The following is a 72,089-nucleotide window of genomic DNA, read 5'->3' as shown; positions in this document are numbered from 1 at the left end:
TAAAAAACCTTTTGAACCCAAGCACCCATAAACACCACCACCACAGCCTCCCTGTCGTTCTTGGGGTTGTGTCACCGGGAACCACCCAATTCCACACCTTTCTTCCTTGGATTACCGACCAACAGTCCCCGCCACCTTATTTCGGCGGTTTCCACCACCATCCTCTTCCTTCCCTCCCTCTCGTTGAGCTCATCGGAAACGAAGCAACAAAAGTAGTCGGAGCAGCCCCTGCCACCATGTCGTCGTTGCTGTGAACCATCGTCGTCTTTAGCTGCTGCTTCCGTCAATCACATCTCCAACCAGCCTCGTCACCCCTTGAGACCCCTGTAAGTCCGATTCTCCACCTCGTTATTATTGTTCTCCTGTTCAATCAATCAAGAGGATTGATTGTTTAGTTAGTTCCTTACCTACGACGTCTAACAGATGAAGGAGGAAGATGATACAGGAGCCCTAATAGTCGATGTATTTTTTTGGGGGGCAATAGAGGTAGTGATAGTCAAAACCCCATTTGGATTTGGAAGATAGAAGGAGAAAGGTCAGAGGGAAGGAAGCAAAATCGGGTCACCCACAAGTATCTGAATGGAGGACCATTGATGAGTCTATATCCATCGTCAACCCACCATTGAGAACACATCATCCCCATCTACCTTGTTCTTCCATTTATCTTATGATCAAATTGCATCTCAACAAAATATTAAGAAAGAAGATTGAAGAATGAGGGACTGTGATTGAATGGAGAAGTACCACCTATGATTGAACAAAAAAAGAAAAAGGATAAGGGTCGGACCTAAAATCGAGTATAAAGAAGGATACATAGACGAAATTAATAGAGCTGGTCAGATGATCGTCGACTTCAGATCTTCTGTAAGTTAACGGTGATAAAGTTAGATCTAGAAATGGACACACACACATACATACTTATGTCTATGTTGGGGAAGAAGGTCATCAAATTCGAATCCTTTGATCTCAAATGCATTGAAGACGGCGCCTACAGTAACATTCTAGATTTGGTGCGCCATTCAAAGTGCTTTCAAAAATTGATTTCATCTCCTCTCAGCCTCTCTCTTCCTTCCTCTTTGTTCGAAACGGATGAACAACGACTAGGGTTTCGTAGATGGTGGTTCACAACAGTGACAGAGAAAGCGACGAGTTAGAAAAAATGAGAATGAAGGTTATTGGGTGGAGGTTTACATCAAACAGGTAGGAATGGTGGGAGTGTGGTAGTATGGAATCGTATTGAAAGCAAGACTGGGAGGAAGAAGATAGGATCGATGGGAAAATTTTTGGGGGATGAGAGAGAGAGAGAGAGAGAGAGAGAGAGAGAGAGAGATTTTAGTTTTTTTTTTTGTTTTTAATTATTTAAATGCCAAAATAAATAAAGAAAATAGAAAAAGAAATGAAAAGGGTAAAATCGTCTTTTCAAATGTATCAGGGACCAAAAATCCAGAAAAACCTTGATTTTGGACCTTCCATGCAAGTCGGAAACTTTTTGGACCCCATCCAAAGATTTTTGAAAACCACAAGGACCAAATTTGCAGTTTTGTCTTTTATTAGTCAGTACTCATCAGTAGTGCCCTCATATATGGAATTATAGCTTGAGCGAGGGATGTAGATTAATAAGCAATAACCAATGAAAGTCGTCATTCCAAATTTGTAGAACATAAGGCCAAAATTGTATTGAGAAGGAACAAATATAATAGAAAAGTCATGTGCAAAGCAGAAATTTCGATGAACATATATCAAATAGACAAATATACTTACATATGAAACCAAGTATTATTTTATTCACATATTCTTAATTTAAAGATCCTATTTACAGAAGGGCATGGAGAACTTGTTTACCAAATCATAAAAGAAGTAATAACATGTAAACATACAAACTTCAACCGAGTGTAGCCACCATGTACGCCACTGAGGATTGATGTAAAGAAGTGCAACAAATCCCAATAAGAACACAAAACACGTCGAACCAGAACTTGCATAAAAGCATGTCATATCGATACCATACCATTTCTCATTGTCTTCTTCAACTCGTGGATCTATTACCTGTGAATTAGTAGTCATGCATTTCTTCTCCACTGGTGGGCCACAAAGAAGTGGATTCTCTCCATAGCTTGCCTCTGTGAAGGTACCAAACTGTGCTTTCATTTCTGGGAGTCTGCCTGAGAGATTGTTGTGAGAAACATTGAAAGTAGATAGAGAGGAAAGCTTAATGAGTTATGATGGAACTGTGCCGGTCAAACCATTTGAAGAAAGGTCCAAGCTCTCTATATTAGCAAGATTTGAAAAGTTCACTGGAATGGGTCCTGTAAGCTGATTGTGAGACAGGTTTAAAGCACGAAGTTGAGTCAACGACCCTAGTTCTTCTGGAATTTCACCTGTAAGTTTGTTACCGGATAAATCCAATCCGGTCATGTAATTAAGGATGTCACCCTTGTAGTGGAGAAGGAGCTTTTTTGTTGTAAACTCAACTTCGACTTGTGTTCTAAATGATCTAACACCGACATTGGTAGAATCCGAATCCTGCAGAATACTCCCATAATGGTAAGAGGAAGAAAGGATAATCTGTAGTAGGGTTGTTTTTAAGAAATCAAAGTAACCTGTGCCAGTCCCGGTGATATTCTGTAGGCAGCTAGGTATTGAACCGGAAAGAGAGTTATATGATAAATCTAACAAACCCACGTCACTTAACTGGCACAACTGCTTGGGAATAGAACCGCTAAAGTTATTTTTTCTCAAAAGAAGAATCCTTAAATCGGATAGTTCGCCAATAAATTTAGGAATCCTACCTGACAAGTCGTTGTCTCCCATGTCTAAAGTCAAAACATTAGTCAAATTACGAAAGAAATTGGGTATCGATCCAGTGAATCTGTTGGAACCCAAAAGAAGATGCTCCATGTCTTGCAAATTCAAACAGGACGGGATGGGTCCGGAGAAAGAATTCTGTGAGATATCGAGAAAAGTGAATAAAGTTGGTCCACAAGGAAACCTGCCTTCAAAACTATTATTTCTCACCACAAGTTCAGTCAACCTACTCATGTTGCTTATCCAATCTGGGATCATACCTGTAAACAAGTTATTGCTAATATCCAGACTGGTCAGAGAGTCAAAGTTTTCCTTGCTGCTCTTATTTCCAAATTTCCCTGTGAAATGGTTGCTATCTAAGTAAACCGAATTGAGGATACCCCAGCTTAAGTTAACTGAGAGTACCTCCCCGTGCAATTTGTTCCTTGATAGTTTTAAGATCATCAAAGTAGAAATTTTTGTAAACAATCCGCTTGGTACTTCTCCTGATAACTTATTGTCAGATAAATCCAGTGCCAATAATTTACTAAATTTACCAATTGAGGATGGAATAACACCAGTTAAAGCATTCATGGAAAAATTCAGATTACTTATGTTGGGAAAGAAATTTGGTATATTTTCAGGAATAGTACCTATCATGCTATTTCCAGACATATCCAACCACTTCATATTAGCATTCCTATACAGCGGCTTACCGCCAAACAAGTTGTTCCTTAGAATAAGAACTTCCAGATTCATATTATTTTTAATCAACCAATTTGGAAATTGTCCCTCCAAGGAGTTGTGAGACATGTCTAGTTCCCGTAACTTGTGCTGGTGAAGTAGAAACCCAGGAATAACACGTCCTTTGGTCTTGTTCATATAGCAATTTGATAGCTCAAGAATTTCCAACTGGAACAATGGAATCCAGCCTATAGGCTCTTCTGTTTCCACCTCAAATTTGTCATTGTCGCTTGAAAATCGAATTACCTCAAGCTTTGAATGATTGGCGAAGGAGCTGAACGAGAATGAACCTTCAAATGTGTTATGACTAAAATCAACGTACTCGAGAGATGTGAGATTAGCAAAGAGTGATGGCACAAGTGTCCCTGTGAATTGATTTGAAGAGATATCCAGGAACCTCAGAGATGATAGATTGTTGAAACATTGAGGCAGAGTTCCATGGAGCATGTTGCCACTAAGATCCAACTCATGGAGGTTCTTCAAATTAGAGAAACCTGCCAAAAAAGAAAAGTGTGGTTCACCCTTTAAAATAATATAGTGACTTGCACTTTGATGATCATACGGCTTCAAAAAGATTAACTATTGGGGAAAGGCAATTTAACAAAAGGTGTGCACCTATTTAGCCATATTGTAAGAACATTGTGTTTGTACATCTAATTTAAACAATCTAAACACTTAATTGTTCATTCTTTAGATAACTTACCATGATCCGGTAATGATCCGTTTAGCTTATTGCGAGCAAATGAGAGAGCTCTTAGGGAAGATAATGCCTGTATTGCTGATGGGACGCTCCCAACAAACCAGTTGCCACTCAAATCTAAGACCTCCAGATGGTGAAAAGATGCAAAAGCTGGATGAAAACAATGGAGGGTTACTAAACAAAGGATTTGTTAAAAATCATGTATTATTGATGGTTGAAGCTGTGGGGCTTTTCATATCCGGGATGCGTTGAAAACAATAATATTGTTTTGAATTAAGGAATGAAGAAAAGGCGCTACCTTCCATTGGTAGTGTTCCATTAAAACTATTTCCTATCAAGAGGAGGACTTCCAAATCAGGCAATTTGACAAATTCTAAATTAAATAAAGAGATATGTCAAACAATTTAATAAGGTGACTATCAGAAACAACGAAAATATTAATAATAATAATAATAATAATAATAATAGCTAAGATAAAATTTATTCTTTTAGTTTCTTTAATGGTGACTCATTTAGATTAAACATACCTTTGACGGGAAATGAACTTCGCAATGAAGTGATAGACCAGGAAAGATCAAGAATCTTGAGGGATGGAAGGGCAGTTAGGCATGATATGATACTCTTGTTGAAATCGTTGCCAGAAAGATTTATACTCTCCAGCCTTTTCAATCTCGATAAGCTACTACAAGCTGCAAAAAGGAAGGTAATTCTTAGAGAAACCATGGTCTTGTAAAGTTTGTGATAATGGAATAATTTAGGATTCACTAGCATTCAAGAACTTTATCTTTGAACTATTCACAAGTTATCTTAGCTAGGACCTAAGATAAGCTAAATATCAGTATACCTTGGATATTGGGTGTGCCCACGAGCCTTCTATAGCTTAAATCTAGCTCCTCGAGGTTCGTCAGATGTGATAATGCTGTCATACCAATGAAAACATATATCATGTATTCTTGTTAACTAACAAGATCAGTTAGAGTTAGTTAGAACGTTTTTTGTTAGAAGGGGCATTTTTGTAATTTTGTTAATTGTTCAGTTATATTTGTTTCTTCTGTCTATGTATCGTAGCTTGTAGTCTGTATTGATTCATGAGTTGAAGAAATAAGAACACACACACACACACACACACACACTCTCTCTCTCTCTCTCACACACACACACAATTATATATTCAGGCAAATTTTTAGATGTACATTTTAGCAAAATGCATGTTATGAAAGAGGATGGGGTTAACAGAGGAACAATCACTTTGTTTTTGTCAATCAATATTGAATGAGGATGAAACAAAGAAGACTCGTTAGATAAGTAAATTTGTGGGCTTCTAATATTTTATAATCATGTTTGTATTTGTAAACCTTATAAGACTAGATTCTGTAAACTGTTATACGTGTAAGTTTATTACACAAATTTACACATTTCCATGAATATGAACATGTAATGTGTAAAAATGCAGGTTTCTAAAAGGCACGCCATGATGTCAAGGCGTGGTTACGCCGTCTCGAAAACCTTCAGGTAGCGAAGTTAGGCGTGGCGCCTGCCAAGGCGCATCAAGGTGCGAGTTTTTTTTTTCAAGGCATGTATTTTTTTTTCTTTTTTTCTTTTTTTTTCTCTACGGACACGAAATCATTGAGTTTTTGTTAACTTTTTTTTATTAGGTGTGGATATAAATCTTCTAAACACTTGGTATATTTTATAAAAATCTATAACTATGTATTTTTTATATATATACAAAATTGTCGCCTTAAGTCACGTATTGAAAAACGTCATGACTTGTTATGGTTTGTAAAACTTGAGGCATGACCTTGCTGGCACGCCATAGATCATGCAATTTAGAACCTTGAAAAATGCTTTATCTATTTTAGTGGTATATGGTAGCCAAACTGATTCGGTGGTGATAGTGGTTGTCGGTTGTTTTAGCAAGGGGTGGTTGTTGTTGGTGGTGGGGGGCCTACTTATCTATTAATCATATTAATCGTACCGCACTGAATGTGATACACTAACATATAAGATATACGTGGAGTTCTTAGTTAACTCTCCAAAAGAGTCCTTGTGGAGAAAGGGAGAGTTCAACATATATATAGACATAATGAATCATGTCGTACTAATATGAGATACACTAACATTTTATGCTTGCTTCTTTTTTTCAACTGAAAAACATGAATCTAAATAGTGCAAAAAAATTGAGCCATTAGTTTCTACCAGATGAGCTAGAACAACAAACAGAGTTGCCATGATTGGGGATTTTTTAAGTTCTTTTCATGGTAAGAATGGAAGTTTATATCGAAGAGATTGACATCAAAATGGATAGATAATCATTATTAATGAACTAAAGTTTTGATTTTATTGTTTTGATTACAGGAGATGAGTTTCAATTTTGTCATAGGAACAAGGAAGGGGTAGGGGAGGCAGTGAAGGAGAGAGAGGAGTAAGAAGATGATGGGGTTGGTGTAGGGGCGGGGGTATAGGATGGGGTGGTAGTGTGTGGGTCCTCTCTTAGTTTTACATTATTAGAATTATAAATAAAAAAAGAAAATGAAAAAAAATATATTATAAATGATATAATAGTCTTTTTATATGGATCGGGGATGGATATTGCAAATTTTTTTGAAACCAAAAAGACACGATCTGTCAACTTTTTCAAAGGTTGAACCGAACCTACAATTCTAACTAAACCACAAGGACTATTTATGTAATTTACTCTAAATGATAACTACAAATGTTCTAAAAAGATGGTCATAAGTCATAACTATAAGGCTTGTTGTTGATGCTAAGTTTTAGCAAAACTAAAATTATAAATATTATAAATTTTATATGGTGATGATTATATATATGTAACATTTTTTGAGATTAAATTTGTTGATGTTGTTGGAAATTAAAATTATTACAAATTCAAAGTCATTTTTTTGGATGCCACTGTTTTTGTGTTTTAGGTAATAAAAATCCCAACGATTTAACTTATTAAGATCATAAATGGGTGCGGTTATGAGTATAACCACAAACCAGATGGGTGTTTACTGACCGGGTGATCAAGTCTGGGACACAATTTTATAATCAAGTATGGGATTGGGATCATCAATACTCGTCCCATTGTCATCCATACCCTCAATTTCACCTTGTATCTCATTGTTAATTTAGTTAATAAAACCAAAACACTTATAATTCTAAATGAATAAAGTTCACACATAGATATGACAACATCCAACAAACACTATAAGGTTCTCATGCATCTAATATTGATACTCCAACAACTTTAGAAGTACAACTCTTCAAGTACATGTACATATGTGGTCCTTGGTTTACTCTCCAAAAGAGCCCTTATGGAGAGAAGGGGGACTCCAACACATATAGACATTTATGGACCTTGAATGCAATGTGGGATATACTAACAATCTACAGTCATAGCACATACCTTGAGCAGGAAATGGCCATGATAACTGATTGTCGAAAAGATTGAAGCGTCTGCTGGACCCAAGATTTAAAGTTTTCAACTTCGTCAATATGGAAACCCTTTCAGAAGCTACATTTAGGAATTGAAGCAAATGGATTTGTAAGCTCTAATTTGATACACAACAAAGTTGTTTAGGAGAGCACATACAAGTATATACTTATATCCATTTTTAATATTGTTATTCATTCATTGAAAAAGGTAAGTCCTCCTTACTTTGACCCAAGAAAAGAAAAGGGCCATATTTCAAACTCCAACACATGGAAGAGTCATTCTCTTATGGTCTTGTAACGTTGCAAAAGAGGGATTTGTGTATGAATCCATGGTGGCTAGTGGTCGACGCAAGTATAAGAGAATGGAGGGAGATGCCCCCAACAGATTGAAATTTTTTACATAGAAATAGGATTGAATTTGGATAAATAAAAAAAGATTTTTTTTTAATAGAATTTTTTTTTTGTGCTTGCCACTTTACGTGACTATACTGGCATGATGGGTTTAATTAAGATGATATTGATTACCTTGAATCTCCAAGGTACCATTGAATTGACAATTGCTTAGATCCAACATCTCCAAGTTCTCTAAAGCTGCAAATTCTGCAATTTGTTTGAAAAGGGTGTAAGTTTCTCTATAATATGCATTTGTGTATAATAACCTAAAAAAAGATGAAAACGTGCCACTGATAGGGAGGTTTCCATTCAAGCTAGTGTAGCTAAGATTCAAGATTTTGAGTGAAGTAAGTGTGGTCAAAGATGGAAGGATGTCGTTGTCAATATCATCATTCCTGCTGAGGTCTAGTTCCTCCAATTTCTTCAGACTCGACAACCTTTCAAGTCCTGCAAATTAAAGAGAAAAGCTTTTAACGTAGGCATCCTAGTCTTTTGAGATTAAAAGGGTAACTCTCAGGCTCAGTTGATTAATAATAACAAGTTATGGCATGAATTGCAGGATCTGAAAGTACAAATAAAGTCTTGTGTTTGGTTTTTTGTTTATAGAAAAACATTATCCAACTACTAAGTTACCTGACAAGCATCTATGAGTGCATAAATTAGTTGGATGTTGTTCATGAATTTGGATAGTCAACTTACTGGAATGTCTTGCTCAAAAGTATGATGTTGGGACCATGTGAAAGAAATAATACTAAAGCAATAATCACGTTGTACCTGTCTTTATAATTTCTTTATCAAGAAAATTATATGACAAATTGAGACTTGTCAACTCTTTAAAATGAAGAAACAAGGAAACATTCAATGGCCACAACTTGCGCTCGAATTGATCCCTGTAAACGTCTCTCTCTCTCAAATTGAACAAAGAAAGCTCTGTGACATGTCCGGTGGTTGTGTTGCAGTTGACCCTCTGCCAATCACAACAGTTGCCGCCACCATCCCCAGGGGTACTGCTGCCATAATCAACCCAGGTGGGAAGAAAATGATCCATTTTGGAATCATATAAGTTGATATGGGAGGCTTTGATGTCAAGTAGTGCCTTTCTCTCCTCTTCTATACAATCTCCTTGTGCTTTCCAGATCATAAGAATATGTATCATCGACGACAAATATAACCATGAGTTACGCTTACTCAAAGCCCAACAGTCCATTTTGGTAGCTAATGATGGCTTAATTTGTAGAGACACTCACAATATTAATTAAACTTTCTGTTTTAATCATTTGGTTTGGTTTGCTTGGTATATGAACAAATATGTAATGAGGCATGATAAACATTTGATACGTAACGGAGTCAATGTGTATGAATATTAATTGCATTATTTACCTCAAGTCATCAAGTCAATGGTCAAAATTGCTACACATAACTATAACTCTATTACATCTATTCCATTGGCACCCACTCCTTCAACTTGTCCCAAAAACTTATGACACGACATTTGTTGACTTTTGCAACGAACTTCCAAGTCTCCATTCTCATAGAAAAAAATTGCCCATTAAACATTTTTTCAAATTTCAAAGAATCTTGAAGGTGTTAGAAATAGGGTAAACAGACAAAATATAATCACTAGATTCTTCAATGACCAGAGAGAGCGTTCTCATATCTCTCAGAATTCAAAATTCAACTGAATTTGGATAAGGAAGTTATCAGTTTATAACCACACGAAATTACATTTGAACCCTCCGAAATTCAATAAGTTCAACTGAATTTGGGACACCCGCCAAGGGCCCGCCCCCCTTACAACAGTCGCTGCCACCATCCGCAGGGGTACTACTGCCATAGTCAACCCAAGTAGGGAGAAAATCGTCAATTTCAGAATCACATGACTTCATATGGGAGGCCTTGATTTCGAGTAGTGCCATTCTCTCCTCTATTATACAATCTCCTTGTGTTTGCCCGACCATTTGAATAGTTCTCATCATCAATATCAACCACCAATATAACCATGATTTACGCTTACTCAAAAGCCAACGCTCCATTTTTGCAGCTAATGATGGCCTTATAGAGACACTCAATATATTAAACTTCTGGTTTGGTTTGGATGGGTATATGAACAGATATGTAATGAGGCATGGAGAACATTTATCATGAGATGAAATGAATATGTATGATACTTCTCCATAAGTCGTAATTCATCAAGTCCATGTTCAATAATTTCCATCGACAAGTCATAAGTCAATCGTCAAAATTCAAACACATAACTCTATTCCATCTATTCAATAGTCACCCGCTATCTCTTTTGATTTCTTACATCTCAACAGAAGCTTTTGGCAGTTCTCCTTTTTCATGATCCGTTATGCAAACTCGAAAGGTGTTTCTGTGGGTAAATTACCAGTTTACCACCGATATTGGACCCAGCGATTTTCAAATTTCCAATGATTTAGGCTTGAATTCCAACTCCCGACATGGGCTCTGAGTTGCGTTGGGTCTAATTGTTCCAAGATCCAAAACATTAGCCCAATAGCACATCTTCAAAGTTCGTTACTATTTATGTTTAGTTTGACATATTAAATTTTATTGCTAATTTTTTCCAACTTAAACTTTGTTATGAATATGGTCTAGATCTTTTATTTTTTTTTTTTTACAAATTCGTTTAAAACTTGTTTATATATATATATATATATATATATATATATATATATATATATATATATATATATATATATATATATATATATATATATATATATATATATATTAGATTATTTTGTTTCTAGTAATTATTACATGCCAGAATTCACAGATCTGGACAATCGGATGAAATATAATCAAAAGTCAAGATCTGAGGGTCTATGATATTACAATGAGATAACCTGTACCATATAATCATACAAATTTTAGCAAAAGGGTATTTTGGACAATTAACTACAATTATAAAAGGAAAATTTTGGATTTTTAGGGATAATTAATTCTCCTAATTTTAAAAATCTGACTTTTTTTTAATTAATTCAATTTTAATCCTAACCTAATCTGTAAAAATAATCGATTTTATTCTGTCAGAATATTTTTTTTTGTTAGAATGATGTTCTTTCAAAATTTTATTCTATTAGATACTATTGAAAAATAACAAAATTATTGAATCTGAGGTTAAAAAATAACAACATTCTAATATATTCTTATACGTCGAACTTAAATACAAATCCATACATATTCTTACAACCTAAAAGTCTTATACATTTTAATATAATTATACATATTCCAAAAGTATATCAACAAAAATGAATAAAATTCTTAAAAAATAACTACATTCTGCTAGAATACTCTCGTTTTCTTTGTTTTCTTCATTTTCCACATCAATGATAGCCCCTTCAAAACCTAAATAAAAAAAAAGATTAAATTTAAAATTTTATAACTTTCAGTATATTTTAAAAGAATCAACTATAAATTATAATAGAATATGTTAGACATTAAAGATTTTTAATTTATTCTAACATAATGTAATATTTAAGTCACTTGATCAAGTATTCCCCGAATCATGAAATCATATTATGAGAATAATTGTCATGATATCATGTTCTGTCAGAATAAGTGGCATATCGAGAAAAACATCTATTAAAAAAAGCAAAAAAAAAAAAAAAAAAAAGAAAACAAAAAAAAAACAAAAAAAAAAACAAATTCTAACCGAATCATATAATCTAAAGTGCAATTACCATTTAATTCTAACATAATATATATATATATATATATATATATATATATATATATATATATATATATATATATATATATATATATATATATATATATATATATATATATATATATATATAATGAAATACCGACCATCTCCATGGTTGTTAAAAAATGTAATTCCTTCCAGATGCCCCATCAGGATTCCAGCAGGTTTTCCTTTTGATCTCAAGCATCTTCTGTCCCAAACCTATATATAAATAAAAGCCATCTTATATCACTATTTCCCCATCCATTTATAAAAAAAATTATAAAAAAGGATTTCCAACTACAAACAACTGTTTCTTATTACCTTACACAAATTGTCGTCACTCCCAAAAATAGCAAGGCAAAAGTGACACGACCGGTGTCACACAAGGCAAAAGTGACACGACCCCGTGTCCAACCCACGTGCAGTTCCAACTCACTCTTCCGCACCGACTTTATTTTATTCCCAATCCCCTTTCCAGCAGATCTTATGTGATTTCCTAGCTGATTCATATGATGTTCCAAATGCTTTCTTGATTTACTTATCAATTTAATATTTGAACTACATCTACTATAAATAGAGATGATCGTTCCATACACAAGGAACGAGGTTTTACACATACTTGATCTCCTGGAAACACTCTATTCCAGGGATATCCCTTGAATATCTCATATTCTTCCACCATTTGAAGGTCACTTAGAACATTTATTTCCAGTTTTTGTAAGTTTTATTTTTATCTTTTAATTGTGATTTCTATGTTTCTAGTCATGCTTGGCTAGAACTTACTTCCGATTCTGCAAAGACAATACCATGTTGTGCTTTTAATCATATGATTTGATGTTATGTTCATATCTTTGTCTGGTAATTTCAGTTTTTCTTTTAACTAATCTTTGATGAAGTTTTAGTTCATGTTGATCACTAGAACTAGGATTATTATCATTCTTGTTATTCTATTTTATAAAATCCGTAATTGTTTTATAAATCGTTACTAAGTAACAAAAATTAAATTTATTTATGTTTTTGTTGATTTGACACCCAACCTTGATCGACTTGACCTCCAATCTTGAATAATAGAAAACAATTGTAATGTAAACTAGAACTTGCACATTCTTACGCTTCCAACATAATGAGAAATTTGGGTGTTGTTTGGGAACATTCACATAGAAATCTATGCAACCTCTCAGGTTACTACCTTGATGCTTACTTTGGGTGTAAACTATAAAAGTTAGGTTATTTTCATAGGGCTTACCATTGGATTTAATAACTTGGTGAATGCGTGTTGTTTAGAAATGAACATTTACAAGTACCTACTTAGATAAAATATGTCATAACCTAATGTTTAGATTAATATGCATAACTTGTGAGTCAATTACAGAATCAGAACTATCCTAATCAATTGAATTTCAACTATCTATTTTTCTGCATCTTTTGGACCCAAATATCCTTCACGGTTTTGGGTTGATTCTATTGATCATATAACTTTCATTGGGGTTGTTTTGTTGCAAGTGAAAATACTCTATTTGTTTGAATCCTCAAAGGTTCATTCTATTAACCAAAATATATACCTTCTGTATATTCCCGATCTTATATTTACTGTGTAATTAATGTAGATTACTTCTTCCTTATTTAGCCTAGATTTTCCCCAATTTCCTCCTATAATCACTCTGTATAGTGGGTATTTAATTCCCTCCTTTATCAATGAAAGGCATCGATTCTTTTGTGATTATACATTCAACACGGAAAAAGTTTAGTTAAACGAAGTTGTATTCCGCATTATTATTTACCATTGTGGCTGTGTTTTTTCCATCATACTTAAACCCCTCAACTATATGTATGGGTGACATGCATTCCCTATGACTATATTGGTCATCAATAGTACCGGTACATAAACAAAAATGGTGAAGAATTTAGTAGAACATATTCAAAACAATAACCATAAGTGTTAATCTATACTTGAAAATTTTATAGCTTAGGAATATTTCATTTCCTGGACATAGGGAAGAGGTTATTAAATGCATCATGCAGGAAGGCAATACAAATTTTATTTCCTAATAGATTCTAAGCAACAAGTTCAACTTTGCTATCTCGCGTAGATCAAACCCTTGTGCATAAATTGGATCCAAGATTACTTGAAATCACTATGCTCTTCTTGTACATCTTCGTATAATCGTATGTAAATCAAAAGCAAATTCACATTTATTGTACCATAATTTCTCAACAAACAAGTCCTACTTGCAGAAAATCATATAAGGCTTCCTTACTGAATCACAAAGGAAGTAATAACACGTAAACATACAATCTTCAACGGAGTCTAGCCACCCAAATGAAGATGCTTCATTTTTTTGCAAATTTAAGCAGGATGGGATTGGGCCAAAGAAAGAATTTTGTGAGATATCAAGAAATGAGGAAGGAGTGGATCCATAAGGAAACTGACCTTCAAAACTATTATTTCTAACCACAAGTTCGGATAAGTAACTCATGCTGCTTATCCAATCAGGTATCATACCTGTGAAAAAGTTATTGCTAATATCAAGAACAGACAGACGTTCAAGTTTTTCCATGCTTTTAGTTCCAATTTCCCCTGTGAAATAGTTGTTATCTAGGTGAACCCTTTCAATGTCACGCATGCTTAAGTTTCCTGAGAGTACCTGGCCATGCAATTTGTTCATTGATAGTCTCAATATCCTCAAATGAGAGACGTTTGTAAATAACCCATTTGGTACTTCTCCTGATAACTTATTATCAGATAAATCCAATACCGATAATTCGCTCAAATCACCAATGGAAGACGGGATAGCACCACTTAAAGCATTCCTGGAAAAATCCAAACAACTTATGTTTGGAAAGAACTTTGGTGTCTTGTCTGGAATAGCACCTGTCATGTGATTTCCCGAAATATCCAACTCCAGCAGATTGACACTCCTATACAATGGCATACCACCAAAGGAGTTGTTCCTTAGAAGAAGAACTTCAAGGTTCGTACTATTTTTAATCAACCAATTTGGAAAGTGTCCCTTCAAGGAGTTGTCATTCATGTTTACTACTCGTAACTTGTGTTTGTGAACTAGAAACCCAGGAACAACATGTCCTTTATGCCCGTTGATATTGCAATTAGATAGTTCAAGAACTTCCAACTGGAACTCTGGAATCCAATCTATAGGCTCTTCTGTTTCCACCTCAAATTTGTCATTGTCGCTTCTTAATCCAACTACAATAAGCTTTGTATGATTGGAGAATGAACTGAACAAGAACGGACCTTCAAATTTGTTATGACTAAAATCAATGTACTTGAGAGATGTGAGATTAGCTATGAGTGATGGTGGAAGTATCCTAGTGAATCGATTTAAGGAAATATCAAGCAACTCAAGAGAAGATAGATTGTTGAAACATTGAAGCAGAATCCCGTCAAACATGTTGTTTCTAAGATCCAACTCATGGAGGTTCTTCAACTCACACAACCCTGCCAAAAGAGAAAGAATGTGGTTCACCGCACAAGAAATAAATATAACTTGCGCATGCATAGTCATATGGAAAGGTAATGTTACCGAAGGTTAGCTGTATTATAAAAACATTGCATTTATACATTTGTTCTAAGCAATCCCAGACACTTAATTTTGCACATTTTAGATAACTTACATTGATCGGGTAATGAGTCGTTGAGTTCATTGTTAGCGAAGGAGAGCGCTCTTAGGGATGATATTGCATGTATTGCTAAAGGGATGCTCCCAACAAAACTGTTGTAACTCAAATCCAAGACCTCAAGATGGTGGAAAGATGCAAACCCTGGATGACAACAAGAGAGGGTTACATATGTTGGTTACTAAGCAAAAGTCCTGAAAAAGGATGTGTTACAAGTAACGTATATATCATTGATGGTTCAGGCTTGATAATTTGTGGGGCCTTTAATCTTTCTAATGAGTTGGTAAGTACTTGACCAATTTTCTTACACTAATAATAATGCTGTAAATTAAGGAATCGAAAACACACTGCTACCTTCCATTGGTAGTGTTCCACTGAAATTACAACCTTTCAAGAGGAGGACTTTCAAATGAGGCAAATCGTGAAACTTTGAAATTCAAAGACGTGTTAAACAATTAGCAAGAAATAGAAATTAATAAATAATAATGACGATGGAATTTAGTATTTTAGTTTGTTTAATGATGACTAATTTGAAATAAACATGCCTTGGACAGGAAAGGAAATTCCCAGTGAAATTGAATAGGATAGATCAAGAATCTTGAGGGATGAAGGGCCCTTAGGCATGATATGATGCTCTTGTTGAAATTTTTATAGGAGAGATTTATATTCTCGAGCCTTTTCAATCTCGATAAGCTCTTACAAGCTGTAAAAAGGAAGGTAGTTATTATAAAAGAAACCATGGTCATGAAGATAGTGAATAACAAACTCAAAGTAAAATTTGTTTTACAGTTTTACTTTGATGATCCAAGATTTTTAGTGAAGTGAGTGTCCTCAATGATGGAAGGATGTCGTTATCAATATCATAATTCATACTGAGGTCTAGTACCTCCAACTTCTTCAAACTCGAAAACTTTTCTAGTCCTGCAAATGAAAAAGAATTTTTTAACATAGGCATCCTAGTCTTTTCTTATTGAAAGTGAACCTTTTGGGTAGAATCAAACAATCAGTATATCTTTGAATGCATAAACTAGTTGGATTTTGTGTCCACTAATTTGAACCGATTCGATTAATTTACTCGAATGTCTTGCTAAAAAAAATGATGTTGGAACGGGGTTAAAGAAATACAAAAGAAGTTAAATACATTGTACCTGTCTTCATGAACTCTTTATCAAGAGAATTCTGTGATAAATTGAGACTTGTCAACTCTTTAAAATGAGGAAACAAGGAAACATTAAATGGCCACAACCTGCTCTCACTTCATACCAGTAAGCATCTAATCCTCTTAAATTGTACAAGTAAAGCTCTGTTACATGCCCGGTAGTTGTGTTGCAGCTGACCCTCTCCCAGTCACAGCAGTTTCGACCACCATCCTCGGGAGAACTACTGCCATAATCAACCCAGGTTGGGAGAAAATCGTCAATTTCAAAATCATATGACTTTATATGGGAGGCTTTTATTTCCGGTAGTTCCTTTCTCTCCTCTTCTATACAATCCCCTTGTATTTTCCAGACCACCATAAGCATATGTATCATCAACAACCAATATAACCATGGTTTGCGCTTACTCAAACACCAACACTCCATTTTAGTAAGCTAATGAAGACTTTTTTTTGAAACACTCACAATCTTAAACTTCTGGTTTGATTTACTTTGCTTGGTATATGAACATATATGTAATGAAGCATGTAAAACATTTTATATGTGCTAAACCGGGTATGTTTTGAATATTAATTAATAGCATAATTCTACATAATTCATCAATTCAAGGTCAATTGCCATAGATATATATATATATATATATATATATATATATATATATATATATATATATATATATATATATATATATATATATATATATATATAGGGTTAGGATCAAATATAAATCACAAATATCATGTGAATGTGTGACCAAATTGTAACCATTAGATGAGAAAAAATAAAAGGTTTTGATCCAAGGATACATGATATTATCATGTACTAGCATTTACTATATAATTTGACTTAATTAATTAAATGGAAAAATATAACATTTATTAAGAGAGAGAAATTTAAGATTATATATATTTTAGGCAACTAATTCAAACTAGTTAAGAAAAATTAAATGAAATGTTGGATTTTATTCAACATATTCAAATTAAACAAGATTTTTAGGAATATGATTTTCATTCTGTGCGTCCAAAAAAAATTCCAGTTTCATTCAAGATTTTCTTTTAGAATCAACATTCTTAAAGAATATGAATGCATATCTTGAAGAATAACGATTTGTATGAAAATAATAATAATTATTATTAAAAATTACAAATGAAAGAATAGAGAACTTGAGACTTGTATATCATTTCATAAACCACGAACATTCTTAAAAAATAAAACTAAATTGCATACATTCTCAAAATATGATACAAGTACATTTTGTAAGAATTAAAAAGAAACTGATGCTAAGAATATTGTTGAAAGAATAAAATACATTCTTGAAAAGGAATACGAAACATTCTTGAAAGGAATATGATATACTCTTAAAGATTAAATTGCATTCTGAAAGAATACAATTTATAAAAGAATAACAATTCTGAAAGAATATATTCAAAAGTTGGTGATGAATATAGTTTGTGTTTTGTCTGTGGTGTTCGCTTGTCGGTTGTTTCATTGTTCAAGCAAGAGGGTGTTGATGGTTATTTCTCCAATCGATATCGATTACCACATGCATCACCATCCTCTCCTCCATCTACTTGCATAAAAACACCATTATCAATACTTCATCATTGCAAACCACCACCATCAACCATTGGTAATTCTTTAAGAGTAATAATTCATTCTTTAAGAATCAAAAGAGATTTCTTTTGTTTAATGATTTTTTGTTTTATTCTAACATCAATCTGCAAAAGTATTGAACATCAATTTATATAATATTTTTTCTTTCATACTTACAAAAAATTAAAACAATAATAAGAATCACAACTACTTTGAAACAAAAATAAGCAAATTCTCCAAGAATATTGAGAAATAAACTTTTTTTATTGCATAATATTCGGTTATTTATCATAAAATTAAAAAAAATGCTAACAAATTAACCTTCTTTTATCCATATCAGAGTTATTTCTTTAATAATTTTGATTCTTTATAAACATGTAGTTTAAATTGTAACAAACATGTAATTACATTCATTAGTTACACATTTTGTCCACACTTTTCTAATTGGGATAATTTATTGAAAATGCTACTGTGATTATTAAAGCTTCTCAAAAAAAATGTTTTCAAACCACTAAAGAATATACACTTTGACTTTTAAAGTCATTCATGTCATCTTTAAAAATTGGAAATTGATAACATATTTGTTGTGGATTAGAGTTTAGACCTACATTTTCAAATTCATGTTATCATTCTAGACGAGGTTTACTAACTTTATAAATTTATGAATAACTTCAAGAACAGATACTAAATTTGATAGTAGAAAAATAATGTGTTTCACCTCAGAAGTTCCACCGACCATTTCTTTTCTGAAAATTCAACATTGTGATAATTTGTAATTAAAATCATCCCTTATGACTTTAAATCTAAACCAACAAATATTAAAAAAATATGATAAAACTTGTGAATTTACATATGAATACTCATAATCTAACGTGGTTTACAATATATTACCCTAATAATGAGACTTGACAAGCCAACAAAACCAATGGATAGAAGAACTACAATAACGATGGAGACTCCATCACCGTTATCGGAGGTTGTGGAAACAATTTGATTTGTGTTCTGTTAGAAATATGGTTTAGTGGCACTTGGAAATCTGAGAATCGTGATAATCACTTTCAAATCGAAGTATTTGGGTGGTACTCCCAAATTCTCAATTGGATAAGACTCAGATAAAATCAAAGAGAAAGAAAGAGAGAATGAGATGGTGTAATTTTCGTGAGTACCAGAAAACTGACTAAAAATTGGTTATATACATTCCTTGTCTGAAAACTGTCAAAACTGTCATATAACAGTTTTTCTCAACAGTCAAAACTGTTATAAATCCGGGTTTGGTATAAGGATTAATGCAAAGTCAAAACCAGCTCGATCCCAGCCAGGGGCTCTGCCCCTTGGACCTCGCCAGGGGCTGCCGCCCCTTGGACCCCGCTCCCAGGGGCGCTGCCCCGGACCCCCGTTCGTTCAGGGGTTTCGCCCTTAAATGACAGTGTACTTTGATACTTGATCAAACTTAAACAAGCGTGTACTCCACACCTTCCTTACTTGTTTAATATTTATCAAGATCATTTTTAGTCAAACAAGTAATCCTATTACACTTAAATAACATTGATGATAACAAATCACCAACATGTTCTCACGTAAGCTTGCTTTTAATGTCAAAAAACTCCATTATGAGAAGCGGAAATTAGCTAGGCATCTACTAGAATCATATGTTTGCGAGGGTTAGGGTCCTAGCGACAATGATGAACCTGGTAATGGGTTTCAGTGATGGTTTTATGTAGGATGAAGATGACGATGCGTTAATAAGGGTTTGAAACTGATAACCCTTTTTTAAGGGTTTAATAATTGATTTAATATATTTCCATAATTAATTGTAGTTAAAGTTATTATTATTTCCTTATCAAACGGATTGATCCAGAATTGGTTATACACTCACATAATCCTTATCAAACGGATTGATCCAGAATTCCATGTTTTTACATAACCCCTTATCACGTTATTTCAAGAAATAAAGCTTCTTTGAGGCATTTCATCGAACAGAGGCTATGCATTGTCTGACTTCTCGAATTTTGCAAGAGAGATGATCATTTTATTCCAACCCATTGGATGGAGGGGCTACTGTGAATAATACCCTTATGCAGAGATTCAGGTTTGTTCTTGATTTACTAATTTTGTGATTAGTTTTTTTTTTGGTTAGATTGTGTAATTAAAAGTGAAATTGCAGGCGGATTTATGAACTTCCTTTTCTTTAAAATCCACTTTCTTTTAACACCTTGTTGATTCTGTTCTTAGTTTTATCTTGTGCAAGAAACATGATGCTCATCGAGTCTTTTTTTGGTTTTTTATTGCTTAAAGTTAATAATATGTACCTGATATAATCTAGGTTGGATTTAGCATAGAATGGAATGGAATCAAGTATAAAATGGAATTAGGAACTTGTAGCTGAATGATTACACATGATTCTACCTTTGGAGAAGGTAGTCTCTCCCAAGAACTGACTTCTAACTCAACAAAACAATAGCTAATGACTAATTACACAGGACCTCTTATTTATACTCAGCTAATAACTGATCTAACTGAGAAATTACCAGAATACCCCCAGCTAGGACCTTTATTACAAAACACTTAAGGATGTCAACTAAGAAGTCAAACATAGGTATGGCCAATATATAGTCAACTCCTTCTCAACTGCTAAGAAGTGTAACAGTATCTTACATAATTAAGGTTCAACTCATGGAAGAGTGAAACATAGCAGAAAAGTCATGTACACAGGAGAAACATAGCAGAAAGTGAAGCAGAAACATCGCTGTACATATATAAAAAAGCAGATAAATATTCTTGCTTATGAAAGCAAGTTTGCATTTATTGTGTCACACATATTCTTAAGGATATCCTACTTATGGGATGGAATGGAGAGCTTCTTTACTAAATCATAAGGAAGTAATAACATGTAAACATACACGCTTCAACCCAGTCTAGCCACCTCCTCCTCCAGTGAGGATCAATATTGATGTAAAGAAGTGCAACAACTCCCAATAAGAACACAACATAGTATATGTGGAACTACAACTTCCATAGAAACATGTCATATCGATATCGTACCATTTCTCATTGTCTTCCTGAAAGTATGTGACCGTGGAATTTGTTCTTTGATAGTCTTAATATCCTCAACTGAGAGAGGTTAGCAAAAAATTCGTTTGGTACTTCTCTTGATAACTCATTGTCAGATAGATCTAGTGTGGGGAAAGAACTTTGGTACTTGGTTGGGAATAGTACCTATCAAGTGATTTCCATACATATCCAACCACTTTATATTGGCATTCCTATACAGTGGTATATCGCTAAAGGAGTTGTTCCTTAGATTAAGAAGTTTCAAATTCATATTGTTTTAAATCAACCAATTTGGAAAGTGTCCCCCCATGGAGTTGTAAGACATGTCTAGTTCCCGTAACTTGTGCCAACAAGTAGAAACCCAGGACGCATTTTCATATTACAATTAGATAGCTCAAGAATTTCCAAATGGAACACTGGAATCCAATCTGTAGGCTCTTCGATTTCCACCTCAAATTTATCATTGTCACTTGAAAATAGAATTAGCTCAAGCTATGAATGATTGGAGGAGTCGAGTGAAAACCTAAGTTTCACGAAAACGGATATGGCAACAGGAAACGGATACGGAATGGAAACCGGAAATGACAAAACTCAAAAATTCAAGATATGGATACGACAGATATACGACAATATATGAAAAACATATATATATATATATATATATATATATATATATATATATATATATATATATATATATATATAAGAAATCCCAATATATGTAAATTAGTGTCTGATTAGTGATTTCTTAATTGGTGAATCCGTGAATGGTTTGCAGGTTTGCTAATTTCTGTTTGGCGATCAATGTGATGAGTGATCGTCTGATTGATGAGGTAGTAGACAGACTTGAGGGACGATTGGCTTTGCCTTGTAGGGTATTAAGTTAAGAGTCGATTAATATAGCCCATTAGACTTTGTTGGATTGAAATGGCCCATGAAAACCCTAAAGAAAAATCGAAACTTGGTGGAAACTTGTCGGAAACTTGGAGGATACTGCACAGAAACGTATCGTGTTTACCCGATGCGTCATGGAAACGTTTCCTAGGCGTTTCCATGGAGTATCCGTTTCCATGGAGTATCGAATACGGGAACGGCGACCAAGTTGAAGTTTCCGTGCATCATAGGCGAAAACGTGTTATGACTAAAATCAATGTACTTGAGAGACGTGAGATTTGCAGTGAGTGATGACACAAGTATCCTTGTGAATGATTTGAAGCAAGATCCAACAGAAAATAACTAAAATGGTCAAACGGTAATAAAAAAAATGTTGGGATGAGCGTTTGGACCAAAAACCCGAACCGAACCGGATATTAAAAAGTCATAATTTTTAAGACAACTTTGAACTGTCATAGCACCTTTGTTATTTGTCCGGTTTGTTTGATTTTTTTTCCAGCTTGTAATTCATAATTTAAACTGTTGTTTACATAGTTTATATGCATTTTTTGGTTATGTATTCAATGAGATACATACCCCTAAATAGGGGGTATTGGTTTTCTGTTTCAACATCTTTGCAGAATTTTAGGGCAACTTTAAACTATCACAGTGCATTCGTTAGTTTTTGTCCGAATTGTAGTTCACAATTTAAATTACTATTTACATAGTTTACAACTTTACATGCATTTTTTTATTGTATATTCAATGAGATATATACTTTTAAAAAATGAGATATTAAAGTTGTGTTTGACACGCCACAACTAGCTAATAAGCTAAGCTTATTTTTTGAGCTTTTTTAAATTGTTATGTTTGACAAACCAAAAAGTAGCTTATAAGCTAGTTTATAAGCTACATTTTAAAAAAAACTACTCATACAAGCTTTTTAGGAGCTTTTTAAAAAATTTCCAAATATACCCTTTAATTAATTATAGAAACATATTTTTTTAAATGCTTTTTTATGTCATTTTCTATCTTTCAGCTAGTTTTACCGAACGTTATTTTTATCAGCTATTTTTCAACAGTTAGCTAACTTTTTATTTAACAACTAGCTTTTCAGCTATCGGCTAACAGCTAGCTTTTCAGCTAGTACACCAAGCTTAATCTGAAGCTGTTTTTTTAAAGTGACATTGACTTTATTGTAACTAGTTAAAACCTCTCACGCCAAGCGGAATCAAATAAATGGTCTAAATGGCAATGTACTTTTCTTAATTTGGTTGCATTAACCTCTAAAGAAGATCAGACAATGTATTTTTTTTTAAATTAAGATGGTAACATTTATAATTAAGATTGCATGTTGTGTGCTTCAATCTACTAATCACTTGTGAAATTAGTACTCGGCTTGAAGATGTTTTGTTTAGTTGATGTTTTTTTTATTAGTGACATGTAGTGGCCTGTTAGATAATATAACTCACAATTTTTTAATCTCCTTTAAAGAATCGTATCACATACATAAAAAAAAAAATAGAATTGCCTTTGTCTCATATTATCATGTCAACATTCTAAAATCCTTTCTATAACCCGTTTAATTCTTCTATTGATTTCTTTATTGCAACAAATCTCATCGAAACAAATTAAAACCTGATAAGGAGTAAAAAAACATTAACACAATAAATGACTGAAAAGGCTTTCCAACTACAAAACTACAAAACCTTGAGTAAAAAACATTATACCCTAAATGTATCTCGAAACGTCGAACATAAACTACAAAAGGCTAGGTTGAGACTTTTGTTATAAAAGTTGCAAACAAAGGTTATTATATAGTAAACAACGGTGCAAAATAGAAAAACCTACAAATGAACAGTAAAACGACGCAAGATAAGTGGCACCTATATATTGTATGTAATAATTACCTGGCTGACGGTTTTCTCCCCAATGTTATCCGAATTTATTTCATGTTAACATAAAGGAATGATCAATTAATGTATAAAAAAAACTATAGAAAAAAGCTTCCATGCTTTATAAAGATTCTTTTTAAATTACCTATTTCAAACTTGTCTTGATTCACATCAACACCAATGATCATCTTAGCTCCACATAGACTTGCTCCCTCAACAACCTGGAAAAAAGATCATGAACATAATATTGTTATTTATACCGTCAATAAGATATATGCCATGTTAAAAAATGAAGATTTTTGTTTTCAAATATGCTATACATCTTTAATCATTCATGATTGAGTTCTAAGTTTTGAATAACATGCACTGATGCACTTACACATTTTTGTGTTTATAAACATTATATTTTAGACAGGTTTTTGGTTTAACCAAAAGGCTATACTTTTTCCAATCAATTCATAATAGTTTTGAGACGTTTTTCAGATTAACCATGTATACCTATTACAATATCTGGTTTTACGGTTAGTTCTCCAAACTAACCATTTGACATGTGCATATGGTTAAATTGGAAACAGTGTTTGAAACTATTATGGTTTGATTGGAAAAATTAATGTATAAATGGTTTCTTAGCAATCACAACTGCCAACAACACATGCATCCATTAGTTCTTCAAAGAAATCAAAAATTCTGAGAGATGTTGCCTTCATCCATTAGGCAATTGCCTATTTCTCATGAAAACATGAAATTTCAACATTTTCAACCAGATTTTTTAGCATTAGAGTCCCTTCATATTGAAAAACCTAGTAATTCTTGAAATACAAAATTAACATTTATGCTTCTGGTTTTACTACTTAACACCCCGTTCCCGAGTTCAACTTAACGAGAGAAAGGAAAGAAAATGAGTGGAAATAAGAAGAAATTAAAAGAAATTGGTGTTCCCGAGTTTCATTAAAGGAGGGAAGTGGAGGGAAATGAGAAGATCACTTTCCCTCCTAACTTTCCTTCCAATTTGGGAGGATTTGGAAAAAAAGAAAAAATGATTCACTTTCCTTCCACTTCTCTCCAACTCGGGAACACGAAAGAAAATTTTGTTTTCCTTTCCTTTCCTTTCTTTTCTCTGATGACTTTTTTTTCTTTTCTCTTCTTTTCTCTTCTTTTCTATTGTTAAACTCGGGAACGAGTGTAAGAGCTGACGGATATATCTTGCCAAATTTTGTATAATCTAATAAAAGTGTTTCTATCTATAACCAAACTTATCCTCGTCGATTCCAAGGAAAAAATGGGCCAATTTGACCACTGAAATCTTCAAATGAACTCGAATCTCGGAATGGAATTAGTAACGAATTGATTCATTTTGTTAATTAATCGTGTAAAAGAACATAATAGTTCGTAAGAATTATCAAAACATGTGACTGTTATCATATCTAAAATCTAAATGCATATGTACATCATTGAGATATATAATTAGTAACGGATATCAACGATTTTTATATAGCATGTCGCAAGTATTTTCACTAGATCTACAGAAAATTGGGGATTTTCATCAAGGTTGTCAAGATCGGGATCCTATCTTGGATCGATTTTGGGTTTGCAAGATCGGGATCGAGATCCTAAGATCCCACAAAATAGAATATAATTTTAATTTATAATATTTAATCATGAAAAATATTTCAAACATTTAATTTTTCGTTCAAAAGTCATAAAAACTTCAAAATATTAGTCATAAGTCACAATAAAAAATGATAAATGGTAGATTGATAAAGGGTAAAAGACATAAAGTGGTAAAAAAATTCCATTTGCAAAAAAAAAATAATAAAATAAAAAATAAAAAAAAAATATCAAAGGAAGGTAGGATTGGATCCCGATCCTACCTACGATCCTACCTATGATCTACGATCCTACCTGCGATCCTACCCCAAATACGATCCGGATCGTTTTTCATACCTATTGCGATTTTGACAACCATGATTTTCATATCAGAAAGTACCTGCAATAGTTGAACGGAGTCACCAATGGAAGCTGTGCGTGTTTGTGTGTTCTTCTATCGACTCCAACGACTGGTTAGGGGGGATTTCTGCAACAAAAGAAGTAGAGTTTTAAGTTTTGTAAGTTTGGACTATTGGTTACTTCGTTCTTTTGGTAAATTACATTTTCGTTGACATCAAGAACCGATGGTGGAGCAGATGGAGGGCATAGAACGGGAATTCCAGATATATCAGATTCGTAATCAGCAAAGAAGATGGCTGATGAAGGCAAATCAACTTTTATCGGACTTTGGCGGTGGCTTTTCTTCTCGGTTTCGGAAGACCCATCAGAAGTCGGCATGGCAGAAAACAAACAATAGAACTAACAAGGAAGATGAGGAACAACGAATTGAATGAGAAGAAATCAAGATCGGAATGATTTCATTATTAGCATCGTTTTAGAGCTTTACATTTACGTCTAGTATGCTTTTGACGATGCAATCGTTAATTTGTACTCTGTTTTATGTTTATACAAAACTGTAGTTTATGGAAGGAGATCTTAACAACCAATGCATATGTGTACAGATTCAACCATTGGTGTTTATACTCCGTTTTATGCTTCCTGGATCCTTTATGTTATTGTCACTGTAGGTTGATCACTGTTACTCATTTTTGCATTAAGACGCCTTAAGATTGCAAATTAATCATTCTCCCTCACTCCCTTGCTGCCCATCTTGTAGTAGTAATTTATACTAGTTATGTGAGAATCATATATTCCATCAGCAGATATCTTTATGCAACTAAACTGTTGGTCCATATGAACCCAGATCTTTTTTTTTTTTTTTTTTTTTTTTTTAATATGAAGCATTGAAGCAACATGGTAGATCAAGGTTCTAGTAATACTGATAGACAAAACTGTCGTTACTTCTCAATCATAACTTAATAGACTTCACTAAACACCATATCTGCTAAAAGTCTAAAACAATATTGCTACTTAATTGTTTTCTTAGTTAACATGTTTTTGTTAATAATTGGTGGCCCTGGAAAAGGTTTATTGAAAAGGTTCTGAAGTCAAGTACCAACCATGATCTTAATTCCATGACCTCAGCCCTACAGTTATAGTATAAGGAGGACATTGATTTAATTATCAGCAATAATTGATGGAAGTCCCCATTCTAAATGTAAAAAAAAATCCAGAACATAATAGAAAAGGAAGCAAAAGCATCATCATATATGCATATATCAAAAGACTTACTAATACATACCAAAGCAGTTTTGCATTTATTCTATCACACGTTAATTCTTAGTTAAAGAGAAACTATTCATGGAAGGGCATGGAGAGCTAGCTGCTGACTGAATCATAAAGGAAGTAATAACATGTAAACATATAGTCTTCAATCATGTCTAGCCACCATTTGCGCCAATAAGGATTGATGTAAAGAAGCGCAACAAAGCCCAACAAGAACACAGCATACGTTGAACCAGAACTTCCATAGAAAAATGTCATGTCGATATCATACCATTTGTCATTGTCTTCTTCTTCATCTGATGGATTGGTCAGCTGTGAATTAGTAGTTGTGCATTTCTTCATGAGTGGTGGTCCACAAAGAAGTGGATTCCCTTCATAGCTTGCCTCTGTGAAGGTACCAAATTGTGCTTGCATTTCTGGGAGTCTGCCTGAGAGATTGTTACGAGAAACATTGAAAGTAGATAGAGATGTAAGCTTAATGAGTTGTGATGGAACTTTTCCGGTCAAACCATTTGAAGAAAGGTCCAAGCTCTCTATTTTTGCAAGATTTGAGAAGCTCACAGGAATAGGTCCAGTCAGGTGATTGTGAGACAGGTTTAAAGCAAGAAGTTGGGTTAAGAATCCCAGTTGTTGTGGGATTTCACCTGTAAGTTTGTTACAGGAAAAATCCAATCCTGCCATGTAATCAAGGATGCCACCCTTGTAGCTGAGAAAGAGCCTTTTTGTTGTAAACTCAACTTCGTCTTGTGTTTCAAACCCTTGGTTATTGACATAGGCAGGCTGCCACCTCTGTAGAACACTATTATAATCGTAAGAGGAAGACATGGGATACCATGATATGGTTCTTTTAAGGAATGCAAGGTAACTTGGCCCGGTTATATTTTTTAGGCAGTTAGGTATTGAACCAGAAAGGGAGTTGTCGGATAAATCCATCAAACTTACATTATATAATTGGCACAAGTGTTTTGGAATAGAACCATGAAACTTATTTTTTCTCATGAGAAGAATCCTTAAGTTGGATAGTTCACCAAGGAATTTAGGAATCCTTCCAGACAAGTCATTGTTACTGATGTCTAAAGTCAAAACATAAGTCAAATTACGAAAGGAATTGGGTATTGATCCAGTAAATCTGTTAGAACCCAAATGAAGATGCTTCACATATTGCAAGTTTAAGCAAGATGGGATTGGACCAGAAAAAGAATTTTGTGAGATATCGAGAAAAGTGAATAAAGTTGGTCCACAAGGAAACCTGCCTTCCAAACTGTTATTTCTCACCACAAGTTCAGACAACTCACTTGTGTTGCTTATCCATCCAGGGATCATACCAGTAAAAAAGTTGTTCCTAATATCTAAAATCATCAGATTATTATATTTTCTGGGCTCATTTGCAATTTTACCTGTGAAACAGTTGCTATCCAAGTGGAGCTCTTGGATTTTACCTAAACTTAAGTTTCCTGAGAGTACCTGACCCTGCAACTTGTTCTTTGATAGTTTTAAGAAAAACAACTCAGATATGTTTGTAAACAATCCCTTTGGTACTTCTCCAGATAATTCATTATTAGATAAATCCAGTACTCGTAAATCCCTCAAATCACCAAGTGAAGATGGGATAGCACCACTTAAAGAATTCCTGGACAAATTCAAATGTTGGATGTGGGGAAAGAATTTTTGCATATCATCGGGAATAGTACCTATCATTCGATTCCCAGACATATCCAGTTCCAGCATATTAGCATTCCTATGCAGCAACATACCGGTAAAGGAGTTGTTCCTTAGATTAAGAACTTCAAGATTTGTATTATTTTCAATCAGCCAATTTGGAAATTTTCCCTCCAAGTGGTTGTGAGACATGTCTACTTCTTGTAACTGGTGTTGGTGTAGTAAAAACCCTGGAAGAACACGCCCTTTATACCTATTCATATTACAATTAGATAGCTCAAGAATTTCCAACTGGAACATTGGAATCCAGCCTATAGGCTCTTCTGTTTCCACCTCAAATTTGTCATTATCGCCTCTGAATCGAACGACCTCAAGCTTTATATGATTGGATAAGGAGCTGAAGGAGAATGAACCTTCAAATATGTTATGACTAAAATCAATATACTCGAGAGATGTAAGATTAGCAATGAGCGATGGCATAAGTATCCCTGAGAATTGGTTTGAAGAAATATCCAACAACTTAAGAGATGATAGATATTTCAAACAATCAGGCAGAGTTCCATGGAGCATGTTGCCACTAAGATCCAACTCAAGGAGGTTCTTCAACTCACACAACCCTGTCAAAAGAGAAAGAATGTGGTTTATGACGCCCCTTAACATATATAACAACTTGCACTTGTATGGTCATACGGCACAAGAACGCTTAACTATGTGAAAAAGGTAATGTTACATAAGGCTTGCTCCAATTTATAAGCCATACTATAAAAACATTGCATGTATAAATTTGTCCTAACCAATCCGAAACACAATAATCATGCATGTTTTGAATAACTTACCATGATCTGGTAACGAGCCATTGAGATAATTGTATGCGAATGAGACAACTCTTAGAGAAGATAATGCATGTATATCTGATGTTACACTCCCAACAAAATGGTTCCAGCTCAAATCTAAGACCTTGAGTTGTTGGAAAGATGTGAAAGCTAGATGACAACAAGAGAAGATTAGATAAGTAGGTTACTAATTAAATAAAAACCATGAAAAAGGATTTGTTACAAGCCATGTATGATGATGTATCATATCATTGATGATTGAAGTTGGATAGGATGTAGGGCCTTTCATCTCTCTGATGATTCTTAATTAAATAAATAAGGAATGATTCTTAAAGAAAAAAAAAGCCTACCTTCCACTGGTAGTGTTCCACCAAAACCATTTTCTCTCAAGAGGACGACTTCCAAATTAGGCAAATCATGGAATTCTATATTGGATAACGAGATGTGTCAAACAATTTTATAAACAATTAGCAAAAATGGATAATAATAAATAATTGTGCCGATGAAATTTAGTAATTTAGTTTGTGTGATGATCATGAATCATTTAAAAATTAACATGCCTTGGATGGGAAATGAGCTATCCAATGGAAAAGAATGTGAAAGATCAAGAATCTTGAGGGATGGGAGGGCTCTTAGGCATGATACGATGCTTTTGTTGAAATTGTTATTGGAGAGATTTATACTCTCCAACCTTTTCAGTCTCGATAAAATCTTACAAGCTGTAGAAAAAAAAATGAAATGCTACTGAAACCATGGTGATCTTATACTCTTACATATACAATTTTAATTATGGAAGAATTTAGGATTAATTGGTGTTTAAGAACTTTATCAGGGTTAGGGCTAGGAGAAGCCAATTCTTCATTTACCTTGGATATCTGGTGTGCCATTGAGCTGGGTGAAACTTAAATCCAACTTCTCCAAGTTAGTGAGATGAGCTAATTCTGTCATATACAAAAGAAAAACATAAAACAGATATTATGCACATAGGCTCATTAGACTTTTCACTTCCTTGTAAGTTGTAAGTAGGAAGCCTTAATTATTCAATGTGTACAAGGACACATGCTAGATTATAATAGTACTTTGTAGTCATATATAGCATGTACCTTGAGCTGGAAATGGTCCTAAAAAAGGGTTGTTGCTAAGATCCAAGTTTGTCAGTGATGGAAGTGTATTCAAAGATGTTGCAGCGCTTTCATTAAATCTGTTGTACCCAGGATTTAATGATTTCAACTTCTTTAATATTGAAACGCCTACACTTAGAAATTGAAGCAGTCGAATTTATCAGCTTTAGTTTGATATGACAAGTTAGTTTATCAGCGATGAAAGGTACCATTAAAGTTACAGTTGCTTAGATCCAACACCTCCAGGTTTTCTAAAGCTGCAAATTCTGCAATTCATGTAAAAAGGGTGTAAATATCTTTAAAATATGCATTTGTGCATGATAACTTAAAAACAGAGAAAAGGTGAAAACATGCCACTGAGAGGAAAGTTTCCATTCAAGCTAGTGAAGCTAAGATCCAAGATTTTGAGTGAAGTGAGTGTCATCAATGATGGAAGGATGTCATTATCAATATCATCATTGAAACTGAGGTCCAAAACCTCCAACTTCTTCAAAGTCGACAACTTTTCTAGTCCTGCAAAAGAATTTTTTTTTTTTTTAACATAGGCATCCTTGTCTTTTGATGCAGGCTCAGGTGATAAATAATAATAAGTTATGGCATTAACTGCAGGATCTGAAGTACACATAAAGTCTTGTGTTAGGTCTTTTATATACAAAAATCTTATCCAACTTCTCGGTTATACATTAGCTAGTTGGAGGTTGAGTCCATGAATTTAGATAGAGCCAATTTACTCGAATTAATTTCTTGCTCAAAAAGGATGATATTGGAAAGAAATACTAAAGCATTATTTAATCACGTTGTACCTGTCTTCATAATCTCCTTGTCAAGAAAATCATCTGACAAATTCAGACTCCTCAACTCTTTAAAATGTAGAAACAAGGAAACATTCAATGGCCAAAACTTGCTCCAAAACTTTATGTCATCGTCTGTCCCTCTCAAATAGTACAAAGAAAGCTCTGTCACATGGCCGGTGGTTGTGTTGCAGGTGATCCTCTCCCAATCACAACAGTCGCCGCCACCATCCCCAGGGGTACCACTGCCATAATCAACCCAGGTAGGGAGAAAATGGTCATTTTCAGAATCATATGACTTCATATGGGAGGCTTTGATTTCTAAAAGTGCCTTTCTCTCCTCTTCTATACAATCCCCTTTTGTTTGCCTGAAGATAAGAATTTGTATAATCATCAACATCAACGACCAATATAACCATGATTTCCGATTACTCAAACCCCGACACTCCATTTTAGTTGCTACAGTAACAATGACGGCTTCTTAGTCCTTAGATATGTAATGAGACATGGGAAACACTTGATTTGCAATGAAATGAATATGAATTGCATAATTCTGTACAAACCATCAAGTCAATGATTGCATAATTGATAATTCTCCGTAAGTCATCAAGTCAAATGGTGATTCCCACGCATAAGTCTATTCTCCATGGTCACCTGCCCCTTTTGGATTTATGATACACTCCCATAAACTTATGGCATAGCGACATCTTGTTGACTTTTTCAACAAAGTGAACAAACATTGAAGTTTCAATTTGCATAAAATATCTTTGTACTTTTAAATTCGTTTGAATTATATTTAACCACCGTGTATTTGTTGATTCATGAGAATTGTTAGAATGAATCTTCTCAAATAATCGATGTAGGCCGGTTCGAATTTTATGAATTTTGTAGTGGTTCTGTAAATGAAAATGCTTCTCTAATCTCCGTTGTTAATTGACCACAGCAAGTGCTGGAATAATCTGGAAAGTGTACATTCCGCATTGTTTGTGGTACTATTATTATTAGGCAGTGCGTTAATTCATTCCCACTTTTAACAAGTTACTGAAATGGTACCCATGGTTTGCAAAAAATTCAGGTTTGATCCTTATCTTTTATTTTGTACACTAAGTTTTTGTAAATCACATGTATCATTTCAGTAATTTATTCTTATAAAAATTTCATAATAGCACAACTGGGTCGGACTTTTATTTGACATGTCAACCCATACGCTTGTACCCAACGGCCTTATCTTATATATCAATGCATTTCATTAATTATAAACTACATCTTTTTGCCGATTTCATTCACACGCATATACAACTTTTAAAATTTTAATTGTTCAAATATCACTTATCATTATTTCAATCTATCTATTGATCTATGAATTAGTTATTTTTGTTTAATTCTGCTTTTAGTTATCGAAATAGCAAATAACAAAATATAATTAAAATTACATAGTTAAAATTATACGATCTTCGAAAGTTTTTTTATTTTTATTTATTTATTTATTTTAATAGAAAATGCATTGAAACCACACTCTAACTACATTATATAGAAATACTAAAGATTTTAATCACGTTGGGTCAATCTTGTAGGAAAGAAGGTGTTGTTGACCATTTCAGCTTTGAAGCTCATGTTCAATTCTTTTTTTTTTGTTGACCATTTCAGCTTAGGAGAAAGAGAACGAGATTACATGGTGTGATACATTGGGTTATCAACCCATAAACTCCATATCAAACCCCTACCCCATTTTGATCTATTCTTAAGCCATAAAAACGCCATTGTTTTGACATCATGTTTAATGGATCATTAGTTTTGTTAGTGAAATGAGGAGTTGGCTGCACATGTTGACTCAACCAATGGTGATTACTTATCATAAAATACATGACAAGCAAAGTAATCTAAGTCATTTTGGTGCCATAGATCAATGTAAGTTTACTAAATTTAAGAAATACCATAAATCAATGTAAGTTTTGTAAATGCGTCAACTTTGCAACGAACCATTAATTAGTCAAATTCTTTTGCATAAATGAGATGGGGAAACACACTTATCATGACTAGCCTTCATATACATCGTCATACTTATATAAAAACAGACAAATACGAATACATACAAAAACAACTTTGCATTTATTCTATCATGCATTCTTAATGAGGTCATAAGCTTGGAAGATCATAGAGTAGGCTTTCTTACTAAATCATAAAGGAAGTAATAAAATGTAAACATGCAATCTTCAACCCAGTGTAGCCACCTTCTACGCCAGTAAGGATTGATGTAAAGAAGGGCAACGAATCCCAATAACAACACACCACATGTAGAACCAGAACTCACATAAAACCATGTCATATCGATAGCATACCATTTCTCATTGTCTTCTTCAGCTGATGAATCGGTCACCTGTGAATCAGTAGAGCATTTCTTCTCCAAAGGCAGTCCACAAAGAAGTGGATTCCCTTCATAGCTTGCCTCTGTGAAGGTACCAAACTGTGCTTTCATTTCTGGGAGTCTGCCTGATAGATTGTTATGAGAAACATTGAAAGTAGATAGAGATGTCAGCTTAATCAGTTCGGATGGAACTTTTCCAGTCAAACCATTTGAAGAAAGGTCCAAGCTCTCTATCTTTGCAAGATTTGAGAAGTTCACTGGAATGGGCCCAGTCAGCTGATTGTGAGACAGGTTCAAAGCACGAATCTGGCTCAACAACCCAAGTTCTTGTGGAATTTCACCTGTAAGTTTGTTACTAGATAGATCCAATCCTGTCATGTAATCAAGGATGTCACCCTTGTAGTGGAGAAAGAGCTTTTTTGTTGTGAACTCAACTTCATCTTGTGTTTCTAACTCTTGTATATGAAAGTAGATATTATACGACCTCCGTATAGCACTCACATAATCATATGAAGAAAACATGTGATACAATGATACGCTTGTTTCTATGAAAGCAAGGTCACTTGGGCCAGTAATGTTTTGTAGGCAGCTGGGTATTGAACCAGAAAGAGAGTTACTGGATAAATCTATCAAACTCACATTACTTAATTGGCACAACTGCTTCGGAATAAACCCACTAAAGTTATTTTTTCTCAAAAGAAGAATCCTTAAAGTGGATAGTTCGCCAAGAAATTCAGGAATCATGCCTGACAAGTTATTGTTGCCTATGTCCAAAGTCAAAACCTTAGTCAAATTACGGAAGTGATCAGGTATCCATCCTGTGAATCTATTGGAACCCAAATGAAGATGCTCCATTTGTTGCAAATTTAAGCAGGATGGGATGGGCCCAGAGAAAGAATTTTGTGAGATATCCAGAAATGAGAATTGAGCTGTTCCACAAGGAAACCGGCCTTCAAAACTATTATTTCTCATCAGAAGTTCAGACAAGTCACTCATGTTGCTTATCCAACCAGGAATCATACCTGTAAAAAAGTTATTGCTAATATCCAGAGCAGTAAGATATTCAGGAATTTCCTTGCCAATTTTCCCTGTGAAATGGTTGTTATCTAAGTGAACCCTGTTGATGTTAAGCAAGCTTAAATTCCCTGAGAGTACCTCGCCATACAATTTGTTGTTTGATAGTTTTAAGATCATCAAACTAGACATGTTTGTAAACAATCCCTTTGGTACTTCTCCAGATAATTCATTATCAGATAAATCCAAAAGTGATAATTCGTTCAAATCACCAACTGAAGACGGGATAGCACCACTTAAAGCATTCATAGACAAATTTAAACGGACTATGTAGGGAGCAAACTTTTGTATATCGTTGGGAATTGTACCTATCATGTGATTTCCAGAAACATCTAACTCCTGCATATTAGCATTTCTATATGAAGATATACTAATAATGCCACCAAAGGAGTTGTTCCTTAGATTAAGAGCTTCCAAATTCGTATTATTTTTAATCAACCAATTTGGAAACACTCCTCTCAAGGAGTTGTGAGACATGTCTACTACCTGTAAGTTGTATTGGTGAAGTAGAAACATAGGAACCACGTGTCCTTTACGCCTGTTAATATTGCAATTAGATAGCTCAAGAAATTTCAACTGGAACATTGGAATCCAACCTATAGGCTCTTCAGTTTCCACCTCAAATGTGTCATTGTCGCTTCCAAATCGAACTACCTCAAGCTTTGGATGATTGGAGAAAGAGCTGAATGAGAATGAACCATCAAATTTGTTATGACTAAAATCGATGTACTCGAGAGATGTAAGATTAGCAATTAGTGATGGCACAAGTATCCCTGTGAATTGATTTGAAGATACATCCAACATCTTAAGAGATGATACACTGTTGAAACATCGAGGCAGAATTCCATTGGGCTTGTTGTAACTAAGATCCAACTCCATAAGGTTCTTCAACCCACAGAACCCTGCCAAAAAATGGGTTCACTGTTTGAAAGTATAATGACTTTCACTCACTTAATTATTAGCCACACTATAACACCATTGCATTTATACATTTTTTTTAAATGATTCCAATACTTAAGCATGCATGATTTAGATAACTTACCATGATCCTCTAATGAGCCGTTAAGATCATTGTATGCGAATGATACAGCTTTTAGGGATGATAATGTGTGTATTGTTGATGGAATGCTCCCAACAAAATGATTGTAACTCAAATCCAAGACCTCAAGATGGTTGAAAGTTGAGAAAGCTAGATGACAACAAGAGATGGTTATATATGTGGTTACTAAACAAAAATCCTGAAAATTGTTTTGTTACAAGTCATCTATTATTAATGGTTGAAAACTAAAGAATGATGAAAAAGCATTACCTTCCATTGGTATTGTTCCATTAAAACCATTTTTTCTCAAGAGTAGGACTTCCAGATCAGGCAAATTACGAAATTCTAGAGTAGTATGTCAAACAATTCAATAAAACAATTAGCAAAAGGGTGCAAATAAATAAATGACAATGAAGATGAAATTTAGTATTTTAGTTTGTTCAATTATGACTCTTTAAGATAACATGCCTTCTGAAGGAAAGGAACTTCCCCATGAAAAAGAATGTGAAAGATCAAGAATCTTGAGGGATGGGAGGGAACTTAAGCATGATATGATGCTCTTGTTGAAACTGTTATATGAAAAATCTATACTCTTCAGCCTTTTCAATCTCGATAAGCTCTTACAAGCTGTAACAAGAAAAAGAATTCTAAGAGAAAATGTGTTGTTATAATATTTGTAGTTATGGAATAATCTTATAAAAGCTGTAACAAGAATGATCTTTTGAAGTTTGAACTATTCACAAGTTACTATAGCTAGGAGAATCAAATTCTTCGTTTACCTTGGATATTTGGTGTGCCATGGAGGCCAGTATCACTTAAATGCAACTCCTCTAGATTAGTAAGATTTGCTAATTCTGTCATACAAAAGAAAAATATAAATCATGTCTTATGAAGGCTATTTCTAGACATACTCTGATGCAAATTTTCACTAGTGTTTCTTCATCATCATCACTAGGTAGTGAATTTCATGTTATAATATGTGATTTACATATTTTAATATATGAGTTCGCAAACAAACATGTACATAGAATTCAAAAACTGTTTATCCTACATATAAAGATCAAAGTTTGTAAAGTTCACACTATCAAGTAAATATCCTATAAGAATCATTATATAGAATCTTAAGTAGCAGGGTAAAACTAAAACAAGGTAAATTTTGTAAGGGACAAATTGTTGCTGGTGTAAGCATGTGTACCTTGAGCTGGAAAAGATCGAGATAGCCAATTGGCTTGAAGATCTAGTGTTTTAAGTGATGGAAGAACACTTAAGGATGCTATAATGCTGTCACTGAATCTATTGTCCCTAAGATATAAAATCTCCAACTTTCTCAATATAGAAACCTTTTCAAAACCTGCATTTAGCATTGGAAGCATGCCATATTACATTAATGTCAGGGTAGATTAGAATACAGATAAATATGTACTTATATTCATTTTAACAATGTTAACAAACTCAATCGGTCATCTTAATTAATAGCCCAGCTGTTAAATATAGGAAAATTGCCATTTTGCCCTCCATCTTCAATTTGAACTCAGACAAAAACATGGAGTAAATTTACTTAGACGACCCGTGGACAAGGTTAAGACTTAAGATAGACTGAAAAAGTGCCAAAAAAAGGTTAAAATATTACTTTTTGGACCATATCCAAAAGAATCATCATAACACAAAGGCAGAAAGTATAACTTTCTCTTCGGTTCATCTCACTAAGAACCCATTGAAGTCACTTGATTGATTGCATTTTATTCCACTTTGAAAAAACTAATTCTAGAGATAACCAAGTAACTTGTATTATGTTGTCTCTACCCCAGCCACATTTATAAATATATATATATATATATATATATATATATGTCTCAATAAAAGGTTGAAGATGAATAGATGATGATGATTACCATGTATTTTGAAAGTATCAATTTCACAGCGGGTTAGATCCAACACCTCCAAATTTTCTAAAGCTGCGAATTCTGTACTATATATATAAAAGTAACGAAAGTGTCATGCATTTGTAGTAGTATGATTTAAAACATTAAGTATATATAATGCTATGGCACAAATATCCTATAAGACCATTTTATAAGTAGCAAGGTAAAACTAAAAGCAAAATTTGCTCATAGAAGTGTGTGTACCTTGAGCTCGAAATGATCGAAATCGCCTATTTCCTTGAAGATCTAGGGCTTTAAGTGATGGCAGAGCACTCAAAGATGCTATAAGGCTGTTATTGAAATCATTGTATGCAAGATTTAAAATCTTCAACTTTCTGAATATAGAAACCCTCTTGAAACCTGTGTCTAGGATCCAAATTTACCATTAAAAAGATGACTGTATTTGTGTGATGGTTTTAAGATAAAATTGAATATTCACTACCATCTATTTGGAATGTTCCGGTAAAGAGGCAGTTTGTTAGATCCAGCATCTCCAGGTTTTCTAAAGCTGCAAATTCTGCAATATATATAAAAGGGATGAGAACATCTTCTGAACTTGCATCCTGGATGATAACTAAAATGCGTGGAAGGAACACTTTATAACTTTCCATTAGTGTAACTCAGATCCAAAATTTTGAGTGAAGTGAGTGCACCCAATGATGGAATGATGCCATTGTCAATATCAAAATTCCTGCTGAGGTCTAGTAGCTCCAGTTTCTTCAAACTTAACAACCTTTCGAGTTCTACAATATAAAAAAGGTTTAAACACCAGTATCCTGTTCTTTAGTTACTAAAGGATTAACTTTTGGGCACAAATACTATATAATAACAAACTGAAGTAAATCTTATGTGTTCATGCCTCTTTATCGTTACAAATATAATACCAGATAATCTTGGTGAAAATCACGTATTGTATATCACTCAATAATAGAGTACATAAGAAATATATATGGATTACATAATTACACTTTGCACCCCTATAATAATAAAGTATATTAATTGTCTAATATTCCCCCGCAAGCTAAGGCCGGGGAACGACCTGTAGCTTGGATCTTATCTCAGCAAACCGTTGGGATGACAATGGCTTTGTAAATATATCTGCAATCTGATCATGTGTGGAAATGAATTGTACCGAGAGTTTCCGTGCAGCTACCTTTTCTCTGACAAAATGGAAATCAACCTCAACATGTTTCGTGCGAGCATGGAAGACCGGATTTGCCGATAAGTATGTAGCACCCAAGTTATCACACCACAATACCGGAACAGATTTCATAGAAACTCTGAGTTCTCGAAGGAGTGCTTCAAGCCAAGTGAGTTCGGCTACAGTATCAGCTAAGGCTTTGTACTCCGATTCCGTTGATGACCGAGAGACAGTTCGTTGTTTTCTGGCCGACCAAGATATGAGATTGTTGCCAAGATAAATGGCATATCCCCCGGTGGATCGACGGTCATCTAGGCTACCAGCCCAGTCAGCATCCGAAAAAGCATTCAAGGAAGGAGCATGAGAATCAGTGTAAGCATGAAGAACAGACCCTGAGTTTTGTTTTATAAGAAGACCATAGTCAGATGTTCCCTGAAGATACCGAAGAATCCTCTTAACGGCAGACTAATGATTGAACTGGCAAACCTTGTTGACAGCATAGGTGATGTCTGGACGAGATAAGGTAACATATTGAAGGGCCCCAACAAGTTGACGGTATTTAACCGGGTCATCGAACAAGGCACTATCACCAAGATACAAATTGGCAGTGGTAGTAATCGGAGATGACACTGGCTTTGCATGAGAGAGATTTGCCCGTTGAAGTAATTCTAGGATATATTTCTTTTGAGACAAAAGAATGTCTGAATCTTTGGGAACCAATTCAATGCCCAAAAAATATGAAAGAGATCCCAAATCTTGAAGGGAAAATGTTTGACTCAGCTGTTTAATGATCTTATCGATGGCAGTGGAATTGTTACCGGTAAGGATAATATCATCGACATAAACCAACATATACAAAGTGGTACCCTTAGATGAGTAAATAAATAGTGAGGAATCGGTCTTGGAGCCATGGAAACCGAGAGCTTGTAAAACCTTTGTTAGCCGATGAAACCATGCACGGGGCGCCTGTTTGAGCCCGTATAGAGATTTGTGAAGCAAGCAGAGATGATGAGGTTTCATAGGATCAACAAAACCAGGTGGCTGCCGTAAGTAAATCGTCTCGTTGAGTTCTCCATGCAAGAAGGCATTTTGAACATCCAATTGTCGTAGAGACCATTTCTGTGTAACAGCAAGAGAGAGAACTGTACGAATAGTAGTAGATTTGACAACAGGACTGAATGTTTCAGTGTAGTCAATACCTGGTTGTTGATTGAAACCTTTTGCAACGAGACGCGCTTTGTACCGAGTGATTTTACCGGTTTGATCTCGTTTAAGTTTGTACACCCATTTGCAATCAACTACATTTGCATTAGGAACAGGTGGAACAAGAGACCATGTTTGATTATGCATTAGAGCATGATATTCTTCATTCATGGCAGCTTGCCATTTTGGTGATTTGTTGGCATTGGCAAAGGTTGTTGGCTCGATTGTAGAGAAGTCAGTATGACTAGTGAAGGCATAAGGGTTAAATGGAACACGAGGTTTGGGATTAGGGCGAAGATGAGAGGGGCGTACTCGAGGAGGTGGATGATTAGTATGAGCATTGGCATTACTGGAGGTAGTAGGTGGAGGAACTGATGATGTGGGAGTAGGAGCAGGAGGTGTGGATGGGCTGTTGGGTGTGGTATCATCAGAATGGGTTGAAGTGTTTGGTGAGTTGTCAGTAGCGGGTGGACTTTCGGTTAAGGTTATAGGAGTGATAGTTTCAGAGGAAGAAATAAGTGTAGGATAACTAGAGATATATGGGTCGGAAGGTGTAGGTATCTCAGGTGGAGGAACGGTGTGTAAAAAGGGGAAGTGTTGTTCAACAAAACGAACATGACGGACGATGTACATGCGATCAGTGGTGATATCGAGGCACCGATAACCATGGTGATCAGGACTGTAACCGAGAAAGACACATGGAAGGGAACGAAAATCCATTTTGTGTTGATTATATGGACGAATATGAGGATAACACAGACAACCAAAAACACGCAAGAATGAAAAATCGGGTTTGTGAGAAAAGGCGTGTTCAAGAGGTGACACATTAGATGCTGTACGGGAGGGCATGCGATTAATCAGGTAAACAGCTGTGTCATAAGCATAGTGCCAAAAACGAGATGGTACACCGGATTGAGCAAGCAGAGTGAGTCCAGTTTCCACAACATGTCGATGGCGACGCTCAACAAAGCCGTTTTGCTCACTCGTGTGAGGACATGAGCGTCTATGGGTGATGCCAAGAGGAGAAAAGAAATTAGGGAGGTTTCGAAATTCGCCACCCCAGTCAGTTTGGACAGATTTGAGTTTTGTGTTAAACTGTCGTTCAACCATAGCTAGAAAGTGTTTAAATTGAGGAAACACATCAGATTTATGTTTTAAAGGGAAAAACCACATGTAACGAGTAAAATGATCAACACAAAGTAGGAAATAAGTATGTCCATCAGAAGAGGTAATAGGAGCAGGTCCCCATACATCACAAAAAACCAAATCTAAAATACAAGAACTTTTAAAATTCGATAAAGGCAAAGACAATTTAGATGATTTTCCTACATGACATGCATTACAAGGAATACATGACTTTTTGTGCAAAACTGGAAGAGAGTATTTTGATAGCATGGAATGTAAAAGTTGCGAATGAGGGTGACCAAGCCGTTGATGCCATGTGTGAACAGGGGCACGAACAGCAGTGAAGACCTTTCTTGAAATTGGTTGGAAAGATGGGAGGTGAAGCGAGTAGAGCCCGTTCTTACTTGGACCCGTGAGGAGGATATTGCCTGACTTCTCGTCCTTCATGGAGTAAAAGGTGTCATGAAATTCAAAGAAAACATTGTTATCATGACAGAATTGTTGAACAGAAAGAAGATGTTGTTTAATTTGTGGAACATGAAGAATATTGAGTAAAGAAAGCGGTTTGTTTGGAGAATGAAGCTGAGTAGAACCGACATGTAAAATGGGTAAACCCTTACCATTGCCAACATGGAGAAAATCTTCACCATAATATGGTTCAGCCGTGCCGACGCTAGACGATTCTGGTGCTACATGGCTGTTAGCACCGGTGTCAAGAAGCCAGGAAGGAGATTGTGACCGGTAATCAGCATGATTGGCTGATGATTGTTGTCTGTTGCGGAAGGTTGCTGGGACATGATTCGGACAATCAGATGGGATGTGACCAATGCCACATCGGTTGCAAGTTCCATACACCATATTCTGATTGGATGCCCAATTGAATTGTCCTCTGCTGGTTCGATTGTTCGAACTACGTCCACGCCCACGGTTGTTGGTGGTGCGACCACGGCCACGGTTGTTTTGAGAGTATGAAGTAAAGCAAGCTTGTGGCTGTTGGGAGACAGGTTGTAGGCTGAATCCAAGCTGTGAAGCAAGTTGATTTAAAGCATGAACAGGATCCTGTGGTGAAGAACCTGTTAGGGTAGACATGCCAACAGTATGAGTAGTAAAGGCCTGTTGTGATGGAACAACAGGAATAGATTGTTTGATCATGTAATCGTGATCTGAGAGTAGTCCCTGTAACTCATTAAAGGCAGTTGGAACTTGTCTAGCAAGAAGAGTCGATTTTAAACCATTATAATCTTCATGAAGGCCTGCAATAACAAGCATAACCAAATCTTTTTCTTTGAAAGCTTCACCAATGTTGGATAAGGCATCGGCATATTCTTTTGCTCTATTGAGGTAGGCTTCTGATGTTTCATCACCCTTCATCTGTATCTTTAGTAACTGTGTTTTGAGCGTATATTCCCTAGAAGACGTGTGTGGGGCATATGCACGTTCTAGTGAGAGCCAAACTTCACGGGATGTAGTAGTGCCTTGAACATGTGGAAAGGCAGCCTCTGATATTGTTGAGATGAGCAACATCCTAACATGGGCGTCATTGGAAATCCAAATCTGATAGTTAGGGTTTGGCTGAGTTTCTGTGGTGGTTTCTTTGTCTGAAGAACTGGTCTGATCAATTGTTTTAGATGGACAGGGAATGGAACCATCGATATAACCAATAAGATTGTTTGTGACAAGAAACGGATGAATCATGGTTTTCCAAAAACCATAGTTTGTGGGAGAAAGAGTGAAACCGAACTTGTGAGAATTGTGAGAAGTTTTCTCAGATGTAGAGAAAGCAGCGATTAAGGCCATTGTTCAGTCGGAGGTGTTGAAGGAAGTTGGCGGCAATTAGGGTTGCCGAGAAAACAGGCTCTGATACCAAGATAATCTTGGTGAAAATCACGTATTGTATATCACTCAATAATAGAGTACATAAGAAATATATATGGATTACATAATTACACTTTGCACCCCTATAATAATAAAGTATATTAATTGTCTAATAATACCCAACCCTTAAGCTTCTTTGAGCCCAAAAATTAATTGGATGATGTTGTTCTCTTGAATTTAAATTTACTCATATGTGTTGATTAAACATGTAATATCAATTTCAAAGAAACATTTTCACGTAAGTCGAGATAATACTTAACGTACAATTAAGCATAAGCGTACCTGTATTCATAATTCCACCATCAAGAAAATTACGCGACAAATTGAGACTTCTTAGCTCTTTAAAATGAAGAAAGAGGGAAACATTTAATGGCCACAATTTTTTATCTACATATGATCTTCCGTTCAGTGTGCCCAAAGAAATATGTGTGACATGGTGTGTGGTTGTGTTGCATTTGACCCTCTCCCAATCACAACACTCACCCACAAGGGTATTGCCATAATCCATCCAAGTAGGGAGAATATCTTCTGGTTTCAAATCATATGTGTTAATAAGGGAGAATTTGATGTCTAGTAGTGCCCTTCTCTCCTCTTCTCTGCAACCCCCTGCAGTTGGTGGGAACATCACAATAACAACCATCATCAATATCCACCAACTATGCAATGGACAACACTTCATTTTAGTAGCAGCTATGATACACATACTAACATTAATGGTTTCTTAGAGACACTCAAATAATGAATAATTTTTTTATAGAAGCAAATAATGCATAATTGGAGTCACCACATATTTGGGTAGATATAGTGAGGCATACAAGCCACTAATGATGGAGTTAGGCAGACACAGTCCAACTCAGCTACAACATTAATTATTTTCTGTTGAACAAGTCTTAATGTCAGAAAGTCATTAGTCATTAGTCATAAGTCATAAGTCATGGGTTATAAGTCTTAAGAGTAGGTAGGGAAAATTATATCTATACTAATTTATTAATAGAAATTAGGGAAGATCTCACTGAATAGTAATCAATTTTGATATTCATCTACGTATATCAAACTCTTTTTTTGGTGAGGTTAAACCACTCAGGTTTCATTTTTGTGTAACTGGGTAACTTGTATCTTGTTACCTGTTGCTGGGCCAATGACATGGTCAATACTGTTGCTGATGACGTGGCAAGGTCTAAAATTTTCCATTATAGTAAACATACGGCCATTTCCGGTCTTGCTTTCTCCTCGCCTACACAATACACAGCGCCCATCCATAGATTAAGAATTGGCTACAAGTCAGAAGTGATAGAGGCTAACAAGCTCATTGGAGCTAATGTTGATATAAGATAATCATTATAATTAACAACTATTTTGATCAACAGGAAAGAAGGAAAAAGAAGTTCAAAATCAGCCGATAATAATGGTGGAAAAAGTTGAAATATGGTGTTGCTTTCGTCTTCTATACCTTGAACATTTCACATGAACATAACTTAATGCTACAGAAAACCAAAAAAATGTCCTAAATTAAAGACCATCAGGGTTTTGGACCTGATTAGGGTTAATTCAAAAACACATCCCATTTAACCGTGAATATTTTATATTTTTACTGAAATTTATTAATATATTATCTATTTTTACTATAATTTACTAATTAATTCTCTTCTGTTTACAAGTTTTCATTGTAAAAGTCAAACAAATGCCTAAACAAATGACTAGGAGACTATCATGATCAACTTAGTAATGTCATACTTATATAGAATCTAAAATAGCTGATCTAACAATGTATTCTAATTCCTCTTACAACACTTTTTTATGTTAGGTTTTTATGGGTTTTTAGCCTAGATAGCCCAACTTATTTTTAATACATATCTGATTTAGCTCACATATACTATTTTTTTACTTGTTGCTTATATAGGAAGCACAAATTCACAACCACTAAATAGAGAGAGTAAGATGCAAAAAGAGAGTTTTTCATTCCTGCTTTTTGAAGATATACCTATAATGATTTTCTGGAGATCCAACGGTCCGTTTTCTTTGATATTCGGACAGCGGCTTTCTAACATCGAAGCCTTCAAATCCAACGGTTTAATTGTCAAGATAAGCTTCAGAGACTCGGTAATTGTCGCTTATGTTTGTTGTTGGAAATCAACAATGTTTTTGTGATCTTCATCCTTTCGCTTTTGCTTATTTGATTTCATATACTTGATGTGATTTAGTTCCAAGTATATGATAGTTATTATATGTCTCTATTATATCTAGGGAATAATTTGTATGGCTCAAATATTGATAGTTGATTTGAAGCGGCTCTAGTAGTCTCGTGGTTTTACTCTCATTTCTTGAAAGGTTTCCACGCTAAAATTATGGTGTCTCGTATTAGTTGATTAATTATTGTTCTAGACCGATTATATTGATCATATAACTTGCATTGGGGTTGTTTTGTTGCAAGTGGAAATACCCTGTTTGTTAGTATCGTTAAATGTTCATTTAAGACGGAAAAAGTTTAGTCAAATGAAGTTTTATTCTGCATTGTTATTTACAGTTGTGGCTGTGTTTTTTCCATCATCGTATTCATCCACTAAGTACATAAATTTCCAACACGAAATCGATGTTAAGGTATGTGGATAACATACTAGCATAAAATCAGCATAGGGAAATAAGAACGCGATTGATTGATATTTGATTGAATGCTTACACAAATCAAAGAACAAAGTGCAATGTGCACCTGAAATCGGATAAACTTGAGATCGACATAGTTAGAAGGATAAGCAGATGAATTTAGGGAGAAAGATCGAAATAGAATAGGAGAAAAAAATTCTGCTGAATTTGGGGCTTTGGTTTTGAAGGTAGATGGTAAAAAAAATTTAATTATATGAAAGTGAATCAGAAAAATCTAACTTTATATAAATAAATGGAGCATTGATAGAATTTAAATTGTTAATCTGTTAAAGAGAACCGAGTTGAATGTAGGGGCTGCACTACAAAATGGACCTCAGTCTACTGCTCTACGACAGCCTATTTACTCCAGCTCATTCGTATTAGTTAGCCTAAGATCTGATTCATACCCAGTCCTTTTTTTCCTCCATTCTCGAACACACACACACACACACACACACACATATATATATATATATATATATATATATATATATATATATATATATATATATATATATATATATATATATATATATATATATCAGGCCCGGCCTTATATGTAATGAGTTAAGATAGGGCTTAGGGCCCCTAATTGTAAGGGGCCCCGTTTAATTTCAATAAGCTTATCGTTTCCAAAAAATCAGGCTGCAAGATCGAATCAATACACATCCCACTCACCCGACGATTCAACTTCTATTCTTTTCCTCCGTTCTCAGCTTCTCTAATCGATTCTACGATTCAACTCATTGTCTCATTAAAGCCTTCAAGGGTTGAGGGTTTAACCGTTCAAGGCAGCAATCAAGCAAGCGATTGCTGATTTGCTGATGTGTTGTCTTCACTCTTCACTCCTCAGTTCTTCTTGCTTCTTCAATCTTCATTATCGCAAACTTGGTTTCTGTTGATGTTGATGATCTGGAGAGTGGCGATCTGGATAATTCTGGACTGCCACTATTTTTCTCAATTCTAATCTGCTCTCACTGAAACAAAGAAACGGTATTATCTCTAAATCTCAATTCTCAATTAGTGTTAAACTGTTTTTTTTAGTTTTGACAATGGAGTGATGGACATTACAATCACATAATACATCCACAATGGACAAGCTGCAAAATGCAAATGAATACATATTAGTTTGCATATTCAAAAATACATGTTTCCTAATTAAAAACTACCATTGAGTTAAGAAGAAATCGAAGGGGCAAATTCGGAATTTTACTCACCTTCCCACAAGAGTCACAGTTCCTCCAACCGTTTTCTTTTGAATGAAATGTTACACAGAATCGTCCCGTATTGTATAAATAGCTATAAGGATTCAAGATACAAATTGGGTTAGAAAAGATTTTACATTTTTAAAGATTATGGTCATCAAATCTTGCATCCCTACATTTACAGTTTAGTGGTTTAAACAACCACAAATTTTTGAATTTTGATTGTAAGTTATTAATCCATGGACCATTTGATTGCATCATAGAATTTTGACTGTTTGACATTGGCACTCTGGCAAACTATATATGAATGATTCTTTTTTTCTTAATAAATTAACCTTATAACCTTATTTGCAATCTAATGAATGATTGTTTTTTCATAATAAATTAACATTTGATGGTATTTAACAATGTTTGGTTCTGATTATTGATACAGATTAATGTGGAATTCCATGTGAGATTTCAATTAGATATGTATATAATTGATTTCATTAGAAATATAGCATACAAAATATAAAAAGTTGTGAATTTATATTTTTGGTGTCACATACCGTTAACTCAATTACCTAAAAAGTTTAAGTTATATAATTTGTATTTGAATGAGATTCTTGTTTGACATAATGTTATATAATTTCTTTTGATTAAAACACAATGTTTTATTATTAAGTTTAATTTATATTTTAATTGTTTTTGGCTTTCTCTAAATGGCATGAATGATCAAAGTTGTTAATCTTTTTAATTTTCTAATTTTTTATTCCAGATTGGAAGATTCCATTGTTCACTGATTCTAGATTGGCTGACTCCATTGTTCACTGATTTCAGATTGACAGATTCCATTGTTTCTGAGCTATCCATTATCTCAGGGGCAGTATAATCTTAATCCATATCTTATATACTTATAGTTCTTATTAATCAAATAATTAATCATCATGTCAAAGAGAAAATACGAATCCGGTGCTTCAAAAAGGAAACGAAAAATACAAGAAGAAGCTTAGAGCTCCCAAGCCCGGATAAAGGAGGAGGGTTTTTTTAACATTAAGTATTATAAATGTCAAAGGGCCCCAAATTTTTGGTTTGCTTAGAGCCCCCAAACTCGTTGAGTCGGCCCTGATATATATATATATATATATATATATATATATATATATATATATATATATATATATATATATATATATATATATATAGGGTTAGGTTAATGTGTTTCTCATTGTCTTCTTCTCCATCCGATGGATTGGTCACCTGTGAATTAGTAGTTGTGCATTTCTTCTCCAGTGGAGGTCCACAAAGAAGTGGATTCCCTTCATAGTTTGCCTCCATGAAAGTACCAAACTGTGCTTTCATATCTGGGACTCTGCTTGAGAGATTGTTGTGAGAAACATTGAAAGTAGATAGAGAGGTAAGCTGAATCAGTTGTGATGGAACTTTGTCGGTCAATCCATTTGAAGAAAGGTCCAAGCTCTCTATGTTTGCAAGATTTGAGAAGCTCGGTGGAATGGGTCCAGTGAGCTGATTGTAACACAGGTTTAAAGCACGAAGATGAGTTAAGAATCCGAGTTGTTGTGAAATTTCACCGGTTAGTTTGTTACAGGATAAATCCAATCCGGCCATGTAATCAAGGATGTTACCCATGTAGTTGAGAAAAAGCCTTTTTGTTGTAAACTCAACTTCGTCTTGTGTTTCAAACCCTTGGTTATTGAGATGGGCAGGCTGCCATCTATGTAGAACACTCTTATAATCGTAAGAGGAAGACATGGGATACCATGATATGGTTCTTTTAAGGAATGCAAGGTAACTTGGCCCAGTAATATTTTTTAGGCAGTTAGGTATTGAACCAGAAAGGGAGTTGTCAGATAAATCCATCAAACTTACATTATATATATAATTGGCACAAGTGTTTCGGAATAGAACCATCAAACTTATTTTTTCTCATAAGAAGAATCCTTAAATTGGATAGTTTGCCAAGTAATTTAGGAATCCTTCCAGAAAAGTCATTGTTACTGATGTCTAAAGTTAGAACATTAGTCAAATTACGAAAGAAACTGGGTATCCATCCAGTGAATCTGTTGGAACCCAAATGGAGATGCCTCACATATTGCAAGTTCAAGCAAGATGGGATTGGACCAGAAAAAGAATTTTGTGAGATATCAAGAAAAGTAAATAAAGTTGGTCCACAAGGAAACCTGCCTTCCAAGCTGTTATTTCTCACCACAAGTTCAGACAACTTACTTGTGTTGCTTATCCATCCAGGGATCATACCTGTAAAAAAGTTGTTGCTAATATCTAAAATCATCAGCTTATTATATTTTCTGGGCTCATTTGCAATTTTACCTATGAAACAGTTGCTATCCAAGTGGAGCTCTCGGATGTAACCCGAACTTAAGTTTCCTGAAAGTACATTGTCATACAATTTGTTGTTTGATAGATTTAAGATCATCAAACTAGACATATTTGTAAACAATCCCTTTGATACTTCTCCAAATAATTCATTATTAGATAAATCCAGTACTCTTAAATCCCTCAAATTACCAAGTGAAGATGGGATAGTACCACTTAAAGAATTCTTGGACAAATTCAAATGTTGGATGTAGGAAAAGAATTTTTGCATATCATCAGGAATAGTACCTATCATTTGATTTCCAGACATATCCAGTTCCATCATATTAGCATTCCTATGCAGCAGCATACCGGTAAAGGAGTTGTTCCTTAGATTAAGAACTTCAAGATTTGTATTATTTTCAATAAGCCAATTTGGAAATTTTCCCTCCAGGTGGTTGTGAGACATGTCTACTTCTTGTAACTTGTGCTGGTGTAGTAAAAAACCTGGAAGAACACGCCCTTTATGCCTATTCATATTGCAACTAGATAGCATTATAACTTTCAACTGGAACAATGGAATCCAGCCTATAGGCTCTTCTGTTTCCACTTCAAATTTGTCATTGTTGCTTAAAAAGCGAATTACCTTAAGCTTTGAGTGATTGGATAACGAGCTGAATGAGAATGAACCTTCAAATGTGTTATGAATAAAATCAATGTACTCGAGAGATGTGAGATTAGCAATGAGTGATGGCACAAGTTTCCATGTGAATTGATATGAAGAAATATCAAACAACTTAACAAATGATAGATTTTTCAAACACTCAGGCAGAGTTCCGTGGAGCATGTTGTTGCTAAGATCCAACTCATGGAGGTTCTTCAGCTCACACAACCCTGTCAAAGAGAAAGAATGTGGTTTATAAACCCCCCCCCCCCCCCCTTAACATGTATAACAACTTGCACTTGCATGGTTATACGGCACAAGAACACTTAACTATGTGAAAAAGGTAATGCTACATAAGGCTTGCTCCAATTTATAAGTCATACTATAAAAACATTGCATGTATAAATTTGACCTAACCAGTCCCAAACACAATAATCATGCATGTTTTGAATAACTTACCATGATCTGGTAATGAGCCATTGAGATAATTATATGCGAATGAGAACAACTCTTAGAGAAGATAATGCATGTATAGCTGATGTTACACTCCCAACAAAATGGTTCCAACTCAAATCTAAGACCTCGAGTTGGTGGAAAGATGTGAAAGCTAGATGAAAACAAGAGAGAATTAGATAAGTAGGTTACTAATTAAATAAAAACCATGAAAAAGGATTTGTTGCAAGCCATGTATCATATAATTGATGATTGAAGTTGGATAGGCTGTAGGGCCTTTCATCTCTCTGATGATTTTTAATTAAACAAATAAGGAATGATTCTTAAAGAAAAAATGCCTACCTTCCACTGGTAGTGTTCCACTGAAACCATTTTCTCTCAAGAGGACGACTTCCAAAGTAGGCAAATCATGGAATTCTATATTGGATAAAGAGACGTGTCAAACAATTTTATAAACAATTAGCAAAAATAGATATTAATAAATACTTGTGACGATGAAATTTAGTAATTTAGTTTGTGTGATGATCATGAATCATTTAAAAGTTAACATGCCTTGGATGGGAAATGAGCTTTCCAATGGAAAAGAATGTGAAAGATCAAGAATCTTGAGGGATGGGAGGGCTCTTAGGCATGATACAATGCTTTTGTTGAAATTGTTATTGGAGAGATTTATACTCTCCAACCTTTTCAATCTCGATAACATCTTACAAGCTGTAGAAAAAAAATGAAATGCTACTGAAACGATGGTGATCTTATACTCTTACATAATTTTAATTATGGAAGAATTTAGGATTAATTGGTGTTTAAGAACTTTATCAGGGTTAGGGCTAGGAGAAGCCAATTCTTCATTTACCTTGGATATCTGGTGTGCCATTGAGCTGGGTGAAACTTAAATCCAACTTCTCCAAGTTAGTGAGATGAGCTAATTCTGTCATATACAAAAGAAAAACATAAAACACATATTATGCACATAGGCTCATTAGACTTTTCACTTCCTTGTAAGTTGTAAGTAGGAAGCCTTAATTATTCAATGTGTACAAGGACACATGCTAGATTATAATAGTACTTTATAGTCATATATAGCATGTACCTTGAGCTGGAAATGGTCCTAAAAAAGGGTTGTAGCTAAGATCCAAGTTTGTCAGTGATGAAAGTGTATTCAAAGATGTTGCAGCGCTTTCATTAAATCTGTTGTGCCCATTATTTAATGATTTCAACTTCTTTAATATTGAAACGACGACACTTAGAAATTGAAGCAGTCGAATCATGCGTCCCATCAAACTCTGGTGGCTTTGTGTTGCTAAACTCCCATAACAACAACGAGTCACCCCCCTGAGGTTTAGTAGCAGCCACAGCTGCAGTCGCTGCAGCAGTCGCAGCCTCAGTAACCGCTGCGTATCTCTTGTCAAACGACTCAATAAAAGTGGTCTTGATAGACCCAAACATCTCCGGTATCTTTGCATGGATAGCCGCAACCACTTCATCGTGGATCATCTGATGAAGCTCCTCGTCACTCACGCCGCTGGTCTCTGGTCTGTGGCGTGTCACAACCATGATGTCTCTGAAATACAACATAAAAATATCAGAGACTTTCTCGAGTATACTCATACTCGACAACTCAACCCTACTTGTTCCTTAGTATCCTAAGGATTCTTACTTGGACTGCTCACTGATCCGGTGCTTCCAGTAGTACGGGCCCTATACTACTTTCCACACCGCATCAACATTCACCCCAAGTCCTCCTCCTAGGATCCCAAATCACAAGTACTCTATCTCTTGCTAGGCATAGGCTACCTTCCAGTAGACCTCTCGTAAGCTCCTTACCGCTACCTACTCACTCACAAAGTATCTCCTAGTAGTAGTAATATCCTAGGCTAAGGCATCACAATCAGGCCACTCTAGTCCTAGATATGAATACGTAGCCTACTCTAGCATGCATAGCATATCACATAATATCTCATAACACATAATGTAAGGGTATTTTGGGAAATCACCATTCGGGTGCTGGCTGATCATACACACTACTCCGTTCTGCCTTTCTAAAAATCTTTTACTCTTTTAGAAAAATTGTTTCTTTTTTGAAAATTTTCCTCAAATCCTCAGTTTGAGTTCAGATGCGCCCGAAGGTGCATCCGAATCCCTCAAACCAAGGCTCTGATACCAAGTTACCAACTTGTGACGACGTAAAAATTAAACAATTTTTCATTTTTCAAACAACATAAAACTATTTCAATATTCTGAAATCTCATGTTCAACAAATGTCATCATGATAAAAACATATCCCAATATCGTAAAATAAATCCTCTGCCAGTGTGTACGGATCATGCCGACGCCTTCCCGTGATCCTCGCTAGTACCTAAAACACATAACACATAACACTGTAAGCATAAATGCTTAGTGAGTTCCCCAAAATACCACATACAACACATACACCACTCAAGGCCATAACTCTATGGGACCTTCCGGTCCACGTGTCTCAGGGCACTTCCGTCCCAACCCTGGTAGACCTTCCGGTCCTACACGTAATGACCTTCTGGTCCATACCCTTTTGACCTTCCGGTCCATACACTGATGACCTTCCGGTCCATAACATGATGACCTTCCGGTCCAAATACATACTACTCATAACATAACATAACACACACATATCGCAAATCACCTATCAACATATCTCACATACTCTTCATAGCACATAGGACCTTCTGGTCACACATAATTACCACTCTAGGTAACGTATAGTGAGAAGACTCACCTCGTATGCTGTCTAGTAACTCACGTGCTCGGTATCCCTAAACCTCGTAACAATGTCCTAGCCCCGCCTAAACACATAAGCAATCATCTCAAATCAATAACGGCTCTCCAGGCTAGACTAGTCCCTTCCAATGTTCTCTCAGAAGGCTAAAAGACCATTTTACCCTTCTAATGGTCCAAAAGTCCAAGTGTTGTCCAAACCCTAAAAGTCAATGAAAGTCAACTGTAGTCAATGGTCAAACTTTGACCAGACTCGTCGAGTGCACTCGTGTGACTCGGCAAGTCCATGCGTGTCCTTATAATCCTCATAAATCCTCACTCGACTCGTCGAGTTAACCTTTCACTCAACGGGTTACCACTGGTCACGAATCGCGGGGTAACCCCACTCGACTCGTCGAGTCCCCTTATGGACTTGGCGAGTCCCTTCCATGACAATACTCAAATGACCTTCTGAGGTCAGATCTGTTTCTCTAACCTACGGATCTGACTTCCCAAGGCTCAATAACTACGTAAAGGTTCAATCTTTACACCCATGCAACTCATATAAGACTCCTTTTGGTGAAATAGCTTCTAAAATGGAAACCTAGGTTCATATTGATGGGTTTTATACAAACAATCCTATGTGTGCATGCAACCCTAGAGTTGGATCTATGTTTTCACTATTAGATATACAACTTTATGAACACAAAAAGAAACCTCGCATGCTACTATTATTTTCGAAATTCATATATAAAAATAGAATACATACCTTTTGTTGTTATATAGCAATAACAACTAGTTCCTTGAATTTCCTTAACTCTTGAAAGCAAGTACCACAAGTGTAGTACCTCTAATGGCTCACAAACACACTAGGTGAAAGGATGAATATGGGAGAGAGGAGAGAAGGGTATCTTACCCTAGATTTCGTCCCTTTTAGGGTTTCCCAAGGCTTAGACGAAATCTTAGTGCCTTAGGGTGCTATTTATACTTAAGGCTAACTAGGGTTTCAAGGTGTAAACCCTAATCCTTTAGCTTAGGGCCTAAGCAAGTCCCTGGACTCCTTTCCTTAAGCCCTTGGACGAAAACTCCTAGATCCTTCTAGGATTTTCGTTCAAGCCTTAATAAAGGTGATCCAATGGCCCAAAGCCTCAACTATTGAATAATTACAAAATAGCCCCTACACTTTCAGTCAGTTCCTTTAATCCCAAAATTAATTCTAAATTAATTTATGATTAAATACTAATTAATAATATGATGCCAAATTAATATATTATTCATATAATATATTAACAAATCATATTTATACCCTAATTTATTATTCTTAACAATAAACCAACCTCTCTCCTCAACAATCATCATGTCTAGTCACCAGTGTGAAGGCAACCCAAAAGGACCATGCACAATCGGTTCAAGTACATACCAAAATAGTTATGGACTTAAACACTAATCCAACATATATCTCTAGTGGAACAGCATAAAGCAGAGAGGTTGGGGATCTCTGGACCTCTCAAGGTCCATATCCAGAGTTTAACACTCAAAGGGACATCATAAGCATCATATCCAATCCAATAAAGGGTAGAGAAAACCCTAGATTCAAGGGTTCTACACCAAAACAGAAGAATGATTGATTTAATACCTCAAAGATGGAGTTCCTTGCTTGAAACCACAGAATAGCAACCCCTTTGACCTTCTTTTGCTGGAATCTCCTTCTTTTTTGCAAAAACCACACCAACAAGGATCAAAATAGCCCTTCTTCTCACACCACACGTTCAAGCTCACTAGGGTTTCTCTCTCTGGACTGGTAGCCGCAAATGAGGGCCATAAGGTCCCTTAAATAGGGCACATGCTCGAGGATTTAGGGTTTCTACCCACAGCGCAAACTCGTTGAGTCCACCCATCGACTCCTCGAGTACGTTCATTAATCTAGTCAGCAAATCGCAATCCTACTCGATGAGTCTAGGCGTCAACTCATCGAGTCCCTCCTCATAACTCAAAATAAACAATTTATATGGTACCTAGAAATCTGGATGTTACATCTTCTCCCATGGCAATCCACAAAGAAGTGGATTCCCTTCATAGCTTGCCTCTGTGAAGGTACGAAACTGTGCTTTCATTTCTGGGAGTCTGCCTGAGAGATTGTTGTGAGAAACATTGAAAGTAGATAGAGATATAAGATTAATCAGTTCGGATGGAACTTTTCTAGTCAAGCCATTTGAAGAAAGGTCCAAGCTCTTTATCTTTGCAAGATTTAAGAAGTTCATTGGAATGGGCCCAGTCAGCTGATTGTGAGACAGGTTCAAAGCATGAATCTGGCTCAACAACCCAAGTTCATCTGGAATTTCACCTGTAAGTTTGTTACTGGATAGATCCAATCCTGTCATGTAATCAAGGATGTCACCCTTGTAGTGGAGAAAGAGCTTTTTTGTTATGAACTGAACTTCATCTTGTGTTTCTATGGTGTTGTTTGTTTTTTCTAAGTGAAAATTCATAAAGTCGGCGGATCACCCCTGCAATCCTCTGTAGCAGAAGATGTGGAACAAATGGCTGCAACCTATAATAAGAAGCGTGTTTGTTTTTTAACATCTGCAGACTGTTGCAGTAAACTGAAATTTAAATAAACTAATTTTATAAACTAAAAATAGTTCTCCAACACCAAAATTTTAATAATTCTAGTCTTAAAACATTGAAAGAATACTAAAAAGAACATTTAAAAAAACAAAAATATAAAACTTTTAAAAAAAAAACTTTAAAAAAAATATAAAATAAGCTAACAATTTTATTCTAGAAAAAAAAAATTAAAAACATAAAATGATAAATAAAATTAAGAAAGTATTGCAAACGATGTCTACAAAATTTGTATTACACACGTTAAAAAAGATACAACTGAAATTGAAAATATTATTAACAGAAACGGTAAAAAAATCAAAGTTTTTTTTTAAAATCAAGTTTAAAAAATTTGTGGAAACTATAAAAAAAAATTGTATCTAATCCGTAAATAAAAGTTTAAAAAAATCAAAGTTTTTTTAAAAAAATAAAAGTTAAAAAAAAACAATTTATAACAAAATTCTAAAAAAAACACTTGGAAAAAATAAAAGTTGAAGAGGTTTGAAGACGCAAGTCAAGTGCTACGCCACGCAACACACGCGCATAGGTTTTTTAGTCTGAAGCCTTCCAAAAAACAGACTGCTTCGAGAGGGAAAGTGTTGCGCGTGTGTTGCACCGAACAGCAAAAAGTGGTTTGAAGATATTTTAAAAAAAAAGCAAACAACACCTAACTCTTCTATATGAATGTGGATAATATACGGCCTCCGTATAGCACTCGTGTAATCATATGAAGAAAACATGTGATACAATGATATACTTGTTTCTATGAAAGGAAGGTCACTTAATTCAGCATTAGGAAATAAGAACATGATTGATTGATATTTGATCGACTGCTTACACAAATCAAATAACGAAGCGCAATGTGCGCCTGAAATAAAACGGATTGAAACAGTGAGAAGGATCGACAGATACTTTGGGGAGAAAGAGCGAAATAGAGCGGGAGAAAAAATGTCTGGTAAATTTTGGGTTTTGATTTGGAAGGAAGATGGTAGAAGTAAAATCAACATTTGTATAAATAAATGGAATGATGATAAATATCAAATGGTTATACTGTTAAAGATAACTGGGTTGCATGTGGGGGCATGCATCACAAAATGGACCCATTTACTAAAGCCCATTTTTATTAGTTAGCCCAAGGTCCGATTCTTAACATCCATGAATCATGATCCAACCAGTCCTTTTTTCTTACCTTTTCGAACACTACATGATATGGACATTTGGTAATATGGTATGTGACATTGTTGCTATTACAAGTTGTAATGAATGTGTATTCATTTGTGATTATGTGAGTAAGTGAATGTTTAGTCTTTTATGATTACATGAGTACATGGATAAATTTTGTGCATACAATTTGTAAAGATTAATTTCTAATGAATGTGTATTCATTTGAGAATATGTGAGTAAGTGAATGTTTATTCTTTTATGAGTACATGAATTCATGGATAAATTGTGTGCATACAATTTGTAATGATTAATATGTAATGAATGTGTATTCATTTGTGAATACATGAGCAAGTGAATGTTTATTCTTTAATTTATGAGTACACGAATTCATGGATAAATTTTGTACATACAATTTGTAAAATGTAAGAATGATTATGATGATATAATGTATAGGTTCATCAAGCGTCCGTGTAGTTGAAGGAAAGAATGCTATGATTAATGCAGGGAAGAAACGGGTAGCTGGTGAGGGACGAAAACTAGAATTACCCAAAAAGACAAACAATGGAAAATCATATAAGAATGACACAGGTGATGATGATTTTGTTGAGAGGAAAAACTGATGGATTCTGGAAAGAATGAAAAGAAAATGAAAAGGGAAATGGTTGACAAGAGTGTTAAGGATAAAGTTAAGGTGAAAGTGAAAAAAGTAATTGGGTCTCAAGAAAAATGTAAAGAAGGGAAGGTAGGAACTGAATTTCAAAGGTTGAGTTGTGACATCCCCAAAATCTCGGCCAGAAAAGACCGATTTTCATTTATGCTTTTAAAATAATTTCAAAGTAAATCCTTTTGATTTGAAAGAGTTGCGGAATTTGTTCCCAAAAACAAAACGTGATAAAACAATGTTTACCAAAGCATTTCATAAGAGAAATGTATTTTCGTTATATAATCAAAACTCGGGATGTCATGTTCTTGTAACAACGCAAATTTTCAAACAAATTTTTCATTTTAAAAATATATTTATTTCCATTCAAAACAAGGCATAAATAGTTTAAGTATTCTGTCAAGTACAAATAGTCAAAATCCCAAGATCATAAAAGCATTCTTCAGTGTGTATCGATCACGCCGGCGCCTTCCCACGGTCCTCGCTAGTACCTGAAATACATGCACAACAACTGTAAGCATAAATGCTTAGTGAGTTCCCCAATATATAAATTACGCACATACGCCTTTCCAGGCCCTGACCTTCCGGTCCATGTGTCTCAGGGGACTTCCGTCCCTGCTGGGTAAACCTTCCGGTCCTACCCACGCCGACCTTCCGGTCCATCACACAATATATTGCCTTCCGGCCCATACCATATTGCCTTCCGGCCCATAATATAATCGCCTTCCGGCCCATAACATACATAGCACATAGAACAAGTAGCCTACCACATATAGCATACATATCACATATCATAGCTGACCTTCCGGTCATACAGTCAAACCCTTTCGGGTACAGTATAGTGAGAAGACTCACCTCGCGAATGCTGAAAGCTAGCAAATCCTGAAGTCACCCGTGCACAATCCGACGAGCTACAACCTCCCTATAACATCACATGTCCCTCATTAACACTTATATCTTCTAAGTGTGACTATCCCTAAGAAGTCAGACTTAGGTCAACTCTGGTCAACGGTCAACTCGACCGGACTCGACGAGTGCCATGGCGACTCGGCGAGTCTAGACGTCCTCCCCAACTTCCCTTGATGTTCCCTTTCTACTCGTCGAGTATCCCTCTTGGCTCGACGAGATCCTCGTGGAAGAATCGCGGGGCCACCCCGACTCCACTCGTCGAGTCTGAAGATCAGCTCGACGAGTTCCCGTAAATCACCAAGCTACTCGCCGAGTCTGTTCATCGGACTCGGCGAGTCCATGCCATGCAGTCGATCAAACTGCTTCCTGAGATAAGTTTTGTCCCGATTACACAAGCATGGGACCTTCTGGGCCTCTAAAGGTCCTAATACAAGGTTATATTCGATTGGGTAACAAGGTAATAATCCATCTAATCATCAAATGGGTTCCCTAAACCCTAGATCCATGCACACATCAAAATAACAGAAAGGACCCGAAATGTTACCTGGATAACGCACCCTCTGTGTCCCCAAACCTCAGAACTCGAATCCCTTGCAGTTCCTTTAGCCAAACTCTTCTCCCCTTGCACCACAACTTCTTCAAGTCACCAATGGCCTTCAATCTTGCTCTAGATGTCCACAGCCGCTTAGGGTTCTTCTCAATCGACTAAAAGACGAACAATGACGGCATATGATGCGTTATATACGACCCAAACCTGAACGGTTAGGGTTTTCACTAAACAACGTAGACTCGCCGAGTCCATATCTGGACTCGTCGAGTCCGGTCGCGGCCCCGCGACCAAGTCTGCGGTCCTACTCGGCGAGTCTAGGCTCCAACTCGCCGAGTCCCCTCTTAACTCACCCCAAAACATAATTTAACAATACCTGAGATTCCGGGCTGTTACAATTCTCCCCCACTTGGATTAGACTTCGCCCTTGAAGTCTCACTCTGAAAATAGTTCCGGATGCTGCTCCCGCATCTCACGTTCCGGCTCCCAAGTCATTTCCGACCCCTTACGGTGTTGCCACTGAACCAACACCAGAGGTACTTCCTTGTTCCTCAGCACCTTGATCTTCCGATCCCTGATGGCCACCGGTCTCTCGGCATAATTCAGGCTCGCATCCACCTGAATATCCTCCAATGGAACCACTGCCGACTCATCGGCTACGCACTTCCTCAATTGCGACACATGAAAAGTGTCATGGATCTGACCCAACTCCGCTGGCAATTCCAACCGATAGGCTACCCGGCCTATCCTTGCAATCACACGAAATGGCCCAATATACCGGGGCCCCAACTTTCCCCTCTTACTGAATCGAATCACTCCTTTCCAAGGAGAGACCTTCAGGAGAACGAAGTCACCGACCTGAAATTCAAGCTCGGATCGGCGCCTGTCTGCATAACTCTTCTGTCGGCTCTGGGCAGTCAATAACCTCTGTCTAACTTGTTGAATCTGTTCTGACGTCTGGAGCACGATCTCCGTGCTGCCCATCACTCTCTGACCCACCTCTCCCCAGCAAATGGAGGTCCGACACCTCCTACCATACAACAGCTCAAAAGGCGGCATACCAATGCTCGAATGATGGCTGTTGTTGTAGGAAAACTCTGCTAAGGGTAAATATGCATCCCAGCTACCCCCGAAGTCTAACACACACGCTCGAAGCATGTCCTCCAGTGTCTGAATCGTCCTCTCGCTCTGACCGTCTGTTTGGGGATGGTATGCGGTACTAAAATGCAATTTAGTACCCAGCTCCTCATGAAATTTCTTCCAGAACCTGGAAGTGAAACGCACATCACGGTCTGAAACAATCGAGATCGGTACCCCATGCCGAGATACCACCTCTCTCACATATAACTCCGCCAACTTCTCCGCTGAAGAACTCTCACTGATGGCAAGGAAGTGTGCACTTTTCGTCAACCTATCCACAATCACCCAAATTGCATCAACTCCCTTGGCAGTCCTCGGCAATTTGGTGATGAAATCCATAGTGATTTGTTCCCACTTCCACTCGGGAATCTCCAATGGCTGTAACTTGCCATGCGGTCTCTGGTGCTCGGCCTTAACCCTACGACAGGTCAAGCACCTCTCAACGAACCATGCGACGTCCCTCTTCATACAGGGCCACCAATACTCCTTCCTCAAATCCAAATACATCTTCGTAGCACCGGGATGGATCGAGAATTTCGATCTATGAGCCTCTTCCATCAAAGTAATACGCGTACCGCCCAGGAACGGTACCCAAATCCGACCCTGAAACGTCATAAGCCCTCGTCCATCCTTAACGAACTCTGAAATTAACCCCACAACCCGCTCTTTCTTCTGCATTTTTGATCGCACCACTTCGGCCTGTGCCCCACGAATAACATCCAATATTGGAGTCATCACAGTCAGTCTCAAACATACATCTCGTAATGGAGTGCTCTCCGCTCTACGGCTCAATGCATCGGCTACCACATTAGCCTTGCCTGGGTGGTACAGGATCTCACAATCATAATCCTTGACCACATCCAACCACCTCCTCTGACGCATATTTAGGTTGGGCTGATCCATTAAATACTTCAAACTCTTATGGTCCGTGTATATCGTACATCGAACCCCATACAAGTAGTGACGCCAAATCTTGAGAGCGAACACTACTGCCCCCAACTCTAAATCATGCGTGGGATATCTCGCCTCATGAGGCTTCAGCTGCCTCGACGCATAAGCTATCACATGACCCCTCTGCATCAACACTGCACCCAGTCCCGAAATCGATGCGTCGCAATATACCACAAAATCTTCCATCCCTTCTGGGAGAGCTAATACCGGGGCTTCGCAAAACCTCTGGCGAAGTGTCTCAAAGGAGGTCTGCTGCTCGGGCCCCCATGAGAATGCAACACCCTTCCGGGTCAATCTGGTGAGTGGCACTGCGATCTTGGAGAAATCCTTGATGAATCTCCGATAATACCCTGCCAACCCAAGGAAGCTCCTGATCTCGGAAGGTGACTTCGGCACCTCCCAACTCATCACCGCCTCAACTTTGGCCGGATCGACCAATATCCCTTTCTGATTGACGACATGTCCTAGAAATTGGACCTCCCGCAGCCAGAAGTCACATTTGGAGAACTTTGCATAAAGCTTCTCCGACCTCAATACCTCGAGGACCTCCCTCAAATGCTCCTCATGTTGCTCCCTAGATCTAGAATACACCAGAATGTCGTCGATGAATACAATCACTGACCGATCTAACATCGGTCTGCATACCCTATTCATGAGATCCATGAACACAGCCGGGGCATTGGTGAGCCCGAAAGGCATCACCACAAACTCATAATGCCCATATCGCGTCCTAAACGCTGTCTTCTGGACATCCCCATCCCGCACTCTCACCTGATGGTACCCTGACCTCAGATCGATCTTGGAAAACCAAGATGCTCCCTGCAACTGATCGAATAAATCATCGATCCTCGGCAACGGGTAACGGTTCTTGACCGTTAACTTGTTCAACTCCCGGTAATCAATGCACATCCGGTGTGAACCATCCTTCTTCTTGACAAACAGAATAGGTGCTCCCCATGGCGAGCTGCTCGGCCGAATGAATCCCTTCCCCAGCAACTCCTGGAGCTGCGAGGACAACTCTTGCATCTCTGGAGGTGCAAGACGATAAGGCACTTTGGCAATAGGCGCGGCCCCCGGAACTAGATCGATGCCAAACTCTACTTGCCTCACAGGAGGTACTCCCGGCAGCTCCTCGGGGAAAACATCTGGAAACTCGCGCACCACAGGGACCTCCTCAACTGATTTCGGTCTCTCAGAAACCTCCCGCGTATCCATCACATACGCCACAAAACCCTTACAGCCCTGCTGTAGACACTGCCTCGCCCTGGCGGCCGAACAAAAAGCTGATCCCGAACGGGTACCCTCGCCGTACACCGAAAGAACTCCCCCACTATGGTCTCGTATAGTCACCAACTGACGCTCACAGTCGATGACAGCGCCGAATCGGCTCAACCAGTCCATGCCCACGATGACACAGACGTCACCCATCGCAATAGGAATCAGGTCTATCGGGAACTCAACCCCGAAAATCTCTAGCACGCATCCCCGAAGAACTTCCGTGGCACAAATCACTTTCTCGTCCGCTATAGAAACTCTCAAAGGTCGACTCAACGACTCACGACTAACGCTGATATGCTGACTAAAGGCTAAGGACACAAAGGACCTACTCGCACCCGAGTCAAATAACACTAAGGCAGGCACAGAGTTCACAAGGAAAGTACCTACGCATATAATAACATAAGCATAACATCTCGACATAGAATAAATACATGAGTTACAACATACCTGCCACGACATCGGGCGCAGCGCGGACCTCCTCCGCAGTCAGCTGAAAGGCTCTTCCCCGAGCCCTCGGGGCCTCGGCCTTCACCGGTCGAGTCGCAGTAGCTCCGGCAGCGGGTGCAGATCCCTGAAGAAGCTGAGGGCACTCGGCCTTCCTATGGCCTGTCTGGTTGCAATGAAAGCAAACCGTAAATCCCTTGGGACACTCCCTAGCAATGTGCCCCTCCTTGCCACACTTGTAGCAAGCACCAGATCGACACGCCCCCTCATGACCCTTGCCGCACTTTCCACAAGTGCGGCCCTTCGAACCTCCTTTGCTCGCATCGGCGGACTTTATCCGCTTGGCTGCCGGCTGGAACTGAGTCGATCGCCGGTTCACCCGCTGAGACTCGGCCTCCTCCCTGGCCTGGGTCTCCAACTCGATCTCGCGCTTCCTAGCATTCGCCTGAAGCTCAGCAAAAGTATGATAAGTGGAGTTTGACACAAACTCCCGGATATCCCTCCTCAACACTCCCAAGTACCGGCTCATCCGAGCCTGATCAGTGGATACCAGCTCGGGGCAGAACATCGCCCTCTCATGAAACTTCCGCGTGATCACCGCAACAGAATCAGTACCCTGCTTGAGGGTTAAGAACTCCTGTACCAATCGTTCCCTCTCCACCGGGGGAACGTACTCATCCCTGAACATGGCAGTAAACCCCTCCCATGTCACTGCTGTAGTCTCTGCCAAAGTGAAGTTCGCCGTCACGAACTTCCACCAGTCCTTCGCTCCCAGACGGAGCTGGTTCAATGCGAACCGTACCCTCAGGTGCTCCGGGCATGAACAAGTGTAGAAGCACCCCTCTATATCCGCGATCCACCTCATCGCAGCAATCGGATCCTGCGTCCCAACGAACTACGGTGGCTTCGTGTTGCTGAACTCTCGGAACAGCAACGAGTCACCCCCTTGTGGCCTAGTAGCGGCCACAGCTGCGGTAGCTGCAGCGGTTGCAGCCTCAGTCAATGCGGCGTACCGCTCATCAAACGTCTCCATCAGGGTGGTCTTAATAGACCCAAACATCTCCGGGATCTCAGCCCAGATCGCCGCCGCTACCTCCTCGTGAATCATCTGACGAATCTCCTCGTCACTCACACTGCTCGAACTCGCTCCGTGGCGTGGTCTAACCATGATATCTCTGAAATACAACATAAATCTATCAGAGACTCCATCGAGTATAATCGTACTCGATAACGCAACCCTACTCAGTCTCTGATATCCAGGGATTCTTACTTGGGCCTCCCACTGACCCGGTGTCTTCGGTAGTACTAGCCCAATACTACCGACCACACCGCATTGGCAGTCATCCCAAATCTTCCTCCCCAAACCCCGGATAGTGAGTACTCTACTTCTGTTATGCACTATCTACTCGCACACTAACAAGGCATCTCATATCGGCAACTTCCCTAGACTAAGGCATCACAAATCAGGCCATTCTAGTCCTATCATGAATACCTAGTCTTCTAGCATGCATAACAATTCATATCATATAACATTGTAAGGTATTTTGGGGATCTTTACCGTTCGGGCGCTGACTGATCGTACACACTGCTTCTTTCTTGCTTACCACAAAACCATTTACAAAAGCTTATGCCTTTATTTTAAAAAGTTTCCTCAAATCCTCGGTTTGAGTTCAGTTACCCCGAAGGTGCACCCGAATCCCTCAAACCAAGGCTCTGATACCAATTGTAACAATGCAAATTTTCAAACAAATTTTTCATTTTAAAAATATATTTATTTCCATTCAAAACAAGGCATAAATAGTTTAAGTATTCTGTCAAGTACAAATAGTCAAAATCCCAAGATCATAAAAGCATTCTTCAGTGTGTATCGATCACGCCGGCGCCTTCCCACGGTCCTCGCTAGTACCTGAAATACATGCACAACAACTGTAAGCATAAATGCTTAGTGAGTTCCCCAATATATAAATTACGCACATACGCCTTTCCAGGCCCTGACCTTCCGGTCCATGTGTCTCAGGGGACTTCTGTCCCTGCTGGGTAAACCTTCCGGTCCTACCCACGCCGACCTTCCGGTCCATCACACAATATATTGCCTTCCGGCCCATAACATATTGCCTTCCGGCCCATAATATAATCGCCTTCCGGCCCATAACATACATAGCACATAGAACAAGTAGCTTACCACATATAGCATACATATCACATATCATAGCTGACCTTCCGGTCATACAGTCAAACCCTTCCGGGTACGGTATAGTGATAAGACTCACCTCGCGAATGCTGAAAGCTAGCAAATCCTGAAGTCACCCGTGCACAATCCGACGAGCTACAACCTCCCTATAACATCACATGTCCCTCATTAACACTTATATCTTCTAAGTGTGACTATCCCTAAGAAGTCAGACTTAGGTCAACTCTGGTCAACGGTCAACTCGACCGGACTCGGCGAGTGCCATGGCGACTCGGCGAGTCTAGACGTCCTCCCCAACTTCCCTTGATGTTCCCTTTCTACTCGTCGAGTATCCCTCTTGGCTCGACGAGATCCTCGTGGAAGAATCGCGGGGCCACCCCGACTCCACTCGTCGAGTCTGAAGATCAGCTCGACGAGTTCCCGTAAATCACCAAGCTACTCGCCGAGTCTGTTCATCGGACTCGGCGAGTCCATGCCATGCAGTCGATCAAACTGCTTCCTGAGATAAGTTTTGTCCCGATTACACAAGCATGGGACCTTCTGGGCCTCTAAAGGTCCTAATACAAGGTTATATTCGATTGGGTAACAAGGTAATAATCCATCTAATCATCAAATGGGTTCCCTAAACCCTAGATCCATGCACACATCAAAATAACAGAAAGGACCCGAAATGTTACCTGGATAACGCACCCTCTGTGTCCCCAAACCTCAGAACTCGAATCCCTTTCAGTTCCTTTAGCCAAACTCTTCTCCCCTTGCACCACAACTTCTTCAAGTCACCAATGGCCTTCAATCTTGCTCTAGATGTCCACAGCCGCTTAGGGTTCTTCTCAATCGACTAAAAGACGAACAATGACGGCATATGATGCGTTATATACGACCCAAACCTGAACGGTTAGGGTTTTCGCTAAACAGCGTAGACTCGCCGAGTCCATATCTGGACTCGTCGAGTCCGGTCGCGGCCCCGCGACCAAGTCTGCGGTCCTACTCGGCGAGTCTAGGCTCCAACTCGCCGAGTCCCCTCTTAACTCACCCCAAAACATAATTTAACAATACCTGAGATTCCGGGCTGTTACAGTTCTGATACAGACCATAAAGCATAAACGATAACATTACAAGTCATTCAACAAATATATACATATACAGACTTGTAAACAAAACAACTTGATGGTTCATCCATCTTATGCCCTTGCGCCACTTCCTGTAATACAAATAAAACTGAGTGGGTCAGGCTTGGGAGCCTAGTGAGCATATAGGGTTTTCAACCCACAATAAATAATTAAATTAATTTTCATCAACCAACAATAACCCAATTACCCATTCCCGTTATTCTCACTTTATGTCCCTAAAATAACTAACACAAGGGACCTAGTCTAAGAATATTTCATCGGGGCGACAGCACATGCTTCGGGGGTTCCTCAGCAATATAAGTCAAATAAGGCAACCATGAGGGGGATGGAGTACAACGAATGAACACCCAAGTTCATTAACACCTACAGGTGGCGAACCTGCTAGCGTTCCACATGACTATCTAGAAAAGTCTGTGGTCGTCATCTAAACTCCGCTAGATGACTGAATCAAAACAACAACGAGGCCTCCCATCTGTTTATTACACACCAACTATCTACCCATGTTCTACCCAACATATTAGTAGATAAAGATATACATTTTTATACATAGTTTAAAAACCTGTATAGCATGCTTTAATCAATACATATTCCACATAACAGATGAGGCACACACACATAACATGTATTTCATAAAAGACAAATCAGATCCATGAGATAGAAGAGAGTGAATATACATTCACACGTATAACACAAAATATACTCATAACACGTATTTCGTATAAAATACTTTATAATTATGTGTTAGAAGAAAGTAACCACACACTCACTTGATCAGAAGATGATCGGACAGCACTACGACTTATAGAAGTAGTATTCTTCGGTAGATCTGGAAGATCTCCACAAAATTCGAACTTCTCGCGGGCAGAGCTTCGGCTTGGGAATCTTGCTTCTTGGGATCTTCAGGACCTCGGGACTTGCTTCGGGGCTTGGGAATGATACCTGGTGTGACAACCCAAGTTGTCCCGTTACATTTCCCCATTACCGTTAACGGAATATTCCATTGTATAAAAGTTCCGTTAATTAGAGGGCGTCAGTTTAATAAACATTTCCATTTGATTACCTTTAACATGCCGTTAAGTCATGATAAAAGGAAATAAAAACACAGGACACACATTTTCATTCATTTGGAAAATGTCAAGTTTTATTATTACAACCACTAAATCGGGTGCGACCAAAAGCCCCGTTTGACGGTAGTATCGGGTAAAATTCCACTGAGCCCCGACCCGAAAACCTATATAAGGGTGAGTGGAGTCCATTGGAGACTTTTTACACTCTCTCTCTATACTCTCTCTCTAGACCCGTTTTCGCCCCGAATCCGCAACCAAACGCTTCCATATTGTAAGTCCGCTTACCCTAGCCTATTCTAAACATATTGATTCATGTTTATGGACCAAAATACGGACTTAGAAGCAATGGAAAAGGAGTTTACGGCCTAAGCTTTTTCTTAGGCCGTAAACACCTAAAACAAGGCCAAAACCACCCAAACTTGTCCCCATTGGCTACGAAATAAATTGAGGTAATAGCCTAGGAGTGTTTTAACACAAAAACTCATGGAATTAGGGGGTAAAGGAGAGTTTACGGCCCAAGCACAAGCTTAGGCCGTAAACTCCTCAAAATCATGTTAAAATGCCTCCAAAACACTCCCAAACCACACTAGGGCTTAACACATAAATTAAGGGCTTATTCCTTTGGGTTTATATCACTTAAACACATCAAAATGAAGGATGAAAATGAGTTTACGGCCCAGGTCTATACCAAGGCCGTAAACTCCCCAAAACATGCCCAAAAATGTGGTTTTTGCCCACCAAATGGCCTTAGACATTTACCATAAAATACTAGGAATGATTTAGGGGCTTAAACACAAGAAATGGGAGGACAAAAAGGAGTTTACGGCCCAAGCATTTATCTAGGCCGTAAACTCCCCAAAACTCATTCAAATGATAGAATTAATCCTCCAAAATAGCATCACACTTCATTAGAAATCACTAGAAAGGCATTAGAGGCTTGAAACTTCACAAAACACTAAGGATGAGAGTTTATGGCTGTAAACTCCCTTGGGAGAGTTCCTAGGCCATAAACTCCAAGTTAGTGCCCTTAGAAGCCTCAAATCCACTCATGCCCTTTAGGAAAAATGCTTAGAATAATTCAATGAACAAGCTAGAAGCATCAAACACCCAAGAATAGGACCTTGGGAGTTTACGGCCGTAAACTCCCTTAGGTTGGGCCGTAAACTCCAAGTTTGGTCCATGTTAATGCTTTAAATCCATTTACACACTTGATATTTGAGTTTAGCAAAGTTCCACAACTGATAAGAGACCCTTAGCACCCTTAAACGCTACCCGGGACCCCAAACACTCAACCAAAAGTGTTTTCCGCTCCTTTGAGTGTGTATAATTGTTTAATTAGTATTTTATATGCTAATTGTATGTGAAAATATGTTATCATATGTTAAAAATAGGTCCTTGTGTGTGTTCAAGTCCTTGTGTGACCCCGAACGCCCAAACGACACCTTCGTCGGACCTACTTACACCAGGTGAGTTCATACCCCTGAATGAACCTTTTAAATGATTTTAAATGTTTTCATATGGGGGATTACAAGTTAAACATGCCAGTTATCATGTCAATCACATGTGATTGATAACCCGCATGCACAAGATTTTACCACTGTACACTGTTTTACCGAGTAGGACACTGTAAATGGCTTTCAAAAAGGGTTTTTAAATTGTTCAAGTTCTTACTTTTATAGCTTATCAAAGATTCATTTTCAAACTGATTTATAAAATATTCCCAAAGATTTCTAAAGGTTTTCACACCTATTTTATCAAAGAATACAAATGCGATTTTCCTAAGTAATAAAGTTTTCAAAGGTTTTCATGAATACTTTTAATTGTTAGTTACTACTGCTTCGCTTATACTTATTTTATACTCCTACTCTGTAATGCTTTCGCTTATACCTGAAGTCACTTATACCTGATGACGCTTATACTTATTCACCCTCTTACTTAGTGATATGAGTCTACTTCGCTTATACTTGAGATCGACTTTACTTCACTTATACTTGATACGCTCTTACTTCACTTGTTGTCATCTCCACTTCGCGATGCGCTTATACTTATTCGACATTTATACTTCACTTGCGACCGCTCTTACTTCACTTGTTAGACACTCCTACTTCACGAGAATCACTTTTACTTGATACCCACTCAAGCATAGTTAGATGTATGTCTGTGCTTGTGTAGATGCATATAAATAATGGTTGAAGGACTTAGGAAGGTTTGTCAGCCCTATTTCCTTTTCTTCGTTGAGATGTGGTCTGGTGGGATCGGATGTCCATCCGAATGTCATTTGATTCATTAGTTATATACCATGTATACAAGCTTAGTCATACGGGTTACTTCAGTCAGTTCAGTTAAGAGTCTCTACCTCAAGTCTACACTTACATTCGAAACCCACTATTGGGAAGTCTCTACCCCTAGTTCAACACTTTCATTAGAAACCCACTATTTGGGATGCATCTTCAGGACACGGCCTTCTCCGTCGTCTAGTTGGTAAACCAGAGTCTCCTGTAGGGAGAGCGGACATTGTGTGTATAGATCTATACGGGATTGACACCCCCGCACCCTGACTGCTAGCTACAGTCCACGGCTCACCAAGCCAAGGGGTGACAAATGTCACATTATATAGATGCTTGTAGGGCATCTGAAACTCTAGTCAATATGGTTACGAGTATCCCGGGTTACCTTATAATTCATGGCTTTAAGGTAACGGTATTTTCGTCAGCAATTTACACTGTATGCTGATGTCACTTTTCAGAGTCACACTGTTTTGACCTTGCTAGACGTATCTTTCATTTGATACTGTCTGGGGTCTGTAGTCTTTGTTTTGACCTTGCGAGATGTACCTTTCATTTGGTATCGTCTTCGGTCTATATTCACTGTTTTAGACCTTACCAGCTGTACCTTTCATTTGGTACCTTCTGGGGTCTGTGTCTCCCCTTTGTTAGATTGAACCAGGCGTGTTGTTAGTTCAATACTCTCCTGGAGTCTATGATTTTTTGCCTTAGTCAGCAGTCCTCACTGCTGAGGCATATGTTATTCCCTGATGTCTCTTGCTTTCTTAAATAATCAAATTCAGTATTTTGATAATAATAGCAATTAAGGGAAAACTACCTTTTACCACATTACACTGAACAGTCTTGGTAGAAGGCTGCTTTATTTAAAGAAAATATAGGATTTTCTGGAAAGAACACTGATGCACTAAAAACACTTAAACTACTACTTATTAAAGTTATTTGACTAAATGACACTAAATACTTATGAACTCACCAACATTTGTAAAAATGTTGATACTCGCTTTTCAAATAACTTGTAATCTCAGGTCAGCAATTAGACAGGTACATCCCCGGAGTTGCTGATGAAGATGGCTTAAGTACCATGCTGCACTTCATATATATTTGCTTGTAATACTTTGATACTATGTATTGAAACCATGTAAAACTATTACTATTAATGCAATGTTTTGTTGTACTTTGATTACTATATGCATGTATTGTGATACTTGACATGACGTCATCCACCCCAGAACGTTTCCGCCGTACCGGTTTTGGGGTGTGACACCGGGGCTTCGGGGTACTTCTGGCACGCAAAACGATGCAAAACGGGAGAGAGAAGAGAGAAAAAGAGCAAATGAGCCGGCTGCCCTCGCATCCTATTTATAGGAGGCTGGAGCCTCGGAGTACGTTGGACGTACAGAAGTACGCGGGGCGTACGCATCCGAATCGTCATGGCATGCGTCATCCGAAGAACTCGAGTGCGAGGGACGTCACGCTTCGCTGTACGCTGGGCGTACTTCAGATGAGTCCGATGACTCCCCTTCGGATAATACCGGATTTTATAATTAATTTTAAATATTAATTATTTAATAAACTTCGGAAATTCATATCTTCTTCATACGAACTCCGTTTTCGACGTTCTTTATATCCACGCGTAGGTGAGACTACGCTCTACAACTTTCGTTTAGACTCGGTCGGCTAATTTTGAGTTTATTTTTATTAATTATTTTTAGTAGGCCGGGACAGAAAAACTTCGCTATAAATTCATAACTTCTTCGTTTGACGTCCGTTCTCGCCTAACCTTTCATCGCTTCGATACCAACAACGAGATCTTCGATTCTCGTTTAGATTGATTCGACTAAAAACCGCTCAATCTCAAAGCGAGTATTTCGGGCTGCATACCGCTAAGTCGAAACTTCAGAAAATCATAACTTCCTCATACGAAGTTAGATTTGGGCGTTCTTTATATATTCGGAAACCTCGTTTCAACTACTATAACATTATCCAAAGATATCAAGTTTATTTTACACTTAAATTTTGATGCTCATTTTATTCTTAATTAATCAAATCACATAATTAAGCAGTTAGGCACAAAACACATAATACTCAAATAATATACTTCTATTATTTCAAAACGGGTTACAAAGGTTACCTAGACTATTACATCAACGAAAATGCCTAGCCTAGAAACGCGGGCGTTACATGAGTACTCGTATGTCTCAAAACTCATTGTATCTAGTAATTAAAAGTTTGTCAAAAATCAGAGATAAATGGTACGAAATATGGGTTTTGAATCTTTTCTGGGAATGAAGATTGATACACTACCTGGAAAGCTAGCATATTTTGTTGTAGATAGCTTCACAACAAGTTCTTGCTCCATAAGCCTTAAAAGTG

General features: G+C 36.9%; 3 protein-coding genes and 3 pseudogenes across 6 annotated transcripts; all 6 read right to left on the bottom strand.

Moving 5' to 3' along the window:
• Positions 1 to 1,764: 1,764 nt before the first annotated feature.
• Positions 1,765 to 9,324, bottom strand: LOC111910073 (receptor-like protein 1). Of its 4 annotated transcripts, XR_006189220.2 has the most exons (10): positions 8,834 to 9,324; positions 8,348 to 8,506; positions 8,192 to 8,266; positions 7,638 to 7,745; positions 5,073 to 5,147; positions 4,756 to 4,917; positions 4,232 to 4,378; positions 2,790 to 4,022; positions 2,601 to 2,700; positions 2,388 to 2,523 (listed from the first exon to the last, which is right to left on the bottom strand). XR_006189220.2 is itself a non-coding variant. In XM_042900191.1 (9 exons), the coding sequence occupies exons 1-9, from the start codon at positions 9,264 to 9,266 to the stop codon at positions 2,495 to 2,497; spliced, it is 2,610 nt and encodes an 869-aa protein (XP_042756125.1). In that variant the 5' UTR covers positions 9,267 to 9,324; the 3' UTR covers positions 2,362 to 2,494. The 4 variants fall into 4 exon arrangements, 3 of the variants coding, with proteins under 3 accessions (XP_042756124.1, XP_042756125.1, XP_042756126.1); XM_042900191.1 differs by having other exon boundaries at positions 2,362 to 2,523; positions 2,601 to 4,022; XM_042900192.1 differs by lacking the exon at positions 2,388 to 2,523 and having other exon boundaries at positions 2,538 to 2,700.
• A 4,758-nt stretch (positions 9,325 to 14,082) lies between these two features.
• Positions 14,083 to 26,304, bottom strand: LOC111910663 (receptor-like protein 15; annotated as a pseudogene).
• An 847-nt stretch (positions 26,305 to 27,151) lies between these two features.
• LOC111910091 (receptor-like protein 15) lies at positions 27,152 to 32,285 on the bottom strand. Its single transcript, XM_052769755.1, is given in 8 exon segments — positions 27,152 to 29,468; positions 29,688 to 29,834; positions 30,035 to 30,403; positions 30,551 to 30,625; positions 30,788 to 30,934; positions 31,015 to 31,071; positions 31,160 to 31,318; positions 31,609 to 32,285. Coding segments are annotated over 8 exon segments (3,576 nt in total). The 5' UTR covers positions 32,048 to 32,285; the 3' UTR covers positions 27,152 to 27,285.
• A 1,293-nt stretch (positions 32,286 to 33,578) lies between these two features.
• Positions 33,579 to 44,130, bottom strand: LOC111910099 (receptor-like protein 14; annotated as a pseudogene).
• A 4,240-nt stretch (positions 44,131 to 48,370) lies between these two features.
• Positions 48,371 to 51,883, bottom strand: LOC111910669 (receptor-like protein 13; annotated as a pseudogene).
• A 3,492-nt stretch (positions 51,884 to 55,375) lies between these two features.
• LOC111910678 (receptor-like protein 14) lies at positions 55,376 to 55,834 on the bottom strand. The gene has a single exon (XM_023906514.1). The coding sequence runs from the start codon at positions 55,832 to 55,834 to the stop codon at positions 55,376 to 55,378; it is 459 nt and encodes a 152-aa protein (XP_023762282.1).
• Between the last annotated feature and the right edge of the window lie 16,255 nt (positions 55,835 to 72,089).

The sequence above is a fragment of the Lactuca sativa genome, chromosome 1 (assembly GCF_002870075.4).
Source record: "Lactuca sativa cultivar Salinas chromosome 1, Lsat_Salinas_v11, whole genome shotgun sequence".
Classification (NCBI taxonomy): domain Eukaryota; kingdom Viridiplantae; phylum Streptophyta; class Magnoliopsida; order Asterales; family Asteraceae; genus Lactuca; species Lactuca sativa.
Note: the sequence above shows the minus strand (reverse complement) of the source record. Positions and strands in the feature narration are given on the sequence as shown.

Bases quoted from the DNA above. Each gene is read 5' to 3' on its own strand.
- LOC111910073 (XM_042900190.1), bottom strand. From the start codon at position 9,266: ATGGACTGTTGGGCTTTGAGTAAGCGTAACTCATGGTTATATTTGTCG. The intron at 5,148-7,637 runs GTATGTGCTATG...TTGGTATGACAG, and splicing joins ATGGCCATTTCCTGCTCAAG to CATTATCACATCTGACGAAC. The intron at 4,379-4,755 runs GTATGTTTAATC...GTTTTCATCCAG, and splicing joins AAGTTCATTTCCCGTCAAAG to CTTTTGCATCTTTTCACCAT.
- LOC111910678 (XM_023906514.1), bottom strand. From the start codon at position 55,834: ATGAATTTTCACTTAGAAAAAACAAACAACACCATAGAAACACAAGAT.